Consider the following 72,089-nt stretch of genomic DNA (forward strand, 5'->3'; position numbering starts at 1 on the left):
CACTTAAATCTAACATTGTCCTCAATGTTTCTAATAAAAGCACAATACCAAAAGTAAAGTAACACGAGGCATCAATGAAGAGATTGGAAAGATACCTGGATGAAGCGTCCTTCCATGGGGAACAAGAAATAAAATCCTGCAAATGTACAACAAGAGTATGGGTTGCCTCCCATTAAGCGCTAAATTTAGTGTCTTCAGCCAGACGTTGGTAGAATTAGTCACCACATAAAATCATATAGCAATAATCGGAACCTATGTGGGTCATCAAAACCGAATAGAGCTACCACAAATAAAAGGAATGCCAAGAAAATAAACAAATAAAGCACACCCTTATCTAGTTTCCTGGTTAATACAACTACATCTAGTTGTGGTTCGGGTTCAGGCTCTATGAAAGGGTCAAGATAAAATATTTTCATTGGCTTATTTTCCTCATAGTCAGGATCCAGAGGATCAGGTTGTAGAGTCTGAAAAAACTCAAATAAAAACTTAGAAGCACATAATAATAACCTGAACAATTGTGAATCCTCAAAGTCAACTAGATTTGACTTACAAAGTTGACCATAATGGTGGTCATTCTTAAGAAGATGTGTTGACAATTTTAATTTCCTAAAATAATTAGGTTTAGTTCTAAAAACTATATAATTACACATTTCGAATGAGATACTCCCACATTTGGCAAATAAAATCTTGGCGGGACAACAAAATCAATTATGGTATCTTGGACCGGATTAACCACATCAACCAGAGGATGGGTTTCTATGAACTGAGTTTCTTTTTGGACATAACTAGGTTCAGGAAAACGTGCATGAAGATTGTCCCTTAAGATGGTAGAGGCACAAACGTCAAGTCCCAAATTAGGGACCTTTGTAAGAGTCAAAGGTAAACCATGGGGAGAATGATATTCACCCCCAAACTTAGAATTGTCAATATCCTTGGATAAACTAGTCACAATTCCCTTAGTTTCTAGATTATCAGATTTATGAAATTTGTCTTTTATTTCTTCTAAGTTGTAATCATGTGGTTTTACATTTCTATAATCCTTAGCAGGGACTATTATTTCCGAATCGCTAGACTCTAAAACATTAGTCTCAGGATAAACTCTTTCCTCTAAGCCATCATCCGCTTCATAATCACAAGGATATACTTCACCATCTAAAACAATGGTATCCCTAGTCAAATCCTCATCCTTTTGAATATGTGAATAATTATCGATATCATTAGGATTTGAACTAGAAACAACATTATCATCATAAGGCTCAATTGGGGTAATGATTTCCTCGTCATTATGACTACAAGTTTCAAATTCTTTATCAACACTATTTTCATCCTCGTCTAAACGTGCAGTAAGTTCACTGACTGCCACACTTAAAGCTGCAATTCTTTTGTTCTTTTCTAAGGCATACCTTTGTTCAGTTTCAATTGATTGATCGAGCCTTTTAACTAGCTGATTGAGCCTATCATTCAAAGATTTAATCGAAGAATTGATGACGGTTTCATTAATTTGTGCAGTTTCAATGAAACGCTGGGCCACATCTTCTAGAGAAAGAATTTTGTCATAAGAAGAATTAGGTTGCAAAGAACATTCATTATGACTATTATAATATTGCTCAGTTTCTCGTTCGAATGATTTATGCACGTGTGAATAATAATTGGGATCACCATAGTATGAACCATAACCTTCAGAAGGTCGGTAGTGCTCCCAAATATTATCCTCACTATGGTAATGTCCATTTTGAAATTCAGTCGGATATTCATTTTATTGGTCCTCATAATACCAGGTCGACATTTTTTTGGTGCACGTGCAAATGCAGGGTCGATTAAATTGGGTAGGCTCAGGTTACCTTAAGCAGAATATACCTACAGTCAAAGAGTGGTCAACGATACTGGCCTAAGGTTTGTGGAATTTCGGCTGGTAACTCCCATAAGGCCCAAGGCACGGGTTCAACGTACTTTTCCACGGGTTTTCCTAAAATCGAATGTCTGACGATGCAATTGGTGTGTGCAACATGTTTTTTTTTTTGAAAAGAAAACAAAAATATTTACAAAGAAAAAAAAAATCTAGACTAATTATGTACAAATAAATAAAATATCTAAAGAATCAGAATATTTCCTAAAATGAATATTTACAAAAATAAATAAAAAATAAAAAGAAAACTTGGATACTTACCTGTTTAATGCGCAAATCTTATTTTCACTTTAAATCTCCAATTATCCTGCACACCAAAAATAAAAAGATACCCAAGTAAAATCTAGAAAAAAAAATCTAAACTATTTTAATATTTACAAATTTGATAGAAACTAAAAACAACAATTTTTTTTTAGTCCCCGACAGTGGCGCCAAAAACTTGATGTGATTTTAGGTGTGTACCACAAGTGCACGATTATCGATTGGATAGTATGCAAAATACGGGTTCGTTCCACAGGGACTAAAATATTGTTACCCTCAATTCCTAATTAAACTATGTTAAAATATCAATATATGGATTAAGAAAATACTAATAAAACTTATGAAAATGAATAAACTACTAATTAGGAGAAAACTAGGATTTTGGATTCCACCAGTTAAATCGTGTAAAAAGTCTCTTGCAATCTTCAATAAGTATCCACATTATAACTCAAGACAATATTGAAACCAATCTCATGTCTCGGAATATATTACGGTTAAATAATAATTACAACTTTCGTTGTTGACCAAAAAGATATAACTTCCTTCGCTTATAAAATATCAATAATTAAAGATTATTCAAAGCGGTTTAAAGGACAAAGCTTTTTAGAAGAGAAATTATTAATCAATTAAACCCAAAAGAATACTTTATTAAAGAGAGTACCCGAGTTTCTTACAGAGCAGAACTGGTTCCATCTTTAACCCCAGTGAAGAGGGTTAGCTCTCCATTATTACAAAAAAAAAAAAATTAAAAGAATGAAATGGAAACTCTATTCTTTTGCTCAGACCCCCATATTCCCTATTCCATCTGCTTCGACCAGTATTTATAGTTTTCAAATGAAACCACTTTCCTTTATCATATCCACTACTACATCATCATCCAATAAAAGTATGGCACATGTCATATAATATAAAAATCCTCCAATCAGAATGTGCCATGTGTCAAATACTGCAATCAATATCTTAATTATTATTTACAACCATAAAGAATAAGATTCTTTCCCAAATCTTCAAATATTCCATTACTCCACATCATAAGGAAATATTTTCTTCATTAAACAAAATATCTTCATATATCATTTATCATAATTAATATCTTTCACATGTTTTCCACACTTCTACACACTCAGTGGAATCCTTACCACACTCCCATATCCACACAATTGGACTTAATAAAATGATTCTCCATGTAATTCCTTTCGGGCTTAGCCCATTTAATGATAAATCACTTCATTTCCTCCATTTTTCCCGCAGATTTCCGTATTTTAGTCCATCGAGCTTTATTTCCTTCAAAATACTTAAAACAAGTTTATTAACGATAAAATGAGTCCTAGCTAATGTAATTATGGGTGAAAAAGCGTCGCACTTACGTGCTTATCAAAGGGTGAAGAACAGAGGGTTGCAGAGCAGATTTATCTGCTGCTACAGAGAAGAAGAAGAAGAAGAAAAAGAAGAAGAAGAATATTTAACGTCCACTGACTGTCACAGAGAACTGTCATTTATAAACAGTACTCGTAACAGTCAGTTTGGAACGCTTATTTTGAATTTGCAACAACTCTTGTATCAGTGACTTCTGTAACGCCAGTACAGCGTTGTAGATTCATTGTACTATTAGTTTTCTTCAATAAAAACACCATTTGAGCTATGAATTATATTTTTGAGTGTGTTTTCATCATGAGAAGCTAAACCCCGACACTGGGTCGACGGAGGAATCTGAATTTCATACATGGGTGAATTTATTTTATTTTCTATATGACTTTTGCACTAATTAAAATAGAATTATGATTTGAATTAATTAGTTATTATTTTATTTGATGGGTCATGCTTGCTTAGATGTTTGATGTCCCATGCTTACGATTTATAACTAATATTTTGAGAATCTACTTAAGAGTCGATGCTAGTTTATTGAGCGATAATTGTTGAGAATAAATAATTGAGCCCTATGGAATGAACTCGGTGGAATCCTAGTCCCAGTAACTCTCGCTTTTATTATTTTCATTAAATCCTTAAATTTAATCTTCACAAGTCTTAGAATTCGAATCTTATTACTACAAAAATAATTAAAAATATCATCACTCAACACCAAGAGGAGGGTGTGTTGAGGCAGCATGCCTGGCAACACAATAGTGAGTGTTGAGGAATTTTCTCGTCTCAACACTAAGAGAAAGGATGTGTTAAAGCAGCATGCCTGACAACACAATAGTGAGTGTTGAGGAATTTGCACGTCTCAACACTAATAGAAAGGATGTGTTGAGGCAGCATGCCTGGCAACACAGTTGTGGTGTTGAGGAATTTGCACGTCTCAACACTAAGAGGAAAACGTGTTGAGGCGGTATGCCTGACAACACAATAGTGGTGTTGAGGAATTTGTACGTCTCAACACTAAGAGGAAAACATGTTGAGGCAGTATGCCTGACAACACAATAGTGGTGTTGAGGAATTTGTACGTCTCAACACCAAGAGGAAGGTGTGTTGAGGAAGCATGCCTGGAAACACAGTAGTGAGTGTTGAGTAATTTGCACGTCTCAACACTAAGAGAAAGGATGTGTTGAGGCAGCATGCCTGGCAACACAGTAGTGAGTGTTGAGGAATTTGCATGTCTCAAGACCAAGAGAAAGGATGTGTTGAGGCATCATGCCTGGAAACAAAGTTGTGGTGTTGAGGAATTTGCACGTCTCAACACTAAGAGGAAAACGCGTTGAGGCAGTATGCCTGATAACACAATAGTGGTGTTGAGGAATTTGTATGTCTCAACACCAAGAGGAGGGTGTCTTGAGGCAGCATGCCTGACAACACAGTAGTGAGTGTTGAGGAATTTGCACGTCTCAACACTAAGAGAAAGGATGTGTTAAGGCAGCATGCCTGGAAACACAGTGGTGAGTGTTGAGGAATTTGCACGTCTCAACACTAAGAGAAAGGATGTGTTGAGGTAGCATGTTTGGCAACACAGTAGTGGTGTTGAGGAATTTGCACCTCTCAACACCAAGAGGAGGGATGTGTTGAGGCAGTTTGCCTGGCAACACAATGGTGAGTGTTGAGGATTTTGAACGTCTCAACACTAAGAGGAGAAATGTGTTGAGGAAGTTTGCCTGGCAACACAATGGTGAGTGTTGAGGAATTTGAACGTCTCAACACTAAGAGATTTAAAATTTATTTGATATGCCTAATAGATATAAAACATTTAGTTTAAGGATAGTTACTTAGATCTGTCTCCACTAGGCATGTCCTTCGCACATGATTGGGATTTGGGTGTATCAGGCTCTCCCGTGAGTAAGCAGCGTGACAAAAGTCTCCATGTGTAATTATCCGGAGCTTATTTTCTCGTGGAAGATGTGCTTCCATTGTATTCGCTGGTAAGGCGGTGGCTCTGTTTATACTTCTAAACCTGAAGGAGACTTCAGTCCCCAAGTGTAGATTGCTTTGGTTGTACCACCTGAAATCCATGCCTCTGTGATTTGATACAGTCTTATTATACTTTCCTGGATGGGATGCTTGGAACATCACATGGACGAAATAATGTTTGCAGTTGTTGTTGCTATGGTAAAGCTCTGGCTGGTATCAACGAACGAGCAGCAGCGGTTCTTGGCAGAAGTTGTGATCAGAAGAGACTTGGCTGGCTGCGATCACAATCCTTGGCAGAGAGGAGCGGTGACTACGGGAACGAATCTTAGCAGGAAGGAGTAGCGGCTTCTGTAGAGAACGTTGAAGCAGCTTCTGGAGCAAAACATTTAAGAGGAGCGGCCACTGGAGGCGAAACGTTGAAGCAGAGCGGCTTCTGGAGAGAACGGAGCGGCTTCTGGAGAAAAGTTGAAGCGGAGCGGCTTCTGGAGAGAACATTGAAGCATCTCCTGGAGAAAAGGTCGAAGCGCCAACACAACACGGTTGAGGGCTGAAAATATATCTCGGCGCTGCACCTTAGAGAAATAGAGAAACTCACACATGATCCGTCATAGATTACATGGTTTTGTGAACAGAGTCCCCAGAAAGCATTAATGCACAACTCCACCAATTGATGTTCAGTCACATTTGGTTTATGACAATCTAACGCCCGAATTCTGAATCGCTTGAATAATTATTCGGATGTTCATTGTTTCGCTCCTTTTGAGTTATGGCCATGTCCGTCTGAGATTTAGAAAGAACTTCTTGTCCTTCCATCAAATCAACAATGGTAATAGGGGGTTGGCTTCCTCTGGCCCCTCCGGTCTCTCGTCCTGATGGTAAAGTGACAGCAGCTCTGGTGACAACTGGGAGCGTCACACTTGAAGAAAAAATAGGGGTGGCGGCAGCGGCTCTGGCTCTGGTGATCGGAGATGTAACGCTTGAGGGAATGTCTTCTACGCTGCTTGTGTTGGTGGTTGGGGATGTGGTACCGCGAGATGCGTTGATCGTGCTGGTAGGCGGTACATTGGTGTTACCGGCAGGAATGTGGACACCAGGGGTGTTGTCAGCGCCAGTAACATCAGGATTTGTCGCTGATCCAGACCTAAGATCCATCATCTTGAATTTTGATAAAATTGAAATGAAATCGAAAATTGATCTTGCAACCGAGAGATTAACCTCCCACTGTGGTCGCCAATTGTTTGAGGGTAAAAACTGATTCTACGTTTTTTGGTAAATTTGGGGTGTGTTGATGAGAAACGAATTCAAACCCTAAAAAATGCACAGCACGGGAGTACTTCAGATTCGAGAGATCAATCTGTAAGACTCTCGCCTAAACCAAGAAATGGTCGTTCCAGACTCAATTCGGTCAAAAAGTGAAGGAGAAGGGTTGATCTTAGGGAGGGAAGTGAAGAAGGTGTTGAGATCAAAAATATTGAATTATGAAGGTGTGGCTATTTATGACTTGTATCAGAATGTGAAACTGGCTTGCATAATGTAAGCTATCAATTCTTGGTGTTTTCTGGATACTTGTGTTGATAACACTTGGTTCTCTTTTGTCGAAATAGGTTGAAAACCTATTTATACAAGTCATTTGAGCGCATCCTTGATCTCATAGGAAGTGGAGAAAGTTAAGTGATGCAGTAGTGGGGTTGTGTAGGAGATGGTGATCATCACGTGGTCACTCCTTCACCCACTTCTCTCATCGTGTTTAAACGTTCATCTTTTCCTGATACGTTCTTGTAATGAGTGTGTTGCACGCCGCACGTTGTAAACCACCAGACCAATACCCCAGTAAGTATTCCCCAGTTTGTGACATTTTTGATGTCTCGAGTGAGTGGGTCAATTCGTAGGACTTGCCGCAAAGAATAGCACACACTGCTATTGGGTTAAACAACCAAGTTATTTATGAAGCCGATACTCATAAAATATCGCATGTGTTCGATGCATGTAAAGCATCGCTTTTAAGCAAGCAGCTCAAGACAATCGATGTGCATGAAGCATCGTTGTTTTAGACTTGATTGAATAAGTCGCGGATTGAGCGTCTTAAAAAGGTGGAATGTCCGACCACTTTTGGGAGATCGATTGAGGGTCGTATGAACGAGCCATCTCTTGGTCGATCACTCCTTGTGAAAGAGAGACGGCCGGTGATCATTGAGGTATCTCATTGATAACTCAACACTTGATCTAAGCCGTCCGAACATGCTAGCAAAGTCATACGGATGAGATGATTTGCGGCAGATGTTTGCCGCCGTTGATTCAAATTAGGGTTTGGAAACCATGTGGCCAACCCTAGCTTGGCTAATCGAACGTGAGTGTTGGGCGCCAATAGGAGCAGGCCGATCAGCCATGTGTTAAGACGGGACGTTGGCGTGCATATCGACACCTCCTAGGCCATCTAAAATCAGATCTAGACCACTCGATTCATCCTGCGAAGATGAGTGGTCATGATCGATTTGCGACACAAGCTCATTACCGCAAACGTGAATTAAGGTTTAGAATGTCCACGACTACTCTAATTCAATCGAGCGACTCGATGCATCATTGACTTACCACGGGTAAGTCGATCGAGCGGGAATAATGTTGGGCCGGTGGTGAACTCGTGTGCACCTCCTTGACTGTCCAAAACGCGATCTAAGCCATCCAACTAGGCTGGCTAAGTTGGAAGGTCTTGATCGATTTAAGACGCTAATACATTGTCGCGACCCAAATTAGGGTTTTGAAAACATCGTGTTTGCCTTAGCTTGGGCAAACGATTTGTGGCTCTACGGACTGGCCGTGGACTTGCAGATCGAGCAAGGGGGAAGTTGGTACGCCAGTGTGCATGATGGCATTTACTTAATCATCCGTAGGAAGATCCAAGCCGTCCAACTAGGCTGGCGAAGTTGGACGGTCGTGATGCTTCTGAGACCCTTTCTAACGGTTTCAGCTCGTTCGAGCTATTTTTATACAACGATCACCCATGTTTGGGGTCGGCGTTCGAAGCACTTGTGGCTGAGGGAATGAGACTCGATCGACTAGGGCACTAGTGGGCCCACCGGTGGTCACTACGGTGATTGCCTAGTTCTGTTAGGAGTAAGCTACGCTTATTAAATCGTACGGCCAAGCTGTGTGGTCGTGATCGTTTCTGAGACTGATATTGACAATCTAGATTTTCCTTAAGGAATTTAATCATGTTCGATCGAGATGTTTTTAACTAACAGTACGTCGATACGAGATTCTCTTTATCAGGGAGTGACATAGCTTGTGTGGGTATTTCATGTAGATCTCAATACTGGCACTTCGGGAGATTCATGCTCCTCTGCTGAGAGTGAACACTTAATCGTCATGTCATGTCAATGATGAGAGTTACGCTGAGAACACAGCACGGAAAATACTAGGCAAATCATGCATTAATTGATAATGCTGGTATAGAATTGAAATCACAGAATATTTGGGATTGCTACTACGCGCACCATTCTGAGTGAATTTCATATACATTGAATAGCTCAATGAGCGAGGAGGTTTTCTGCACTCGTCACTTTTCAACCCCTTGCAGGGTGACAGCGCATTAAATACTGGTTTTACAATTTTAGGCCTGAACTAAAAACCACCATCAACAACGGGAAGCCATTCCGCAAAGTCGTGTGGGATAGCATTTGTCTGTTTTTGTAAGTTTAATAAGGCTATACCTTAAGAGGTAGATTTTGAGGGGTATTTAAATAAGTTTTCCTATTGTTATTTCACATTTTCTGGTTAAAAGAATCCACTGATTACACAATGAGTGTAAAAAATCTACGGGGCACAGGTTATGTTCAGAAGTAGATCATTTGATTGATCAAAAAAAACACAAGACATTTTCCCAATTTATGTGGTAGTAAAACCTCAAAATGATTTGTACTTTGACATTCCTCCATTTCCCAATTAACCATGGTAAGATTGTAAATCACTCTTTTAATTATTTTTTTCTTTAATCATATCATGTCTTCTACATAATAATGTCCAGAGGAACAAAGTTAGGATCGACAATTAGTATCACACTAACCAAGTTATATCTTTCCCGTTCGAATCTCACATAACTCTAATGAAAACGTGAAAAAGTGGTGTATGTGTTAGTATTTTCCGTACAAGAATAAGAAAAAAGAATAAGAAGAAGAGAATCAAATAGAAACTTTTATTCGGTTTTGATAATTTTTCAAGAACTTGGATGAATGATCAACAACTCCTGGAACTGTATATAATTTTATAAACAATCATATTGATTATTCCAAATTGGTATCGATTTGACATGACTTGTTTCAAAATAATCGATCTAAGTCAAAATTCTCTTAACTTGGTTGGAGAAAAGGAAAGTCGGGAAAGCAACATCATCTCATTTTAATATGGGCAACGGGTAACCGGATTTAATGCAAAATCAGGACCGTCAATAGCTCATCCTCTAATGGATACAACGAGGCTATTAAAATTTGTCAAATAAGACCATGTCAAGGGATACCTTCTCATATATAAGATCATAATGAAGTAAACCATAGTGATCTTTAATATCTATATATTTTACTTTAACAACCATAATGCATATTATAACCGGATAAATTGATAAGGGTTCAATCAAGCTGATTATATGGAAGAAAAAATTGAGAAACTAATGTTGTCTTCTGAGACAATTCAGGAAGCGGGACGAACAACCTTGATAGAAACCGTTTTTTTATCTATAAATACATGTATGGCTTATCATCATATGGGTCATCATGAAATGGTATCATTTTATCCATTGTTGCCTGTAAATCATCTTCGTATCAATTATTAGATATTTTAGCTTCATCCCTCCACGAGGAACGCTCCAATATTTAATCTCCACTTCGTGGTCCGTGGAAGGCCGGGAGCTGGGGATTAAATTGAGACTTGTTGTCGGTGCCTTAAAATTATCTCAAGTTGCTGATATTTCTCATATTTTGGTGATGTCCTTCACTTCTATATGTATTTACAACCAATAGTAGCTTCGGTCTTTTGAAGTTAGGGCTAGAAGACGAGCCAACTAACTATCATTGCCAGCATCCCCGCAACAGATTATTTTATGAATTTTATGCTATCACTCTTAAACACATATCGTAGTAATAGTCCTAAAAATAATTGTCGCTACATGATTTCATCTCAGAGTTGGTAGTTTACTGATATACACTTTATCTTTTGGGTCAATTTTTGCTTGTTTGTCAACTCCCTATTTTCCATATATCTATAAATTGGTATTCGTAATGGGTTGTCATAGGCATAACGAATTACTTCACTTTTTTTTCTCTTTTTTCCTTTCTTGCAATTAAAGACCTATATACTAAAATCTATTAAACTAAACATACAAACATGGAAATGAAACGTTATTGGTTGATCCTCTCACAACTACAGTCGATAATGGAGGAATAGATTTCGACAAGTTTGTTTCTCTAAAAGGTAAGATATAAGCAGACTGAAAACTAGAACATGATATGAAACTGCTGGAATATCATTCTTCGTATCTATTGAAAGCCTATCAGAAAATAAGAACTTAAAATATAAAGAGGCGGTGAAGATGCGGTTGTCCATTCTTTGTTATGGCGAGTTTTCCTTGCTAATTTTGCCAAACTATCTGCCACCTTGAGATCGATTGACCATATCCAGATATTTTTGTTTTATGTATTAATGTGTTTTTTCTCTTTTCCCAATAAAAATCTTGAAAATACTTCCATACATAATAGGAACATGTAAGGAGATAGGGAGTCTCTTTGCCTTATTCCCCTAGAAGGTTTAAAGGAGTTACCATATAAAAAGCAACTCCATTACAATTGTGATACACAATTGGTCCTTCGAAGACCAACCTGTTGCTGGATGAAGAATGCCTGAAGTACATAGACTACTTTTCATATCAATCAATCAGAGGAAAATAAATTTTCTTATACAAATCAAATGGGGCCTAATCGTACAAAATTGGTCCTTCTACCACTTGGTCAGCCGTGCTTCATCAATTTTACGTTCTCCAGACGACGCTCTATCATCCTGTAAGCACTACTACATAAACTATTGCTCCTCAGACGATTATTTAACATCATTGGATCCCTAAATCGGATCAGACTATCTGGTAAAAACCTGACGGCTAAGTTCAATTTACCCATCAACTATATCGTATATTTGTTTGAGGGTTTAGACGATTTGCTTCATTGAGCACTTGCCTGCTCCACCACTTTTCATTTTAACCTGTAAAGTGTTTTTTACCCATCAACACCCTCCTCTAAGATCAACCTATCTTTTTTTTTTGTGACCATTTTCTTAGTTTAGGCTCGTCTTATACGATTTAGATTTTCAAACCTAAAAAAATACTTCTACAGTACATTGTTTACCCTAGAACCAAATTTTAAGAAGTACATTGTTTTCCCCAGAACCAAATTTTAAGGTACAAACAACACTTAACCACGTTAATAGTTATATTTCTACTAGATAAAGTAGTTACCCCTCTATTCCACAAAAGTCTATCTTAGAGCAACTGCAGTGGACGACTAAACCCAAATTTTTAGTCGAGTGGGCTGGCGTAGTGGGACGGACCATCGATCAAAATTTGATCAAAGAGTAAAATCCAGACCAAATTTGGTCGGCGATCAAGACCAAACCCAAATATAGTCGGGCGTTTATATAATGTTCGCCTACCCGACGGGCGTTGGTACAATGTTTGTTTGTAGCCGCGCGTTCGTAAAGTTAACGCCTGGTGCAGGGCGTTGGTATAATGTCCGCCTGGATGGGACGTTGGTATAATGTCCGCCTGGATGGAGCGTTGGTATAATGTCCGCCTGAATGGGGCGTACGTAAAGTTAACGCCGGGCACCCAGGCGTACATAATGTTAAAGCCTCTCTTGGGGCGTTGATATAGTCATGATCTTTACTCACTTCATTTGAAAACTTTGCTTGGGGCGTTAACTTTATCAACGCCCCATTTTTTTTTTTTGTTTTTTGAATATGTCGGGCGGAATCTTTACAAACGCCCCATGTCAGGCGTTATCTTTATCAACGCCTGATTCCAGGCGTAAGCTTTATCAAAGCGCGATCAAATATACTCTTTTCCCACTAAGCCACATGACGGACTAAACCCAAATTTGGTCTTTTTTTTTAGTCTTTGGTCTTTGGTTATACTCGCACCACTGTGGACGCTCTTACATCATATTTTTTTCCCCTAAAAATAACAAAATTAGGGAAGTGTAAGACTAAAAGTCAGTGTTTGCTTTTACAGTTAGATTGGATGTGGTACCTTGTACATGATACACATCTGGAAGTAGCTTTTCGACTTCTTAAAGTCAAAAGCAAAAGATAGCTTGGGTATAAAATTTTAGAATGACCACTAAAAAACAAGCAACATATTTTTTTGCTTCCAGCTTTCTGGTATCCAAACACTACTTAGTAGTTAGATTATCCAAGGACCCAGAGGTTTGAGGTTAAACAACAAAACCAACTTCACTATCGATAAACAGAAAGTGTACATACCAAACACAAAATAAAATTAGTGGCTTCATAAACTAGCTAGCACAACAACTAAACGAGACTTGAAACAGTTATACGATCTTCTCTGATTGTGCTATGGTGAACACCCATTTTCACCCATTTTTACAAGAAAGTAGACTTAATTATTGATGTTGAAACACATGTATACTTATCTTCTCTAATCTAAGGTAACAACAAATGACAAACAATATATCAGAATCAACTCAAGAACACGGTTATCATTTCGCATACAAAATTATCAACGCGGAGGAGAGCTTATTAATCTTCTCTAAGTAACAACGAATGTCATAGCTATCACAGCTACCTTGGATTTCAAAAACATTCAAACCTTTCTCTTGTCTGTTTGGTTCAGGACTTCAAACAACCAGTCTTTCATATTCAATTATCAGTCATAATCAGGAGCAAAAGCTACCTGTTATCTCTAATCACCTTCCTGCATGTTATCTTTATTAATGTCTTCGGGGGGAAGAGATAAGAACTGAAATATCTTTTGGAGCTGCGCAGCGTCAACTCTGAACTTTTCTGCGATCTGATTGATATCCATGTGTCCATTATGATCTTCAGCCTTGCCTTGATGTAGTTGTAGTATGTAACGGATTTGGTTTACATTTAAGGTTCCTGGGGGAACAACTTTCTCCTCGAAGCGCCCAGAATCTATCGTTGTATTCCGCAGCTTTGGCATGGGTCTATTATACTTTTCCACAACAAATGCCTGCATCACAATAATCAGAAATGCACCAAAACCCTTGGAAATTGTGTATATAACAATCTCTAGTTCACAGAGACTAAGTGCTATGAGAAATAAATATAGCATGTGTTTGTGAAGTTTCTTTTCCAGCAACTGCGTTTTCACTGGAAACACTTTTTCATTCTACAATTTGATGTTTAAGAACTTCCACATGCATCTCTGTCAGTTTGATAGCTCTAACAGCAAATCTTGACAATGGTTTAGTTCAAGCTATGGCATGAAGACAAACAATGTTATAATTTTTTTTGAAGGGAAAACAATGTTAGGATACAAACAATGTTATGATAAATGAGCAAATATGAACAAAAACCTTTCCAGCGGAATTCTAAATCCTAAACAACTACACTACCTCTACCAAAGTTCATAGACCCGAATTAACCAAACCAATTTCTTTTAATCATTACAGACAGAAGAACAGGCTTAATGTGCTTCAAGGATAAGACATTCATACGACAAGGCCCCCAATCCCAACGCCTTGCCAACTAAGACCTAGGACACAAAGGGAAAGTGTTTTACTGCCAACAAATGAGTTTGAACATAACGAATATCCATTAGAACACATCTTTTGGTTGTTGATATTAAACATTTCAATCTTCTAAGCAACTCTGTCAATGGAACTCCATACACTGCTGTTTTAGTTTTTATATCCTAATTATGCCTATTGACCACAACAACAAAAAAAATAACCTAGAGGAGGTATCAATTGAAAAAAATAAAGTGAATAATCACTAAACACAAATACCCATACATTGCAACATAAGTATACTCATCTCTCAAAGAAATATTGAAGAAACTGAATATCATACACACCTCTCCCATTTCAAGCTTCCCTCCAGGTTTAGACTTTATTCTACCCACCATCTGACTAAGCATAGCATCATATCCTGAATCTTTTTCCTCTTCAAGTATATTCTCAGTATTCATCCTTGCCTCACCCGCTGAAAAGAAATCAATTTATTTGCTCAAATTTCTTACACAATTTAGTCTATAAAAATTCCAATCAATTCAGTTCTGAAAGTTAATTCTCTTGACATTCAATAACGCATACATTTATACAGCAGAAACTAACCAGAATCATGATCAACTGTTTCACCCTTGTTAGATATGACTTTGTCTTCAATTGGAACAGAAATTGAAGGTTTTTCAACATTCTTGATTTGTGAAGAAACAGATGGTGCTGATGCTTCTAAAGAACTACTTCGGATTTTACCTGTGGATCTTCTCAATGCTTGCCCCATTGGTTATTACTATAATTTAATTGTTTTTCTGCATTCTCAAATTAGGGTTTGGGTGGAAGTTGGAACACATGAGAGCGAACAACTCTATGAAACAGACCTTTGTTTGTTTCGGATTTAGGGAAATAATGAGTCTAGCATCAAAGATTTGATGGTTTATGATTTAAGCACGACACGCGAAAATAAGGAGATTTATGATAATAGTAGGATACAGGTGTCGTGTTTACCAAAGTGGAATAAGGAGATCTATGATACACCTTTGAGTAGCAAAGTTTAAGAAGAATATAGGAGACGCGTGGATAGTATAAGGTCGACACATGCCTACCGGGTACAGGGGCTTACGCTTTCGGAGGGGATTATATAAACTGTTATAGAGCATCTCAAATGCAAAAGTTCAAAATTATCCTATCAGTGACGGAATTTGGGGTGGCTTACATCGGCTGCAGCCCCTAAATCCAGTAAAAGCTTAGTCATCCCGTTGTAATCGTTGAGAAAAAATCAAATAGCCCAGGTACTGATTCGGTTTAGCCCAGTAGTTAATAACGAAAGGAAAATCCAACGGAGAATGGAGATGCACCCACGTGTATTCTTCTTACTGTGACACTGATACTACGAATCCTCACAAATACAATTATTTGTCCTTTTTGCTCAGTATGTGCATCCCGCCTCTTTATCTTTTGTTTTTGACTTTACAAAGTGTTGGGGCATGCTGTTAGTCGGTGTTAATCATGGTAAAGGAGTCAATGGAGTTGCATTCCTAAGAAAGAAAAAAATTCTACTAGCGTATTAATTTAGATAACCATTCACAGAAGAGTAATATCAAGAAAAGTGGCATGTATGAATTCCGAATTCACGTTATTGATATCATAATATAATGACCTTACCACTACATTTATTCAATTAATTATTATTATGCTTACGAATTATGTGTGTTGTTTTTGGCTTTTTTTACCGTTTACAATTTTTTTCGTTTCATTTCATTTTATGAAGTATCAGGTATCTCATGTATAAATGAACTTCAACTCCTCTTTGTTCCTTAATTAGATATATTGTTAGACTTGTATGTACACCTTTCATCATCCACCACATGTACAGGAAGAGACACGTGGTAGGCATGCCAAGCGAGACATCAAAACATGATAGCAAGCATCTCATCAGAAGATGTCATCGGTCAGCAAATCTGACGGTCAGGAACAAAGGATCACAGAGGTATGATGGCTCAGAGGAGCACCAGATAATACCCCTTGGGTGTTAACACACCCAATCCCGAGGAAGATCCCAGATCAACGGCCGAGAGGAAGTTTGGCTGACACAGATGTGACCAGACAAAGAGACACTTGTCTGACACGAGCAGACATCCATTTACCCGCATTAAATACCAAAGAGATACACACGTGTCAATCAGCTCGTGGAAGAGGCGAGGATAACCCTTCGTATTCAAGCTCAGGCCGCGGCATATGCCGAAGACCTCTGCGTAGTAGGCACAAAGCACAAGAAGATAAGATTACAACGGCACCTCTGAAATGGGACCCACGTTCCAACCCTATAAATACCCCTCTCCACTAAGAGAAGAGAGGTCGACGATTTGGGAGAGCAATTATAGGAGAATATAGGAGAGAGAAATAGGAAGAGTAAGTAATCCCCTACTTCCGCAGACCTATGTATATTCTAAAGTCATTCGACTATCTTTGTAACCATTCGGTACATAGTGAAACACCAACCCCGTGGATGTAGGCCTTAGTGCCGAACCACGTAAATCTGTCTCATTTACATTTCAGCACCTTACATTCAGCGTTAAACTTCATATGCTTTATATTTATACTTGATTCTTGTTTTATTCCTTTATACGAACATTATTTATGATAATATTCGACTAGACAATGACAAGCCCGAAGGCTTCGAGTCGATGAATCGATATAATCAACCCCGTTACACATACGACGTACAATTCTAGAATTAGGATGTATGCGAATATTGTTTGTGAACACGTGGATGGCTTCGTGATTTATGTGTTCACAAGACTAATTCATATCATGGTTGTTATTTGAAATAGCTATAAAGTAAATGGATTCGATTCAGTGTGTTCTGATTCAAGAAAAGGACAAAATATTATGCACATTTTGTTTAAATAAAAATGTCAGCCAATTAGAAATTCAAATCAGATATCTTACTGTAAAACATGTGGATTACATTATCGAACTACAAATGTTGCGCGCCAACGTCTTACTCCCTTCATTTATTTGACTGTATTTATTTTTATCGTATTTTAGATGAATGCTGGGGAAAAAAAATTAGCCCACCCAGCCTTTAATTCCTGGTTCCGTCGCTGGTTATTCGGTAATAATTCATCTTTCTATCATTGAGTTGAACTTCACTAGATATATCCACTGAAACACCTGCCACGGGATTCTTTAGTGGGACCGGAAACCATTAAAGAAATATTCAGTCTGCTGCCGACACAAAAAGTTTATTCTCGAGCATGTCGGTATTGCTGACGACATAGTATGTTGCTTAAATTTTTATGCCGGTACATGATGTAAATTACCCAGAAAGTTGAATTTTTCTTTACTTGACTATCGGCATTGATAGATTTCTGTCGAGCATGCTGAAAATTAGTTCCGACATAGAATGTTAGTTACCAAGCATGTCGGTGAAAGTGCAGCTTGTGCTTTGTGCGTATGACTCCTAGGCATCAGTAAAGGCTTTGAAAGGGGTTCCTATTCTCTAACCCATCCACGACCAAAGTTCATCCCTGTAGGTAGTGGCCTTCATGAAGCATAACCTGATTCAAAAACAATTGAAACAGGATAAGTAATTTGCAAAGCTACAGGAGGGAAATTGAATTTTTGTTACATGCATCAACTAGTTATTCTGTGTCGCCCTGTAAAGGTGTAAAAATTGATCCAGTATGAACTACTTGTTCATTGGAGATATTGATTTCGGGCGGTTCTCATCTATCACCACAATTCTTTTAAAAAGTTTAGTTGGGACATCCTCCTCCTCCGTGGAAGAAACAAAAAAAGACAAAACAGTAGTTTAATTTTGATCAGCCAAATTCAAAAATCCCCAAAACGTTCTTCAAATTTAATGTTTAAGTATTAACCAAAAATTCTGGGAACCACAACGAGTGCTACGGGCATAGAATTCAAGCTAAAGATAATGCCGACACGGGAAAACGGTACGATATTCATCCAAAAATTCATGCCGGGACAAACTGTCGGCAGGGTATTCATCATGAACACAATGCCGGGAACGGATTGAACCTATTTTTAAGAATTTGTTGGGGTTTTGATTTTGATTTCTATAAACCCGGTGTTTTACTTTGAGGATTATGTTTCCGAAAGCATTTTTATAGAAGAGATTAATACAGAGGCGAAGTTTTTTTTTGAACCGATGATCAATCCACGATAAAAATCGTCTTGAAAAGGAAAAGGGGATAGGCTACAATGATTTTTGTTTGGGTTAAGTGGCAAAATGCCCCAATTTGGACTACAACGTCGTGAAATGTCCCTGACGTTAGGCAAAAGATCAAAATGCCTCATTCCGTTACTTTTACCTTGAATAGTCAAAATCAGTCAAAATTGGTCAAAATGCCCATCTTGACTAGTCAACTGTATTGTGAATTGGCGATTTTTCCCTTCAATGAAAATGACGGTAGACATGTTGCACGTGTGCTTATAATTTCGTGAGACACGTGGCAAATAAAACATTGACACGTATGCAATGTAAAACGATGACACGTGGAATGTGGCCGACACTTGTACCATACGAGCGGGTTCGTACGTCTGCTTCTAGTCTCATCTTCAACCTTGGTGTTTCAGCCACAGAAAAAAAAAAAAAAGAACCAGACCGATAGAGAGAGAGATCGAGATACAGAGAGAAATTTCCAAAAAAGAGAGACAGAGAGAGATCGAGAAAGGAGAAGAACAGTGAGGAACCAGATCGAGAAGAAAAGATAGATGAGACGGAGAAGATAAGATCCACGTTTGAGAACATTGACGAACATGTAATTTCCCTTTCTTCGTTAAACCCTAATTTTGTTTTACGATTTCTGATTTTCGATTCGTTTGTTTTTCTTGAAACCCAACCTTGTGAAAATGGATTTATGAACTTAGGGTTTCAGAGACTTGAAATGAAATTAGGGTTTCAGAAGCTGTAACTAGGGTTTCATGAAACTAAATTAGGAATTATAATTTGGGTTTTTTCAATTTTAGCAGATGAAATTGGTTTGTATGATGATTTATAATTGTGTCTCTGTCTCTCTTTCTCTGAATTTTATCTATCTCTTTTGCTTTATAACCATGCCATGGCTAAGAATTGAATGAATCTACTAAGTGACCTTTGATTTTAGTGTGTTGATTAATTTTAATTACTGCATGATAACCTGTATCTTATATGTTTCAAATTGTATCCACACTTTTCAAATGACCTTTGGATTTAGTGTTTTAGTAACTTGAAGTGCCCTGACTTGAATGTGCACTAGTAGAATTAAGGGATAATTTGTGTTTTTGTATATAATTGAGTGTTTATAGTACAATTCTATTCAGTTGGTCCCACTTTGCTGCAATTAAATTAGTAAGCAATTGAATTAGGGTCTCAGATAAACAAATTATGTTCAATTTAGCATTTTTATCGGTGGGGTTAGTGGGCTTGATATTTGAAAAGTAAGCATTTTAATTTATGTAACCCCTATAAAAAATTGGGACACTCTTTGAATACTCTGAAGATTTTGATAATATATGTATTTGGAGCCATATCTTACTGAAATTATAAAGAGTTTTAGACACAAAATGAATGGCACATAAAGGTACCGAATGCATATATATCCAGTCAGCTCAGTCAGTTGAACATATGAAAATCACAGTCTGTATTATTTTTGTTTATGATATGCCATCATGGGGAGTTGTTTCACATATGTGTCTAGTGCTCGTTGTAGCAGTGTGAAGCTTAAAAAATGAAAACGGTTTTGAAAATCTATGATATCTTTTTTTCAAGTAATCATTCGTTATTTCTCGACTGTTGTTACTCCTCGTTCCGTCATAACAATAACTGAATCGACCGATTCATTTTGCTTTTTCCATTTTGAACTCTTAAAATGTCTAGCACATGTTTCATGTCATATTTTTGAAATTTGATCTTTGTTGTCTCCAATACCACATTCTCTCAACTAGGTTCTCATAGAGAGACCAGGGATAGTGAGATCGGATAAATGGATAAATAGAGATTCATTTTTAAGGCCAAGACCTAGGGTCGGTAAGAAAGGGAATACACATCTTGGGACATAGTTTAAGGCAAGTATTTCGTTAAAGAGTGGTAGTTTACAAATTAATTGTAATTTTTCAGTGCCTCAATATTAGAATATTGGACTCTTTAGTTGCACTCTAGTTGTACTATTCTATATAGTTTATACTACTAGCAATCAGTTAGTCTAGTGATAAAATGGTTAAAGGTAACATAATTTGATAATGATTATGCATAATTTGACTAGGAATGCTGTAATTTTCGTATCCCAGTCGTACAGGTGCCTTGCCTTAATGGTTCTTGAATATAGAAAAATGCGGTCTCCTCACTTTATATCTGTATTCAATTCACCATGACTGGCACTACATTTTCTGTGAGAATCAGCAGGACAAGTATTCAGTTCACATTATTAGTGGTCTTTTAATGTTTGTGGATGTTTTAAATTGTATAAGTTGCTTTTCAGTCTTTTGTTTGTTGTGAAATGTAACTTGAAGTTGCCTTGTCTTGCATTTACACTAATTAGGTGACTAATGTAAAATCATATAGTGATTAAGTGTGAGCAATTACCCTTGTAATCTCACCCTATAAGCTTGCTACAATAGAATGAACTCTGTGTAGGGCTTGTTAAATGTTTCATTGATTTGTTTTATTTTTATTTAATGTTTCAGGATGGATAGTGAAGATAGGGATTTCTGGATAACTGATATAGGTGGCAGATTCAATGACTTGTTATGATTGTAAAGCTGGTACAAGTGGAGAGGAATTTATGGCTATGCTAAAGAGAAGATTGGTAAGGGAACAAGGTATGGATCCAAAACTTGGATTGTATTTATTTAATGATGCGGATGGGGATGCTGATGATAAGTGTGAATCAGAAGAGAAAGGCCTTGTCTGCACCAACTTATGCATCAAAGAAATCTGCTGATATACCACTATTGACTATTGTCAAAGGGAAAAGCAGCTGCTACTACACCATCTTCTTCTTCAGATGGTTCCCTGAAAAAGGGTAAGACAACTGCACAATCCTCCTCTACTGCAGCTGATGTTGGTGCTAAAAGGAAGGTGTCACATCCATCTACTTCTTCTACACCTTCTACTGCATGTTTTAACCGGACTTATAATGGTCATGTTAAGATTTCTAGCCAAACAATCAACATTACTGAACCATCATCAAAAAGGGTTAGAAAGCCTAACTCTAAATATCAGTAATGTCAGAAATCTTGGGTTCTTTTTCAATTATGTTTTTTTTAGCATTTCTAGACCTATGAAGTTTTCATGGAAGATATACTAGTTGCTAGTTTAGGTTTAAGAGTTTTAACAGTTTTTTGTTTATAAATTTATAGTTTTATTTAAAAATTATGGAGACAATCATGGTTTTATTTCATGAGTTAACAGTTATTTGTTTATAAATGTATGGTTTGAATTGATGTTCAGTTAATTTGTAGCGGTTAGTTTGAATTGATGGCATACATGTCGCAATCCTAGTTAATAGGACACAGTGGTCATTTGTAAAAAATAACAATCATTTCGGTAAAACACATCCTCATCTGGGACCGTCCATTTCTGATTTTTTTTTGCCACGTGTCACCTTTTTAGTACACGATGGGAAAAAGCCCAGAAGCCAAAACAGTCACCCTTATGCCATCTTTTTTATCAAAAGGGTATAAATGTTTTCTTATCACGCGTGCAGACCGCATGTTTCTGAATTTGACCACTTAACCATGTCTAACGGCAACTTTAACGGATTGGGACATTTCGATATCATTTTGGGGCATTTTAATCTTTCGCCTAACGTCCGGGGCAGTTTCTCAACCATGGTGTTTATTTTGGGGCATTTGCACTTAACCCTTTTTGTTTTTAAATTTAGGTTTTTATTTAGGTCAAAGGGTAGCATAGTAATTATAATTAATGTGAAGCATAATTTAGTACTTTCAATCCAAAAAACACCCTTTCACAGACTATTGGATGAGGATAGCAAGTTATATCCCCGATTAATTTAACTATCCCAATCGCGTGTTCTTTTTTTTGCTCTCCTCTTTTTCTTTTTTTGTCTACGCTTCTACTATTATATCTCTCAATTTACTGTACTAGTGCTACAAGTTCTTCTCTTTATAAATTTCTTCTTCTGTTTATAGAACATTTACTTGTATCTCAAAGTTTCCAACTAAGAGACAAGCTATTTGAGTTTCAAAAAACGTTATGTCAGTCCCAATATTGGTTACGTCCAAAGTTCTGGAAATAACATATGAAAACATCCAAATTTTTGGAAATAAGAAATGGAAGAGGAAATGAAGACAAGACAACTTCTTCTAAAGTTAAGTTTCCAAAATAACACTAACTCCTTGCCTATTGTATAGTCAGAATTTTGAATTTTCTTTGTACCACTATATAGGCGGAGTCCTATTTTCAAAATGAATTTTTTTCACAAATATCGTTATTTATTGTACATACAAAATTGTGTTAGTAATAAGATAAAGAATAAAACAAAGAAAAACATGAAAAAAAATGAATTCAAGATAATTTTCTTAATCCCAGAAAATTGGTCCCTCCGCCGATATATGTGGTACGGAGGGAGTAAGAGCTAAACTTCTAAAAATTTTGAATTTATATAATGGAGTTCCAAAAACATTGAACACCCGAAAGAGTGTGAAACTGGAAGGAAAAAAAAAATTAACTGAATATTCGTTGAAGCACAAATATTTAGTTGGGTGACATCAATTTAAGATCGGTGGACCAAGACCGATCGGTATACCATGCAACTGCCAGCACCTTCAACTACCAATAGGGCATCATCCACTGATCGGTTCCAACTTTAACTTCTCTGCCATTCTCTACGAAGATAAGAAGAGTCGATCATCGGCATAGAAATGATATATAACAATAAAAAAATATGAGAGGTAGTGCTTTTTGCATTGGAGAAAGAAGATATTCGTGGATTTTCCGAGTTTTTTTTGGACAAGTGCACATTTTCCCCTCTCCAACGCAAAAGACATTCTCTTTTTTTTTTATTGGTGTTTATTATTTCCAATGCTAATGATTGACTCTTATCGTTAAAAAGAATTGTTTTACCGTAGGATTTTAGAGGAATTTTCGCTTCCCTCTGTGGACATGCCGTTAATGCAGGCAACAGGAACCGCAGAAGCATATTAGTTGCTTCTATGAACAACTTGTGTGTTCTTCATCAATAGTCAAAATGATGTACATCTTTTAGTAGATTAGAATTTAAAACTTTGTTCGTTTGGTAATCCTTGATTAAAACACCCATAAACAGTGACAAAGCGAAGGTTCTCTTGTTTTCCAGGGTGAGAAGCAGAAAACCTAATATGGATGTAGTATTTAAACAAAAAGTCTGTAGAAGTGAAAGAACTTGGACTTTATTCATGCGGGACGGTAGTCTAACTAGAATTTGAAAAGGAATCCGTAAATTAAAGAAATAAAAAGAATTAGTACAATTGTCAATTGAGAATCAACCACACGGTATTTTGACATGTTCCATGTTTTAACTATAAACCATTGTCTTTTCCTATCCTCTACTTGAGCCGGCCATTTTGATTTTCAAATAATTGTAAATGTCAGCTTCTAGTAGTACTGTAAGTCTGTAAGGCTGTAAGCCAAGGTACTGCATTTTATTGACACTGTTCTATAAACTTTACAAATTTAAAGTTTCCCGTACAATTTTTGTCATGAGAGATTAAGATGAAGAAGACTTGTATAATATTTCCGTTCATGAAAAATACCGAGTACAATCATGTAATGGTTCCCCTCATCTATTCACCTTTTAGGGTATTTAAAAAAAATTATGTAAAGGGGGGATTACTACAGACTATCTAAATCAGAAAGTATGAATTATGAACCTTTCCTTTTTCTTTTCTTTTCTTTTCTTTGTAACTACATGAAATAGAATAGAGAAAAAAAAATACGGTACTATAAAATGAATCAAACTCTGTATCAAGTCAAGTGGGATTCTAACCATTCTGATGTGTATTCATAAGCTACAAATGTGACAGCACCCGCTGGAGCAGCTTTGATAACAGAAGGGACAATACCCTTGTAAAGACCAGACCACCCCTCAGTTACCAAGATGCGCCTTAGGGCATCAAACATGCCATTATAAGCATGGTGCTCAACCCGAGCTCCATACTTTGGGTCCCTGGGAAGTCCTATAATCTGCAGCATCAAAACAAGATACAAATTTTATAAAATTTAGAGCATAAATTGATTTATCTTAGAAACTTAGACAGCAACTTCATTACAGACTAATGTTATGTTTATGCAGCTCTAGTATACATAACAACCAACATGTTCAGTGTTGGCATTGGAATGACAAAATACCATAGCCATGTAACCGATTTACCAGACCATGGTCTTAGGTTTGCCAAGTAAGACTTTAATACTTTAACATAAAAAAAAAAAAAAAAAAAAGAGTCCACAAGATATAAGTATGTCCCAAGATATACCTGGAACCTCTTCTTGACCACATCAAGGGGGTGGCAGACGGCTTTGGCACATGTACCAGAAGCTAACCCACAGACAAAAAGCTGGAAGCTAGAGAGACTTTCACTTGTAAGTTTTGAACCTTGATTGGATGATCTGAGCCTGTTCAGCCGCTAAAAGAACAAGAAGCATGATAATATTAGGTAATTAGGAAGTTTCCTACTAAATGGTAACTAGTTGCCAGTTGGTTACGTTCTTACTTTTCAAGCAAAGTCGCACATAATTAAGTGATTACACGAGATGCAGACAAGTTGTACATTATAATTTCTTCAAAATGCAAGAAAATGTGATCTTACCAAGGTCCAGCGCTTAAAGGTGTCATAGGTGCCAAACTGCAGGCCAGCATAAGGAATGATCTCAACCAAAGTCGGCGCTAATCCTGCATATAACCCTCGAAAGCCACGACTTCTCACGATGTCAACGAAGGCAGATCTCATGGTTGTATATACCTAAATAAAGTGAGTCAGGCGTAAATACTTTCAACCTTTCTCTCCCGAAAATTTGAATAACTTAATCCAATTTCTCTGAAACACGCACATAACTTTTTCTTGTTTTGCGAGAAACTCCACAAAGGGTGCAACTTATTGAAAAGGATCAAATGAATGCACACAGTAAAATGGAGGGGAACAAAACCCCAGACCTCCATATTACAACAAAAAAGTGGAGGGGAAAATGACCACCAAACAGCAGTGTTAAATGTAACTCCAAATTTCACCAATAATAACACACAACCCATTACTTTCTTTCTGTGCATGAGAACAGATGAACTGTATAGACGAGAGAAATAGCATACAGTTATTCCATCGAACTCTCAAGTTCCAAAAGATATGCTCACACACACACATGTATATGAATTTCATTTCTATCTAAAGTGATGTTGTTATCGCAGATGATTCAATGTGTCTATAATCGCTTTAAATGTATTTAGTAGCTTGGCCAAAAAGACTGGAAGACAAAAAGGAGGCCACTTTATGAACATAAAATGCATACCTTTGGCTCCCCTTGTGACGCTAAAATGGTTCGTAAGAGATCAAATGGATATGATCCAACAGTTGCTGCACATCCCGCTAATGCTCCGCTTAAGTAAGATAAGTAAGGGCTCAAATGAATGTGATCCTCTGCATCATTAAAGTGCCTGAGTTAGCAGTGCAGCAAACAGGGTATGAAGTGGCAATTACACATGGATATGAGCTTCATCAGAAGTAAGAACAACTGGCCAGAGTAATAGATGATTCAGATAACTCCTTCGAAGTTTGATTCAGTTAGCCAGCCACGCAAAACACTAGATTTTTCTAAGAAAGGTAACAACGGAACCTAATAGTTTATAACCCTGGCCGAAAGCAATCAAGTCGAACTTATTCTAATTCAACCAAATAAAATAAGGTAAATGCATCATGATGCAAAGGGTCACTACATTCAATTAAAGTGAGCAATATTAGTTTCCAACCAAATGCCATATAACCTAATCACAGCAATATGTTTAAGTTGTAAACCAATACAAACTACTTATCAGACCCGAAACCCATAACTTAGCTTTGATTTTTTTCTACAAAGATAGAGATGTTTTCTTTTCTTTTCTTTTCATTTACGCGTACATATATAATACTAATATGCATACACAAATGCAAATACAAATGAGAATGATTTATAAGCTATGCTAAAAATATATGATTGGTGAGACAAGGAATTTAAAAGAGCGTGAGTTCTTGTTCCAGTATGGGTGTACCTGCCTTAGATGAGCCTGAAACAAAGGTTTTAAACTTGTGCAACACCGTAAATTGTATAGAAGTATACGGCATGACCATGAGTAGCGCTGGGACATTACCACGCCAAAAACCCTATCATAAGAAATTTTTGTTAGAGACAAGAGCATAAGAAGCATGCATATAACCAAAACTTGGTTCCACACTTGCATTAGACAAGTTTCGTGCAAAGTGAAAGAAACCGAAGCCACTTCTCAAACTAACTAGAGCATGGGGGTTAATAGGTTGTAATCAATAGCTTATACAGATCAGAGTGACTCCAGCATAGAATGTATTCATATTCCAGTTATCAATTTAGCTTACTTCGATTGCATGATTTTCGAGTGTGTAAAGATTTATGACCCGAATATAATCCACAAAAGGAAACCAAAATGAACAAAAGCATCTAGTTAAGACACGTGCTATAGGAGAAAACATGAGAAACATGCACAGTCCTATTAAAGACCAACCAGCCAATAAACCAAACAACAACCAAGGCTTACAACAAAAAGAAGTTCACAAAAATTCAACTAGAAACCAGTGATAAACATGGAGTATTTAGTACCGGTAAACCTTCTTCTCTAAGAATGTCCTTAGTCGCCTGCATCATCCCAGTATACTTTGACGACCCATACATCTCTTTCCGAAGTACTGCCCATGATGAAGTTGGCTCCAATTGAACCTGTCAATAGACACCCAAAGGGTCGGAAAAAGGACTTATAACATATATCCCAAAGAAGCTTGAAAATACCAAAAGATAAACTAAAAATTAAGAGATTTTCATCATGGATAAAACCAAAACAACATATAGTTGAAAGAATCACTAGATGAATATGTATAAGTCTGGAATAACATACATCAAATTCTCGATCAAGGGGCAAATTGTGGTACACTTAAGTGAAGCTAAATGAAGAACGGACCTGAAATCTAATCTTGATAACATCCAACGGGGATGTTACCGTTCGAGATATGCCACCAGAAATAGCCCCAGCAGCCGCGTCAATTAAAGCCCGTTTAAGCGGCCCCGGCTCTTCCATCGCTTAAAAGACACAACCCAGCACCTACCCCCAGTTACCTAATCAAATTCAATCAACAATCACAGATATAATAGCCGTAAATAATCAATTAAACTCCCTAAAATCATCTGTAAAGATGAAATAAAACTAGGGTTTCATGAGATTTTTCGAATCCCCAAGAAATACAAATGGTCGTTAAAGTAATTACCTGGAAGAATGGAAATGCGAAAGAAAGAGTGGAACCGCCATTAAAGAGATGTATGTAGTTATAGATAAAGAGATGGATAGAAGAGATTGGTTGGCAAAACCAGAAAAGATGTCGGCTAATTAGCACTTATAGAGTAAGTACTGGTGATAAAAAGACAGCAGCGAAAGAAAAAAAGAAAGAAAAGAAACTTGGGAAACTTGATACGATTTATAAGGACTTCTTTTTGTTTTCTGAAGGAATTTATAAGGACTTATTTTGTCCCGGGCCCCGGCTACTAGTTGTTTGAGGCCTACACCAACGCCTATCCCTAAAATATCCCTAAAATAAGGTTTAATCCAAAATCCCATCCAAATATACTAGTTAATCCTAACACAATTAACTAGGTACAAATTAGTCCTTTTTTATGGAAAGTACATAAATAATCTTCCACATTTACAATTTAGTCTAAATATTTGAAGTTTAGTCCAAAGTGACTTATGATGATGTCAGTAGTTTTAAATAATATAAAAAATTAAAATCAATTTATCTTTCGAACAGTTTATCCAAAATTCGCAAACTTTATATATTCAGAAAGCTCTTTCTGAGAGCTATAAAAAGAGTACCCATATGACTATATAATTCTCATTTAAAAGAAAAACTTAGTTTACATTGGTGTAAAAATATGTACACTTCTACAAAAAATACAACCTGTTTACAACCCAAACTCCTTACCAACACTAGCTCCAATGCTCAAGCACTCTTAACCCTGCCGGTGCAAACACCTACAACACTTCAACCATTCAACTCAAATTTTTTATCCGTTTCTGTAGCTTTCCAATCTTAGCTGCACTTCTTTGCAGCGACACTATCCATCCAACAACAACATAAATTCCTGCTCCTTAGTACCACCAACATCACACATTTCAGATTTCATCTTTGCAATTTCATCGGCATTTCATATTCATTCACCAGATTACCACTTCAGAGTTATGCCATCAGTTACTCAGCTGCACAATTTCCTTGTATTACAACATAGAAGCAAACCCATTCTTCCAAATTTCCCATAGCATCACCTGCAATTGCTTCATAGCCAGCTGCAACTCATCCATACACTGTAATTGCTCAGCCAGCAACAATACACATAACTTCTTCATTTCGTTATTAGCTTACTCACTGCAGACTCTAAATCACACAAAGTAACAGTACTGTGTCCATCTCATATTCATCAAATCAACAGTTCTAACACCCTTGAAATCTCAGTAACACCATCTTCTTTTAGACTCGAGCAGGCATAAACTCTAATGAAACCAAACACATCTTTCCTTCACTGCAGAAAACCACATCATCTAATTCATGTACGATCATAAACGACATCATGTTTCTCACCACAGATTCAACCTCGGGACAACCAGTAACAAGCATGAGACCTGCCATCAAATCGCCTGTATTAGCTCCATCAGACATAATGCCAGCGTTTTCAGTCATAGTTGTATCATGTGAACTTGAAGCCTGACCGCCTCATTTTTCTTCTACAACCCTTGCAGCAGCGTCCTTTCTTGCTGGCATATAACTGTAACAAGAACAAAATAAAAGGGTGCACTTTTATATGCACCCATATAACTGGTGTACAAGAAAATACACAAGTTAGTTCTTACAAACTTTTAAGAATATATGCTTACCAATATTTTTGTTGAATGATCTTTTCTGTCATATATCTGACCGAGATTCGAGAGGTTGTTGCCAATTTGGCTTGCATCTGTTGATGGAAGTACTACCAAGTAAAGGTGGGAAACCAAAAGCGAACGAAATATAAGCGAACACAAAACAGCTAATAGTAGAAAGTAAAATTTCTTGGTAAGCAGTGATAATAGAGAAGATTGATGGAAGAATGCAAACCAGACAATGTCTCTCATGACAGCATAAAATTTAGGCAAGGAAACTTACAGGGAGAGGGAGAAGACAAAGGCGGGAAATGAAATTTGAAGCTAACCTTAGAGAAGGTAAGAGCAGATTTCTCTTGCTCTTCAAGGATGTCTAGGAAAATACTTCCACTATTGTTCATATTCAGGTGAAATAATTTCGTCCTAAATGCAACCTGAAATACAAAATAAGGAAACATGACCTTAAGATGTAAGACCAGAGAACATACAAGTTACTACAACTATGCAATGTAATGATAACCATACAATCATATCAAGAGAATTATAAACCCACACACATGAGGTTAAGTTACCAAGAGTGTCAAGAAAAATAAAAGAGTACCGCTTAAGGCTAAATCTCATTTTTTTAATTTGGGAAGAATTACGTGATCAACAGAGCTTATGCGATATATGTCCACATATTGTGATTTTTGTCACATGTGTGCAACAATGTACACGTCCACTAAAAGTGCACAACAATGTACACTTGTATTACATGTGTCCTATTATGTACACATGTAACTTCTGTAAATGTGTACAACAATGTCCACTTATATTATAGGTGTACCAATACGTACACATGTAATTTCTGCTGTAACCAAAATTCACTGGCTCATATCATCACTGATTCGACATCCAAAAAATGAAAAAAAAATTGTTCATTAAAATTTGATTAAGAGTCCTAGAGTGGCTATTATGTACACATATAATTTCTGTCACATGTGTACCACAATGTACACTCATATTATAGGTGTACCAATATTTACACATGTAATTTCTGTCATAACCAACATTTAGTGACTCTAGCATCATTGATTCGACGTCCAATAAATGAAAAAAGATTATTCACTAAAATTTGATTAAGAATCCTATAGTGGGCCTGAGCCGATTTTTGAAACTCATGTAACTAGCTATTGCCAAATTTAGGCTTCAAGTTTTGTCATATTTCAGAAGAATGCCAATCATTATCTATCGCCTAATTTAGGCTCTAGATATTTTCCAATATAGACTTATGTACAACATTAGCACAGTCTTGTTATTTGGGAAAGCTAGCTTACTATTTTACTCAAACTCCAGCTAATACTCTGAACTGTGTCTAATGATTATTTTTTTCCTATATGGTCTCAAATCATTACCAGCAGACGACTACTTTTGGCAGTACTTTAAGTTACTTACCTTAGTTTCCACTATGACATCACTCAATTAAAAACACTAAATACAATAAATGATAAATTAATATACACAGGAAAATTAATCTTTAACTATATATCGTTAGCTAGATGTGGATCCCTTATAAAAATTGAACCCAAACTTTATCATCGTATAGCAGAACTCAAATTCCATTAAATCAAATTGACTGTGAACCAACAAAGTAATATTATCTTATTGATCTAAGATGCAAAAATATAAACTTGGATTACGTACAAGTGCACAAATATGTACACTTGCACTACGTACAAGTGCACTAATATGTACACTTGCATTACGTATAGGTTGCAGCAATATGTACAGTTGCATTACGCACAGGTGCACTAATACGTACAATCACTACCATCTCTAGTTCATTGTTGCCAAACAAAGCAACTAGAATCATGTATAGAATAATAAACAATCAAATTTGTAAACATTTATCATGTACTCAAATATATATGTACTCAAAACAAAACCACTATTCAAAATATTTTTAGACTCTCATAGCCATCACATGTCCAAGTTTCTACTGAATAAGTTAAGAATTAGCACTAGGTACTATCCACAAACTCATCAAATTAAAAAAAAATTGAAAAAAATGTTATGCTCATTATTTTTTCCGACCTAAGCAAGATTTAGAACTTAGCAAGTTTTTGTCTTATTAACACTACCAGAAGAATACAAGTAAAGGTGTAAGCATAGTCAGTGGAGCACATGGTTTTCAAACGGCAAAATGAAAATTGATATCCCAACTAGTGACCAACAAGGATACTTAAATATAGTTGAAAATTGAAGTGTATATTCTTATTAGACAATTGGAAAGATTTAGTATACCTGTAAATGTTGTGTCTTCACTTCCTTCTTGAACATAATCTGAAAAAGAAAAAACTGTCAAAAGTAGAAGCAATAAGCATAAAACAACAAGAACAGGGGGGAAAACACAAGAAGAAAAGCAAATCCAGGTGGTCGGCAACCAGGAGTACATACACGTGAAAAATGAACAGTCAACTTCATATGAATGTGACACCAAAATATGCTGACAAGTGAAAGCAACACTCAAGCACTCAATCCGATATCATAGGAAAAATAATAGTAACAAAATGAAAAGTTAAAAAGAATTTTCTTCCATAATTTTGCTCTTTTTTTTTGTAATTCATTTTAGTCTTCTACCAACTACAATTTCCCTTTGATATAATAAAAATAAATGTACAAATTGGCAAAATCATTCATAGACAACAATAGAGGTAATAAAAAACCTCAGAGAACCAAATCCATATTATGTTAAGACAAGAAATGTCACTTAGTGAAAGCCAGGCAACGATATGACAAACTGGTTCCTACAAGATCATGAAAATTATTATATCAAAGTAAGCAACTGCCGATAAGATCATGAAAATAATATCTAATAATGTCACAAGCTTAACATTCTTAACAGCCAACAACTTTGGCACACGTATTGCCTTTAATAAAATACACACCAGTAGATTGAAAACTGCAGTAAGTAATAGATTAAGCATGCATACATAGTATATGCAGTACACTGCAAAACTAATAAGACGTACCTTCACTAAATTATATAATCATAAATATAAATAACAAGCTCGTATAAACTATATAGCAGTTCTAGCTATTTCAATTCCCTATGAAAAATAGTGAATTTAAACACTACTAAATTCTAAGAGTTTCAGTTGACATTCTCGTAATTCAAGTTTTGTTATATCTGTTCTTTGAATGAGCACTTTCTGTTCACTCTATCTACGGTCACTTAGGAATCACGTCATCATGTTTTAACAGATAGGGCATACAATTTGGAATCACATCTTAATGTTAGTGAACGCCTTGCAAGGGACTTACTTAGGAGGATTTATGAGATACACCACTAACTGCAGACTTGCAACGGCAGCCATTAGTTCACCTCCATCAGAAAACACAGATGCCTTTTCACTTGCAATTAGCTTTCAATGTCCTTGTGCTTGACTTTGGAAAGAATAAGATGAATCCCTCCATCATCAACGTTAGCTCCAAATACAGAATAAACACAATGCTCAACAATTGGATTTAATATATTCCATAAATAATAACAACAATATTAGTAATTTGAATGAAGAGTGGCAACAAAAATTTTGGGTTCAAGATCTAGCACGCACAAGCATGTGATAATGAATCAATCATCAATTTTCCCACATCCACAACAAAAAAATTTAAAACATTAAGATTTCATTCATATTTTCTAGCACAAGGAAAAAAAAATGTATGCATTTACATTGACGACAAGCTACCAATATGTAACAGATGATAAATAAGTAAACTACAATAAAATCAAATGAATTCCAATGAAGCAAAATAAATTAAAAGCTTGTATTTGGAGATTTTTATCTCAAAAAAAAGATTAAAATAAGATGCTCATAGATTTAAACTCTCATCATAAATCGAATAACAAATTCGGACTGAAATCAAAGTAATTAGGTTTTTAGAATTGTAGCTTTTTTTTTCTTCCTAAAACAGATTTCAAATCAATAAAGTAACAATTCCGATCAAAATAAGTGATAAGAATATATTAAATTTATCTTTAAAAATCTCTAATTCAATGATGAAATCTTCAAACAAGTTTGCTGAAAATTGAACTCATAACTTCCCCCCTAAATCTTCTCGAAAACTTAATGATGACGACGATCTAGGTTTCCCAAATTGAATCAAGTGTTTGTTTGATTGTTAGATTTGTTTGGGGATCGAAAACTTACTAATACAAGATTAGGTTTTCGTATTTCTACGAGAGAGAAAGCTGTATCGAGTTTCGGCATGGGGAAAAATGAATGAACATGAACCTTATGATGAAAAAGGAACGTCATATTTTAGTTGATCGGTGTTTTTGGCATTAAAGAAAAATATTTTGGACCGAATCGTTCTCAAGAGGATTGAATCGTTTAAAATATTGCAAATTTGGATCTCCTAATACTAGGCTTTGGGAGGTAGGACTAGAGCGTCCAAAGCCCAGTACATTTGGGACTAATCGTTAATTTCTACATTATAAAATCCTGTCATCCGATGTAAATTCAAGAACCCCTTAGCCAACTATTTTCGTTCCTTGTTAATTAATCATTTAGTTATTAATTAACTGTGTTGAAAGTGGAATTGATCAAACTTCAAAACATGAAATAAATGGAGTTTTTGAATTTTTCCTAAGAACACCACCCCATAAGCGGAAAATATGCCACTTATAATCTAACTCATTTTTGTAGACATCATGGTTACACTTAGCATGTGCAACAAGTCTTTTAATCCTCAGAAGACCTTAGAAGACGTGTTGTGTCTCGTGAAGGTTTACATAGAAATTTACCCGCAAAATTTACTAAGAAAATTACTACAATCTTCATGGGAGGAATCTTCGTCAGAATCTCCGAATGACATGTTGATTGGGGCGTATAATGGTATTTTGGACTTCATGAATTGATACCTTTCTTCAAATATGAATTCCTCTTTGTTATCCCTAAAGTATTGCTTTTTTGCGATTCCCTCTTACGCAAACAAAAGAAACCAAACTCAATTTGTTAGTGTTCTTTAATTGGAAGATCAAAAAACTTAGCTTATATAAAAGAAAGTCGAAAAATACTTTCAAATTGTTGAATTGACAAGCCTAAATGGCTGCGGCCAAAAATCTTTGTTGTATGCCTACATAATCAACTATCCCTTTTCTGATAAGTTGGTAACTATCATGCATTTGTTGCAGAGATCTTCGCTTTTTATTTCCATAATCTCGCACATATTGGATATATATCCTCCTCCAAAAGGTTTCAGGTGCAACCCTTTCGGCTTGGACATATTCAAGTGGGGTTTATTGTATCATGTTTTAATTATGGCCAAATTTTCAGTTGAGTCAGATGATGCTTTGCTTGTAGAGGTAAGAAGTGAATTAGATAGAGTAGATGATGAAATGAAATCTATAGAGTATACGAAACCATATGTGTGTGTTGTTTGAGTAGTGGATGGAATAAGGTGATGATATATGTCTTATTATTGACCTTCAGAAATTAGAAAGTGGCTTATAAACTTCAACTCCCCGCGACGCAAACATACATCCAGTTTTTCATGTTTATCAGTTGAAGAATTAAATTGGTGTTGGCCAGATTCCTCCTCCTACACTACTAGTGGTAGATTATGAAGGCCAATTTGTGATGTAATCCTCGGCCATCTCAACACTATACACATATTAACAGGAATGGGACGCAAGTCAATCAAGTCCTTATCCAATAAAACAACTTATCTCCAGAAAATGCTTCATGGGAAGACCAGTCACACATCATAGCTCATTTCCATGATCCTCATCCTCGAGGACGTGGATGTCTAGTAGGAGAGGGTAATGTCATGTACCCATTTAGGGGTGTCATAATTATATTGTTATCCCTTATCCGTGGTATCAGGTGTACCTTAACTTAGCGTTATTTACATTTATTTATTTCAGTTATGTCGTTGTTGTTTTATGTGTTTGGACGATCAGATGGCGCCACATATCAGTAGCCGAGTACTTAGGGTTAAGTACAAAAATGTAAGAGTATTTATTCGAAGGACAATAATTGATTTATCAAGGAGATACAAAGGTTGAGTTCTTCTTGAATTAAAGATTACCTTCTTTTGCCTTCAATTTTGACGCTTAATTTGTACTAACATGGACCTCAGTTTGATAACAATGGATACATCAAATAATCCATTTTATTGAACAAAAACGTTACCTACGATATTTTATAATGAAAGTTACATGAATAAAGGTAATGAAAAGGAATGCATTTTGCTTTTCCACCCCCGAAATCTTTATTGTCGTATTATAAAATCAAACAAAACTCTATTGCACCTTATAAATACCCATCAATAATATTATTCATCTATGATCCCTTCATTTTATTCCTATTATTACGTCTTCGGGGATTGTAATCCTTTCTAATATGCACATATTACTAGAAAATAAGTCTTACTTGGTCACTTTTCAACAATTATTTACGCTAGCATTGTGACTTGAAATTTTGATACTTATTGGATTAAAATTCCGACTATGATGCCTCTTTATACTTGTTTTTCATATTTTAGTTATGTATAATTGAGAATTTTAAACATGATAATTGTGAATAGCTTAAGATTTCGAGGGAAATGTCAAGCAATACATGGATTTTAAAACAAAAGAATTCTATGAATCCTAGGAAATGCAAGGAATAAAGGACTTAAAATAGCATGAAACCTAGGGTTTAAGATCTTTGTCAAGGTCATAAAGAAAGATGACTTGGCTAAGTGGGGGTAAAGGAGAAAGTTCATGTTATACTTTCTTCATGACATTGGGTTTTAAGTCTACATCATATTTTTGTCTTTAAATTGAAATGAAGAATGTTAAATAAGACTTTGAGGACTGAAGATGAACTTTAGGTTAAAAATTATTTTTATTTTTTCATTTTGCAATGTCTCACAAACAATAGTGTTAATAGTTCACTTAGGATGTCCTTAACCTCTTGCACTGGAGATTCTCTTAGGCTAGTTCATATGTAGTATGCCAAAAAATTCCATTTGCTATAATAGGTGGCCTGGAAAACCAACCGGCCACTATGGGGAAAGTGTATAACGATAGACTTTTTATCGAGCGATATTTTGGATAGTGCCAGCGATCGAAATTTTATCGTCGGTATTAAAATTTCATTGCTCGACAGAAAATCGGCCATTAACGACTATTTTATAACGGTTATTTCCCCCTATTGTATTAATTTATATACACCTCCTATTTCATAAAATTACCCAGTTTTATTTCATCCTAGGAAACAATGTTTTACATGTGTTTTGAGGAAGTAAATTCATGAACTTGTTTTGTGAATCGAAAAGGAAATCGCCAGGCGTTATTGGTATTGTTATTCATTGCATATCTTGTGAACAACCAATATGTGTGATTAGTATAACCTCTCATGACTTGTTTGTGTTCTTGGTAAAACTATTCACAAAGGCCTGACTTATGTATTGGTATTACTTTTATTAGTGAAACCGATATTAAGTAATCACCTGAGATGGTATGATCGAGTTTGTGATTTTGTGTATGACCGACTCTGGGTAAATGGGAACCGATCCCAGTAAGAGGTGCAACACATCACAAAGGGGAATCGATCCTTATATGAAGTGCAGCAAGTTTGTAGCAGAAAGAGGAACCGATCCTATGGACATGTGCAACACATTTTTAGGCAAAGGGAAACCGATCCTATGGATATGTGAAACACACATGAGTTAGATACCATATATATGTGGGGAACCGATCCTAGTAACTAGTCAATCGAATTTTGGAAAGCTAGTGTGACTATGCACAATACTCACATGGAGGTAGAACCGAAACTTGTTTTGGTAGAACCCTTAAACCCATGATTTGTGATTGAGTGTTTCTTAATCAATCGCATAGTTCTTGAAAGTCAGATGAACCAATTCTAAACTTGTTTGGAAGTGTGGCAAATCGGTTTCAAGGTTGTAAGTATAAAAGAGGACTTACAAAGTAAGGATGTCGGCATACTTTGAACACGTACAATAATGTTTATCCTTTATTGTTCAAAGTTATTCCTTAATAACTACAGGAAGAAAATCCCAGGATCGAAATATAAATAAGTTAAGAATCTTTTAACTAAGGTTGTTAATTTTATTTTAGGAAAATGAGAATTAGTAATGTGCATTTACTAGTGAGATTTTCCAAAGAGATTTTCGGTCATTATTTTGGACAGAGCATTTCCAGGAATTATGAAAACCGAATTTGGAATATATTGAATATCTTTGAGAATATTTTCGGTTTTGGAAATTCCTTGGTGTCCAAACTTCCTTGTTTATAAATACTTGAAGTTTGCATTTCTAGCAAACTAATCCTTTGTGACACCAAACTTCCTCGGTTGTGTTGTTACTGGTGTAACCGCCTATTCGGAGAGGAGAGTAACCTAATTAGGCGAAATCTCTTACGGACGCTCAGTTTAAAGTCTTCTTTGGGATTGAGAAGATCTACGAGTACCGTTGGTGGGAAACTAGATAATTGCGGTTTATCTTGTGTTTTTGATTGATTTGGTTGACTAACGATGGTTGAACTTTGATTGCACCTAGTTTGTTTATGCTTGAGAATCTTCTCTTCTAATATAAGATTCACTCAAACTAGATCGAAGTTTCGACAGGGATCTTTAGACTGTTGTTAGTTCTAAAGATGATCTTGTGATAATCCATTGTTAACAGACTCCGTTTTGTGCGTGATTGATCACAAGAGATTCAAGTTGTTGTGTGCAGGTGTTTATTGCAGATCTAAGAAGATTTGAAGACAAAGAAGATATTGAAGATTTCTGGTTTGGGGTTCATAATCTTTGGTGTGCACAATACTTGTTTCGGTATAAGAGGATCCAACTATAATCGGTTTATCCTTGTGGTAAATTGGAACGATTAGTTGTGTAGATCGGCATCAATACAATTATTTGTGATTAAAAGTATTGATTGCAAAATCTTTACAATTACCTTTGGTGATTGAACATAAGATAGATCTAAGAACCTGACGAAGGAGTTTATGTTAAGATAAACAGAAGAGCCTTTGTCCGACTCACATCACTTGGTTGAATAGAGTTGATACCAAACAGATTTGTTGTTCCTTTACTGTTTGGAATACGAACCAAAGGAATTGTTCCACGTACGTGACTTATTCATAAGTTGGAGGCGTGGGAATACAGACGGAACTAGGTGAACTATAGGTTTAGTTACTTGGTCTCAACTATACGAAGTTAGGTTTAATTTTGTGTAGAGGCTTAATCCTGAGAGTATTCAGTTCTGGACAAGGTCCCGGGGTTTTTATGCATTTGCGGCTTCCTCGTTAACAAAATCTTGATGTGTCATTTACTTTATATTTCCGCATTATAATTGTTTTATTATAATTAAAGTAAATTACACAAACGTTAATTCCTATTTGCTTGATAAGAAATCCTATTGTGTTTGGTTAAGTCCGAACCTTTTTATCAAGTAAACATACTTCATTGTTGTATTGTCTCGATCTGGTATGCATAGACGATTACAAGAAGTGTGAACCGATTAGTTGCATTGTCTCGACTCAGTCCATAGACAATCACTTTCGGAGAAAGGACTTATAGGTAGAAAAAGTTTTAGCTTGAGGTATATTTGGGTACCCTCGCCTTTTCAATACCACTTAGGCCGGTTCCTATATCTTAGAGCACTTCTCGGTTGAACCCACTAACATTGGTATGTGAAGCTAGTTTTCAAATTTTCTTGCCAAAACGCATTCTTGATTTAGTATACTAAAGTTAGTTTTCAGACTAGGTTAGGTCTAAGAAGTAGAATGGAATCTATCCTTGAAGGATGAAGACTGGAGACTACAAGAAGACATCTACAAGGACTTCATCAACAAAGGTATGTGGTGATTGATTTCATTTGGATTCTTGTTCAATTTCTACCTTTCTGATCTATCAAAACAAATGCTCACTCTATGGAACAATTCCTATGATGGTAAATGTACATTTATGTATGTATACTCTAGGTTATTTGATCCACGACTTTTGTGACAATAACCTTTATCCCTGGAAAGGTCCTCATGTTATAGTGAATCAGCTTACGAATTCAACGAGCCAATTCTGAGTTATAACGATGAAATTATGAGTGATTTATTAAAGCAACATTTATAAGTGTTGTTGTTACTGTTGTAGTTCGTTAGTGTGAAACAATCCACGAACTGTTTGTAACGGTTCACGGACTTTAGCGCAAATACGTGACTAGAGGCCTTTTTTAGTCAAGTTTTTGATGTTTCCTTATCTAGGCAAGATGGATAAAACACCAAACATGTTTGATTACCATATTAAAGTGTTTGTGATATTTTAGAATTCCTTCCTAAGTTAAATTGTGATTTATTCACATAAGTACAATATATGATAAAGTAATTATTTATTTAATTATTTAGGCAAGAGTTGTAACTTAGGAAAGACTTCCAAAATTAGGAGAGTCTTGAAACATGAAAATAGCTTACCCTTGCTTAGCTTTCAAGCTACCTTGTTCACTATAAATAAAAGGTTCGTGAATACCACATTTTTCATCCCTTGAAAAATTGGTGTAAGGTTCATAAGGTTGTTTTCCATGTATTCTGTTCTTCGTGAACAAGAGTGATATAACTAAGTTTTTGCTTTTGGGATCGCAAAGCCGAGTTAGTAATAATCTTTGTGATAGTTACGCAACTTATAATCTAGGTTTTTCACCTCTTATCTATTCTAAGGTCTTTTATTCTGATATAAGACCATTCAAGAGTTGTTAATCATAAACCTAGGTTTTGATAGATTTCAGTTCTCGATCGTATACCGACACTAGTTGGTCGAAATCAGAACTAGAAAGAAAGCTTTGATTAAGGTATCTCGTAAAAATCCTTAAGAAGTTTTAAACAAGATATCTCCAGATTTATTCTAGTTGTTCTTGTTGTAAAATTATTAGGGTTTTCTTAACTTGGTAATTGATCTTTGGAATCGCCCAACTTCACTTGCGAAAATCAAGTTCACGGACTCCTTGTGTGTACGCATACTGATTGTAAGTTGAAACCCTATTCTACAAGTTTGTTCCGGTATCTCTAATTTTATCTGGTAGTTGTTCAAAACAAACACAAGATTTCCAAAACCTTAATTCACATCAAAAGGGAAATCAAACTGGTGTTTTTTGAAAGCAAAAGATCAAAAAAAATATCAACGATGTTGTTTCTTCTTCTAAAGAGAACTAACATTCTTTTAGAAGATTTTTGAGAGTGCTTCTGAAGAGAACTGTGTTCTGCTAGAAGATTTCAAAAATAAATTCTAAAGAGAATTTGTGTTCTGCTAGAAGATTTACGAGAAGAATTCCTAAAGAGAATTGGTATCTTCCAGGAGTTCTATAAGTGCTTGAATACAGCTGAAGCAGGTATTACATCTAGTCTGAATAGATAGTATGAAACTGGTGTAACAACTTATAATCAGTGTGTGTTTATTCTGGACTAGTTCCCAGGGTTTTTCTGCATTTGTGGTTTCCTCGTTAACAAAATTGCTGGTGTCTGTGTTATTTCTTTTTCGCATTATATTTTCTTTATATAGTTGAAATAATATAGGTTGTGTGTTTATGAATCACTGCTGTTAAATCCGACCTTGTTTGTTGGATAAGACTTGATTGATCTTGGAGACTTGACTTTGTTATTTTCACGTCGTTAGACCAGTCTGGACTAATCCTGTTTCAAGTGGACACCGCGTTGAAATATTCCTTTAGTGATTGTTGCTTAAAGATATTTATACACGGTGGGTCTTGAATAGGTTGTGATCAACACAAAAGATATTGGTCCAAGAACTCACACATTATAATCAGGTTTACAGAATTGTTTCTGTTTAACTTTTGATTGTGTTGAGTAAGAGATAAAACACATTAGTATTATTCCTCGATTGGTTTTTATCTCGGAATCTTATTAAGGTTTAGTTAATACAGATTTCCACACAAAATAGTTGGGTGTGGTTGTTGTAGCCCCGCGTTTTCACTATGATGGGTGGGAAACCCAAAAATATGCCATGCCCGATGGCCTGCTGGGAAACTGGATGCGTCACTACGGTAACAAGGTTAAGTGATGGAGTTCCTATCGAATGGTAGATAATAAACCTCTAGCGATCAAGAGACCGTCAATGATTGAGACTCGGCCGCTAGCGGTTAACTTCCACCATTCGGTGGGTATTCCATCTCCAATGACTATTTCTCTATCGCTATAAATATGTGAAATTCAAACACAAAATTTACCTTAAAATTTTTAAACAATTTTTTCTCTCCATATCTTCTCCCAAAGAAATTAAAATTGAAGAATTTGAAATCCAACTTGATTTTTCTAGAGTGGTGCTTGAAGGTGATGTTAACAAGATATGTGACAGTTATAAAGAAATATGTAAAAAGTAAAGAAGTTTACAAGTTTTGGATGTTAACCAAATCAAACCTGCAACTAAGAAAATGCAAAGGAAAATTTGAAGGCAAAGAAGAAGATAAATAACGAAAACTCTGTTCATGAGCGCATCGATTGAAATTTATGTGAAATGAAAAAGATAAACAAGATGAAGAACATTGTCCTTATTTTTATTCTTAAAATCTTTATTTTAAATTATGATTGTCTAGTTTATATCTTATTTTCTAGATTTATGAAAGGCACACTAACATAAATTAACTCGAAAATTAGATTTATGAACAGGAAGTAACGTCGAAAATTAGATGTTATTTTTAATTTATCAGTTAACATAATGATATCTTAATATTATACTCAACTTAGCTTAACTTAACTTAATTAGATTTTTTTTTGAAGCATGCATATTATATATTAACTAAATTGTTATTACACGAGGGAATTTGATACCCATAAAGTCATTAAATAGAATTTGATTGATCCAAGGTGGGATAGCCTGGTCCCATATTGTAATCGAATAATATGTTGCTTGGCTTCGTCCTCCGCGTCGTTTAATAGACCGTCTACTACTTGATTTCCCTCTCGATAGGTGTGATGGATATCACAGAATGAGATTTGTCGCATTATTTATTTTAAATCTGCAATCAAATATACCACAAAGCTTCAGTTGGGGTCTTTATGAATGTCATGAGATTCTCTGAGTTCGTTTTGAAAAACACTTTGTTCCATTGTCTTTCTGTCCCCTTTCTGGTTGCTAGCACAATCGCCCAAGTCTCGGCGGTGATGGCATCTGTTATTCCTAAAGGTAATGCAATAGCCATCACCATACAGAAAAACTTCGATAAATTAATATACTTGGGACTGCCAAATTCTATCAATTTAGCGAAGTATTAATTTATCGATAAATTAATAAGTTATTAATATATCGAAGCATACCAAATTCAGATTTCAAAAATAAGTTTTTAAAACATTTTCCATAATAAGATTTCGAAAATAAGTGTGTAGATTTTCCTACAATAGCAAGTATTTAAACATTTTATTTTCAAATCAAATTATTTACTAATTATTTTATGACATAATATCAGATAATATATTGTATATTATGTGTGTAAATATAAAAACTTTGATGTTAAAGTTAAAACAATAAGAAAAACAATACAAGAAAATCATTGCGGAACTTCTCAACATATTACAAAAAATTAGAAACGAAATCCAATATTATACAAATGTGAACAAGAAACAAATAATTTTGGATTCATATTTTAATAAAGCACCATATATAGTGATACTACACTGATTATTAATTTATATATTAGTTGGGCCCTATTGGAAGCTTAAAATTTTTATTATCTTATAAATTTAGCGAGGTTATTAATTTAGTACACTGGGCGAAGTCGGGACTGGCAAAAAATATATTTTTTTTAGCGAAGTTATTAATTTATGTGGATTAATTTAACGAAGTTTTACTGTACTGCTATTCCTTGGTGTCCCCTAGCTGCTCCATCAATATTTATTTTTATTCAGTCTGGTTCTGGCCTGGTCCTTCCTACGGAAATTGTTATTGTTGTTTTGAAGTTTCTTATTGTAATCCTGGATGGTGGTTCCCCATGGAGATATGGTGGGGTGAACTTTTTTGCCCATTCAAATTCTAGTTGTTGTTGTAAGGCTCACGTTAGAATGTCTTCGGGCGGAGAGCCGACTTGTCTGAAAACAAGTTAGTTTCTGGTTGTCCAAATGGACCAAAGGAGATAACAAAAGGATGTGATAGTAGAAGTAATGGCTGGACTTTGTTGTTTGTGTTTTTATGGTAATTGGGTGGTTATTTCTGGTGAGTTGATTTGTTATTACGAGATTGGATAGCCTACTCTAAGTGTCCATTGCCGTTTAGCAGTGTATAAGCATGTATTCCGTTGATTCTGGAGCGGTACATCTTGGGCATAGTGTAGCGCCCCTAAAGCTAGCAGCTGACTAATCCAAGAGATTAACTAAATAAAGAGGCACTAAGGATCTAAATCATATACTTAAACATTCAATTAAGGAATCTGCTACAAAACTTAACCCAAAACTAGCCCCGCTCAGAATTATATATATAAGAACTCCTCTCAAATGATACATATAAAATAGTCATTTGTTTGCAAATAGAATAAACAACATAATAAACATAGCAGAAGTTAACTAATTAACATAGTCAACTCCTCGAAGCTTTCGCTGCGCAACTCTGATCTGTCTCTGAAACTGAAAGTGGGAAAGGGTGAGCACATCACCCCTAGAAGGGGTGCCCAGCAGGAATAACATTTAACTTTAAAGAAATCATGAGCAAGATTTGGAAAATAATACATGTTTTCCCAAACATCAAAGTGACTAAGTCACCGAAGATGCACAAACATGTATATGGACAAACTCCTTCTTTAAACAATTTATATTAGTGATGCCGGGTTTTTGCACACCTACGTAGATATAGTGATGTCGGGTTGTTCCACACCTAATAAGCATAAAATCTGAAAGTAAATAGATACAAATATGAAGGAGCGTATCCTATATACCACACGTGGAAATTCTCATTTCCCATAACAATTCATAATGACGACAAACATTACAAGTCCTTTCCAATTCATGGAAAGATTCAAAGAATCAACAGAACAATCATAATACAAACTAAAAAATGTATGAAATGCACAGACAGACAATGCATGAGTTTGTTAAACATAAACTTTTGTAAAAGAAACAACAATGATTTCAAAAGAGTTAAAGTATTCCCACCTCTTGTGATGACAAGCAACGCCTACCTCGAGATCCACGATCCACTGGTGCATCCTTTGAATCGATTGAATCCATCGTTGTTAATATAGACTAACTGTTAATAACACAAGAAGTCTAAGAATCTAACCAAAAGGCTCACACAAGAGTCATACAAGTCTTTATAATGATTCTAGGCCCATATAAGGTTCTATCTAACTTACCAATCTAAGGTTTACTAATTCAATTAGATTGGTTCTATAGTCGATTAGCTAAGTCTTAAGAATATCTACAACTTTGTCGAAGAAGCCAAAGGCTAATTCAGACCATAAGAGGTCCAAAACATAAAAGTAGGATAACTAACCCTAAGCTCCACTCCACTAAACAATCTAGGGCTGTTCATGGTCGGTTTTGGTTCGGTTTGTAGCCAAACCAAAACCGAAACCAATACTATCGGTTTCTTAAAATATGAACCAAACCAATCCATTAACCATTGGTTCGGTTTCTTAATGGTTCTAGCCGGTTTCGGTTCATTCCAGCGGATATCGGTTAACCGGCTGCTATGTCAGTTTCAGGAAACAGACAGTTCAAATCCAAGAAAAAAAAACATAGTTCAAACCTACCCACAGGCTACAGACATTCACATTCCAATATTCCATACACATTCCATATAAAAAAAATAAACTAAGCAAGTGCCACCTAACTACCTAAACATCCACAGTCTCCATAACATCTAAACAACATCGACACTTTCCAGCTATGCATCCACAAAATCAACTGATAGCTTCAGACTTTCCAGGGTTGCTGACTGCATGTATATGAAAATGGCAAGCAACTGGTAGTTAGAATCTAATTCACGTATATTTCCACTAATCATGATGGCAAGCAATACATGAAAATGCTAACAGTGAAAAGACGTGACATGTAAACACACCATCAGATTCAGGAGGACAATGTATCCACTTAATTAAACCTTCTGGGATTATATTTGATTTTGGTTTCGAACTTCGGAATCTATCTTTCTTTGCTAACTGAACATGATTAATCCAACTATCAGGAGGACAATCTATCCTTCTGATTTCCTGAAACTAGATGGCTAACACGTACATTAAGCATCTTAAAGTAAATTTTGGTTAATCAGGATCTGTATTTTGTCGTGCTTGTGTTTTAACATTCACTTTTGGTCCTGGCATCTTAAAGTAATGTTGATGCGAAACGGCACAACAACAGATAAATTAAACCTGATTGGCCGGATTTGAAAAGGTAGCCACTAATATAATAACTGAACCAGTCATTCTAAACATGCTTCCAAAAATATTTACCAACTTAAACTAATCCAATTGGTGAGATGAATTACCTTGGTACTCCTTAGTCCTCAACATCATCATCTGTTATGTTTACGAACATGGATTTAGAGAGAGAGTCCAAAAATTCTGCAATGAACAAATGCACGATCAGTAGTATACAGTGAGTGTCCAAAAATTCTACAAACAAATTAACAAATGAAATAATACCTGAACTAACTTCCTTTTCTGGTCCCAAGGAAGAAATATCAAGATCAATCGGCGTCTTCAACCAATTTTGAGCACAAATCAATGCCTCAACTGTTGTGGGAAGTAAAGAACTTCGATATGGATCGAGAATACGCCTCCCAGTGCTAAAGGCAGATTCGGATGCCACTGAAGAGATGGGTATAGCCAATATATCTCTTGCGATTAGTGCCAAAGTAGGATACCTAGTCGAGTTCGTCTTCCACCAACCTAAGATATCAAAAGAAACTTTTTCTTTCCGCGGTTCTCGTTTCTCTCTCAAATAAGTCTCCAGCTCATTTTTTCCTTCATCATCAAAACTTTCCTCTTCTTCTCTTGCTCTCTCTGCCATAAGGGCGGCTGCAGCACAATCTCCTTCATCATCTGGTTCAGCGCCAACAGTATTACCACCACTACTATTTGTTACAACTGTTGAGTTTCCAGCACTCATTTGGACATCCCAGTATTCTTCAAAAAGTTCCTTAAAGTCCCTCATTACAAGATCCATTAGTTCTGTTCTCAAATAACCACCACCAATTCCTAACTGTCCGAGAAGAAACTTCAATCCTAATTCTTTATCTTGTGGATTCAATAATACAACAATAAACATAAGATTGTTCATCTTTTCATAACGTCCCCAATACTCGTTATATTTACTTTGCATTTTAAGACCCATGCTAGAAAGAAATGTATCTTTGTGATTTTCCCATGTGTTTAAAGTTCGATGAATAACACTCACATGAAACAAGAATTCGTGTGCAGTAACATGAGTAGAAGCGGAGAACTTGACAGTAAAATCAAAAAATACCTTCAAAAACTTCGCGAAGGCTCTAGCATACGACCAATCTGATGGGTATGGCGCGTGCAAAAGGTGCTGATGGGGCCGTATCATAACTTGTTCTCTTGCGTTTCTTTCCTCTATTTGCAGTAGCAATAACTTCTTCATCAGAACTTAAGTCTGCATCTTGGTTTTCATCCACATCCCAGTCAGGTTGGTTATCAACGGTGGAAGTACTAGAAGTAGAAGAAACTAAAGGAATTTGACTTTCAACAAAACAGAACTTCTTCTTGAATGCCTTGTCCTCATACTCTAACCTCTCAAAAGCTGGCTGATACTTCTCAGCTGAATCTAACATAATAAATGTCGAATTCCAACGGGTATCTACATCTAGGACCAAACCCTTCTTGCATTCAATCTTCTCGTAAGTGACACAGTCCATAAATTTTTTCAATCTTGCAGGAGAACTCATACAATACTTCACTACTGCCCTTATTCTCTTAATTGAGATGTCATACTCCTTCATTCCATGCTTTACAACAAGGGCAAGGACGTGAGCAGCGCATCTCACTTGTAAGAAACCCTTCACTAAATCTGAATTCTTTCTGAGCACTTGGTTTTGCAGATATGTTATAGCTACATCGTTGGCAAAAACGTTATCTAAAGTTATAGTAAACACATTTTGGATCTCCCAATCTAACAAGCATGTTCCTATCATCCTACCAATAGTCTCACCGCTATGACCTACAATTTGGATGAAACTAATGATCTTCTTGTGCAACTTCCAGTTAGCATCTATCCAATGTGCTGTAATAACCATATATCCCAACTTCTGAAGTGAGCTCCATGTGTCAGTGGTGAGGCAAACTCTGACTTTATTAACCTTGAAATAATTCTTCAATCTCACTTTCTCGTATTCAAACAGTTCCATAACATCTCTCCGTACAGTGATACGAGATGGTATCTTGAATCTACTCTCAAGTACCCTGCAAAATTCTCGGAAACCTTCCCCCTCAACTATTCTAAAAGGCTGCTCATCCACTATGATGAATATAATCAATGCTTTTCTACACGAATCCTGAAAAAAAGTTACATCAACTAACTTTTCATCTTCTCCCATCCTAGCAGGTTCAAAAGAAAGAGTCGACTGACCAGAATCCTTAGGAATAAGATTCAGACACTTTCTTAAATGGTTATTCAAGGAGCCGGTCCCATGTGTAGAAGAGTCATCTTTCATTCTCTGTTTACATTTCTTGCAAGTTACCATTATCGAAGGAGGAGGGTCCATATCAACGTGATCCCATACCCATGAAGTTTTCTTCCGCTTCTTAGAAGCTGGTGCAGTGACAGTGATGGTACCAGCATCGGAAACATTGGCAGCTGGTGCAGATGGAGCTTCACCAGTAGTTGGTACTTTTCCAACTGAACTAACTTCTGTAGAGGCGTTAGAAGATCTTGGAGGAGGATGTAGTGGTGGCAACAATGCATTTGAGTTAACGGAAGCCTGAATATAAACAAGGCAGAAATTCAAATCAGATAACATGTAAAAAAAGCATATCAAAATGCATTCAAATACTACTTATTAAAAAGATAAGTAAAGTGCATTCAAATACTATGAACAAGCCTATGTAAATCAGGTCATAATACTTAATAGATCAATATATTTAACTAAATATTGTGAATATCAGTTCACTGCTAAATCAACATCATCATTATCAAGTGTTATAATATTGAAGTGGGGTGCGCAAAAAAGAGCTGGATTTTAGTAAAAAATTGGTAAAAGAACGAATTGACACACTGGTACCAATCACTTGAACGAATTAGTAAAAGAAGACTGCAAATTTTAGAATCCTATTTTTCTAATTCTTGAGAAAAAATATCTTACTGGTGTTGATCCTGATTCCTCCATAGTTGAATCAAAGAAATCAACTTAATCCTGCAAAAAAACAAAACAAGCAAAATCAAATCATTTTAGTAAACCCTAGATTAAATATAAATCATGTAAATCAAGTAACCCAAGTTACATAAATATGATACCTCTTAAAAGAAATTAGATGTTCACTTGTTTATTTCGTCTGAAGAATGAAGATGATACCTTCTACTAGTAAACCCTAGCTAACACTGACAGGTTACAAACTCATATGAACAGATTTCGCCTGAAAAGAAGGAGGAGGAGAAGAATAAGAATGAGGGGATGATTAGATTCTACTAGAGTTTAGAGATCACGATTCACAATTCATGATTTGATTTTTGATTTCTCCTAACTTTAGTTTTTGTTTTATGAACTGAAGAAGGAGGCGAAGAGATGTGAAGTGAAAATTAGGTCGACGAAATCAATGTATACTTGGGTTATAACTTAAGAAATATGAAGGATGTGGATTGAATCTATCTGATATTAATCAAACGGTCTATATTTATCGGTTTTCCAATGGTTTTTGGTTCGGTTTTCAGGTCAAACCAAAACCAAACCAGTAATGTCGGTCTTTCAACTTTTTTTACCAAACCAATCCAAATCTTCTTGCTTATTGGTCTGGTTCGGTCGATTTCCAACGGTTAACCGACACCATGTTCAGCCCTAAAACAATCCCATCAAACTTAAGTCAACTAACAATCACTAACAGTCAATGGAGTCAACTAACAGTCAACGTCAGGTCAAAATACAGGGTCAGTGGTCAAATAAGTCAAACAGGAATCGGTCAACGATCCGACTCGGGTCAAGATAGGGAAACTCAGTGAGTTAACTCAGTCAGATTGACAGAATTAGAAGTACTAGGTCAAATCAGCTAAGAACATAATCAGTCAGATAATCTGACTGGGATGACTCATAGGTCTAAATACAAGAACATAAGTTTATATCATCTTCATTCCTACTTCAATTCTACCAAAATAAACACAATACCAATTCATTCATTTAGAAGAAACTTTATAAATTTTTCTCAAATACAAATTCCTCTTACCAGCAATTGCAGCTTTAAGCTTTTCACAGCAACAACTACCTACAACTCTCTAGTCACTATTCTGCAACTTCAGGTTCCCAACTAAACCAACCTAATCACTAGTCTTCCCGAACTGCAAGACTGTTTCCTTAACTGACTTACCATTAGCAAAACCAATTCCAGTAACTGCAACTCTTCTGCAAAGCAGAGTAATCTCAGCTACATAATCAAACAACCACCAGCACATACATATCCAGACCTGCACCATTTTTCCATGAACACCAACACCATCATCTCATACTTCCAACTGCATCTGCAATTACCAGTACTAAATCATAATCACCAGCAACTCCAATTCAGGAAACTCTTTAACATTCAGTACACCAAACCACTCTGCAATCCAATTTAGCACAATCACAATCTTCACCACCAGTTCCAAAATTTACAGCTGCATCTCAGCTCAACATCACACAAAAACACTAATTTAGAACAATACTCATCTGCACATGCCCCTGCACCTTACAACACCACTGTTAACTCAACCTCAGTTTCATTCTTAATCACAACATTTCCACAATCAAGACAATTCAATTTAAAGTACTAAACTTAAGAGGGATTGGAAGCTTACCCAAATACTAGCATTTTCTGAATTGCTATATCATCAGTCACCTCCATGGTAACCCTGTAATTCTTTCATGGTATTGAAATTCATCGCTGACAGTTCCCAGCTAAACTCTAGTTCACTGGTACTCAAAACCATTCACAAATCAACTCTGAATCCCAAATCTATTAAGAACCCTCATTCCCGATTCAGAATCTCAAATAATTCTATAGCTTCAATCAAACACCAATTAAGAACTTACCCATCTTCTAACTTATTCTTATTCATCAACTTCTTCTTCTTGATTTCATCAACATCAATTGGTTTCATGAACCCTAATCTTCGGTTTTATCTCAGAAACCCTAGCTCTTCTCGAAACTATTCCAAAACATCAATTAAACAACGACCCATTCGTTCTTCATATATCAACCACCCAGACACATCTTTAATTACTCAATTCTTCCATGGATGAAACTCAAACCCTAACACTCTGATTTTCTTTAATCAACAGTTTCTTCTTCATCCAATGATAAACTATCTTCATCACCATTAATATACCAAACTACTAAGCTTACTCAAACAAGAATCACGACCAAAACCTCTCATTTAAGATCGACAGAGAAAGAAGGAGAGGAGGAACAGAGAAGAAAGAAAGTCAAAGAAAAGAAAGATGAATAAGAAAGAAAGAATAGAAATGATCTTATCTGCTCGATCGACTAGGGATAAGGATGGACAAATTAATGAGGCACCCACATCTTGGATAGGGGTTGCCATAACATCCATCAACGAGAAAACTATCTTACCCCCGTAATCAAACTGATAAATCTTCTTCATCCGATATCCGAATAATGCGTTCGAGTAGTCCATCTCGCATAACTTTTCGAGTTATATCTAATGATACCAATTTCGTATCTAAATCGTTGTTAGATTATTTTCTATTAGTTATCGTTCGTGTTAAACTAATCGAGTTATTATCGGCTAAAACGTCGCTCGACTAGTCTAATAGCGTTGACACGCTTGAGGATCCTTACACATAGATTGGAATTAGAGAGGTTGATATGGTGAAATAGAGAGAAGGTTGGAAGTCCTTCGTTGATAATTTTTCATAAGAAAAGCTGAATTTTTGGTGGACATAGTTAAGTCCATAAGAATTTGGTATGTGGAAGGGGGTTTTGGTGTGAGATATTATCGTGTTGTATTAGACTATTATATACAGAGGCGGTTGTATATTTTCCGTATTTAGATAGTGGCCAAATGATTTTATCTAGGGTGTTGTCATTTGGGATATAGATATTTATTATATGTTGGATTGTTGTAGGTGGAAGGTTAAATAATTGATCATGGTTCCAATTATGAGTATCAATGATATCTTCCACTAGGTCAGCATTGGGCAGGGTCAAGATTTTTAAAATGAGGTATCCAATTGGCCTGGATAGGCGTGTCTAAACCATTTCCTATGCGGTGAAAAATTAGTTGTTTGAAGTAAGGAGCGAGAGTTATCATTTGCTTCCATTATGGACTGGTGGTATTAGGTACTTGGATGGTACCTTGAAATATAGGTTGATGATTGAGGTATTTACCGTTATAGAGTTTGGTGCAGATGGAATGAGACTTGTCGTGGATGTTCCAGATTATTTTCATGAGCAAGGATTTATTGTGGTGGCTACTGTTAGAGCATTGCTCGGTTGAACTCTCAAGCATTGCTATCTCAATCTTGTTAGTCAAGTTTAGTTGATCAAAACTATAAATCTTGATTTTTATTCTAATTATATCTATGTCTCGGATTATGATAGAATGTGTAGTTGAGCTTTAGACTTCACGAAGTTCATCGATTTAAGACGAAGATCTACTGAGGAGAGCTTTGAGGAAATTCATCAACAAAAGGTATGTGGAGACTAAAACTTATCTATCACTCAGAAGTCTATTTTATTCTATCTCTTAATAATACTAAGTCGTATAGCTATATAGACTTTTATATTATACACAATCGATATTTCGAGCTGAGTTTAACTCGGTTATCTATTTCTCGAAATATGTGTTGGAAGATTTTTGCTTTAGCTACGTCATCATATTCTTGACGAGTTTAGTTGGAAACAATTTATTTGTTGGAAACTAAATAATAAGTCAAAAGATGATCATGTGAAAATTGCGTTGAAACATCTTGCATGATTTGTGTGAGACAATCATTTGATGTATACTCGGAAAGTTTCGTATTAATTATTCTGTCACTTGAAAATTACTTATAAGCTAATAGTTTGTGTGAGACAGCTATTGTCTTCTATGTTTCAATGATTGAAATGAGAGTTTGGAACAATTAACCTTTGTCTGGATATAGAACAGTATGCATACCAGTATGAAAACTATTGTGGTATGATTCAGGTTCAGAAACCTTGTTTGCATACCTAGTATGCGAACGGTTTTATCTGTTAAAGTCCGGGAACCAAGTTTGCTTACCAGTGTGCGAACGGTTCTACCTGATTTAAGGTAAAGGACAACAATATGCATACCCATTTGGAAACTGCTGGACAAGACCAAAGTCCGGAAGCTATAGTTTGCGTACCCGTTTGCAAATTTAGTGGTTAAAATTCTAAAATCGGTTAACTATGTTTTCATACTTATGAACAAATGCATTTATGAATTAAGGAATGCAATCTTTGCAAACCGTGGCTTAATGTTCATGAATTGATTCTCATAAATCAATCTGATTTTGATTCAATTGGTTCATATATATATATTTCTGTGAAATAGTGAACAATTAAACAACTCTATTCGAAATACAATTAGATTGATTTGATTATCTTTCATGGTTGAATGATCATCATAGTTGATCTAGAAGTTGAAAAGACGAGGGTACCCAAATATACCTCAATCTAAAACTTTTCCACCTATAAGTCCTTTTCCGAAGGTGATTGTCTATGGACTGAGTCGAGACAATACAACTAATTGGTTCACACTTCGTGTGATCTCCTATGGATACAAGATCGAGACAATACAACAATGAAGTGTGTTTACTTGATAATAGGTTCGGACTTCACCAAACTCTAGGGATTGTCTATCAAGTAAAATAGGAATTAATGTTTGTGCGATTTACTTTAAATTATAATAAACACAATTATAATTGCGGAAAATAAAAGTAAATGACACAACAAGATTTTGTTAACGAGGAAACCGCAAATACGGAAAAATCCCGAGACCTAGTCCAGAGTTGAATAATGTAACACCCCGAGTTCCGGACCACGGTCAAACCCATATGGAGATCCGAACTCGAAGCGTTACGGGTCGGAAAAAGACTTATTCATATAACTCTTCTAATTTATTAATTACAACAAACATAATTTAGTCTTTCTAATATGAATTTGAACATATGAATTCGCTAATCATTTATAACGGCATTTCCAACAAAGTTATTATTTCGAATTACGTTTCAAGCAATACAATAAAACGTTCAATCACTAAGCTACTCATTTCCAGCTTCCACTTCCAACTTCCATAAATCTGCAAGGAATGTCAATTGGGGTGAGATGACAGCTCAATAGAATGTATTCCCTTTCTCAAAATGTGCGAAAACATGTCAACAAATCAAAGAGAATATGTACAAAAGAGCATATGATGCAACTTCAAGGATTTAACTATATATATGTTCATCAACTAAAATCACAATATACCAAATCATCTTAAATGCACGAGTATCCTCGGTTCGTTCCCCGCCTATTCGTGTATCCTCGCCACGGAACCGCCAACCTCACTTGTACGAGTATCCTTGGGTCGTGACCCACCTATCCGTGTATCCTCAGTACGGGCACCACCATTCAAACACGTATATCCATTCATTTAGGAATTCACGCTACCGTTGCACGAGTATCCTTGGGTCGTTCCACACCTATCCGTATATCCTCGGTACGGTCACCGCCATTCAAACACGCATATCCATTTATTTATAAATTCATACTACCGTTGCACGAGTATCCTTGGGTCGTGCCCCACTTATCCGTATATCCTCGGTATGGGCACCTCCACTCAAACACGCATATCATACATCATACATTTTTTTGATATTCCAAACCACTTCATCAACCAGTCATAAGTTCACAACCCAACTAACGATGTAATTCTTTCAACCATTTAAGCAAACACACTAACTGCAGAATTTTACATTATAGGTTTCATAATGATAACTTTGTTAGATCTACCTAAAACTTTTAGTGAACATTCCTGACACCATCATGTATAACATATCCAAATTTCACATGAAATTAACGGTTCAATCAAAAGATATTGATTTTACAAATGCATTACAAAAATCTAGGCATACAACATCATTTTACCAAACTATTTACCATAAATTAATATTAGTCCCAAATTAAGAAAACCCAAAGCACAATGAAAGATAATACATTTATCTACAACTTTTCTTAAGGCCTAAAATCATTTTATCATAATTAAGTCTGCCTAAGAACATCAAAACCACAGTAAAACGAAACTGTTCAGAATTTCAGAAATCACAATCCAAATTACAAGGAACATTAAATGGTGAATTTGCGTAGGAAAATTCTCAAATTTTAACAAGAGATACCTAATAATGTTATAAATCAATAGGAGAATCCTGATCATCACTAAGAGATATATATTTATTTAACTAAATTTCAGAAACCTAAAAATACAAAGGAATACGAAATAAACACCAAAGGTAAACACCAAAAGAGAAAGGGTTTCACATTCTACCTCAATTTCATTGATCCCTTGCTAATTTTATATAGTCTTCTTATCTAAAAGATATATATCTCCATATCCTTGTCATTCTCTCTAGATTTTGGTTTTCTAACATCTAAAGTTATTTCTCTTTACATTAATATAAAACATATATATTAATACTAACATAAATACACATAAATATATTTGTTGTTTTTCTTAACTATTTTATTTGTCTTTTAATTTTCTCTAAATTTATTTATTTATTAAAATAAATTAGGTGACTTTAGTTCCACCCTAACTTGTAGCTCTTCAAGTTCAAATAACCCAACTATGCGAAGGCAAAAGAAGCAACAACCTAAACAAAATGTTAGCTAACTCGGGAAAACCGAACCGAAACAGTAAATAAAAATACAAGGTATTACAAATACTCTCAAAATTAAGCCGCTATACAAAATCAAACCAACTTCGTATAGTTGAGACCAAACAACTAAACCTATAGTTCACCTAGTTCCCTCAGTATCCTTGTGCCTCCAACTTGTTAATAAGTCGCGCACTTGGAACAATTCCTTTGGTTCGTATTCCAAACAGTAAATGAACAACAAATCTGTTCGGTAACAACTCTTTTCAAACAACGTGATATGAGTCTGACAAAGGCTCTTCCGTTTAACCAATAAACTCATTTGTCGGGTCCTTAGATCAATCTCTCAACAACTACCGAAGTAATTGTTAGACTATGCAATCAATACTATTAATCACAAAGAAGTGTATTGATATCGATCTACTCAACTAATCAATCCAATCTATCACAAAGATAAACCGATTATAGTTGGATCCCTTTCCAGCCGAAACAAGTATTGTGCACACCAAAGATTATGAACCCAAAAAGTCTTCTTGTCTTCAAATCTTCTTTAATCTTCAATCAGCACCTGCACACAATCAACTTGAATCTCTTGTGATCAATCACACACAGAACGGAGTATGTTAACGTTGGATTATCACAAGACGTCTTTAGATCTACAAACATTCTAAAGATCCCCGTCGAAACTTCGATCTAGTTTAAGTGCATCTTATATCAGAAGAGAAGATTCTCAAGCATAAACAGACTAGGTGCAATCAAAGTTCAACAACCGTTAGTCAATCAAATCAATCAAAAACTAATAATAAACTGCAATTATCTAGTTTCCCACCAAAGATTATAATAGAGCTTCTCAATACCAAAGAAGTCTTTAAACTGAGTGGTCGCAAGAGATTTCGCCTAATTAGGTTACTTTCCTCTCCGAATAGGCGGCTCCGCCAGTAACAACACAACTAGGTAGTTTTGCTGGATCTGAGGATTAGTTTGCTAGAAATGCAAACTTCAGTATTTATAGACAAGGAAGTTTGGACACCAAGGAATTTCCAAAACCGAATATTCTCAAAGATATGCAATAAACACAAAATCGGTTTTCATAACTCCTGGAAATGCACTGTCCAAATATTGACCGAAAACCCAATAGAAAAACCTATAATCAGTAAATACACATTACTAATTATTATTTTCTAAAGATATGCATTTAATTGCTGGAAATTAAATAGCATATAAATACTAAGAAACCTTAATTAAAAGATTCTCAATTTATTTCGATCCTGGGATTCTCCTTTAGCTATTAAGGAATATCTTTGAACAATTAATGATAAGAGTTACTGCACATGTTCAAAGTATATCGACATCTTTACTTTGCAAGTCCTTTTTCATACTTATAATCTTGGAAACGATTTGCCACACTACCAAACAAGTTTAGAAGTGGTTCGTCTGAATTCCAAGAACTATGTGATTGATTATCCTATCAAATCACCAATTATGGGCTTCACGGTTCTACCAAAACAAGTTCGGTCTACCTCCATGTGAGTATTGTGCATAGTCACGCTAGTTACCAAAATTCGGTTGACTAGGTACTAGGATTGGTTCCCCAAAACTTATGGTAACTACTTGTATTCGGTTGCACATGTCCATAGGATCGGTTCCCCCAAAACTACAAACTTGTTGCACATGTTCATAGGATCGGTTCCCCCATCTACTAAAAACATGTTGTACCTCTTACAAGGAGCGATTCCCTCTTGTAAATTTGTTGCACCTCTCACTAGGATTGGTTCCCCAATGACTAGATAAAAGTTGCTATTTACAAGGCATCAATCATACCATCTTGAGTGATTACTTAAGATCGGTTTCACTAATAAAAGTCATACCAATACATAAGTCAGGCCTTGTGAATAGTTTTACCAAGATACATAAACAAGTTTATGAGCGGTTATACTAAACACGCATATTGGTAATTCAAAATGGATTTGCAATCAATAATAATACCAATAAGCCTAGTGATTTCCCTTTCGATTCACAAAACAAGTTTATGAACTTACTTCCTTTAAACGAATGTAAAACATTGTTTCCTAGGATGAAATCTTCACTCATACCCATGTATAATCCCAATAGCATTCATATGATCATGTTAATGTCTTATATACAAAGTTTAATGGTTAAGCAATAAACCTCGTATTGTATTCCTTAATACCATGTCTAACTAGAGTATCATACATCGCTTCGCAGTTATGTTTTTAATATGCACGACTTGAAAGATAAGTTAGGGAATGAAACAGTTCAAGTCAAATATTACTAACCTCAAGAGGAAGGATGATGTTTTCTTTGTAGCTCCATACTGCTTCACATTCTTCAAGTCTTCATGTAATACTTGTAAGTCTCGTACCCTAACACTTTCAAGCTAGCCCATACGAAGTTGACTATAGTATATAATCAAGCGACTCTTTAAATGAGTTTTGATTCACTAAAATATGACAACCAAACTTGACATACCAACGCTTGGTGGGTTCAACCGAGCTATGCTCTAACAATCTCCCCTTTTGTCAATTTTAGTGACAAAACTCTTACATCATATAGATAAGAATTACAAAAATTCATTATACACATACGCTTGATCCCAAGTTCAACAGCAGAAAACCTGCATTAAATTCAATCCTTAAATGTCGCTGCTGACATTATAATAACAAAGATAATACCCCCCCCCCCCCCCTTAAAGGTAATATAGGTAGATTTTCAATCCTCACATCTTTGTTATTTCCATGTAGTTCCTCATAACTACATATCATATGGTATGTGACTCCCCCTTAGTCTATGCTTTCACTCTTCTCGTTAGAATAAACGTTTTAGCACAAATGTCCTTTCCCTTAGTGATACCAACTCACAAAAATTCAATATCACTTGTTTACTCCATATATTTCTCCCCCTTTTTGTCACAAAATGACAAAGAAATGAAAAAAATAAAGGACAAACCGAAAGGATCTTACAAATCTCACAAAGAGAATTTGCAAACCTATAAGAGTTGAGCACGAGGGTTTTACACACCATTTTAGATAACCAATATCAAAACCGAAACTACAAGTAATTGTTTTTAACATGTTATCTAGGAAAAAAATTTCCGAAGCAATTTTCCCTAATAGTTTAGCATATCAAAAAATCGACTAAGCACCTTAGTTCTTTTATTAAACCGATTGTACAAAACAATCGCTTGTTTGATAAGACCAAAATAAAGATCAGAATTAACTTTATTTTTCTCATCAGGCTCTAATTATTCTCAAAAATAACTTAGACCTTTCACTTTTAAACAACACAAATACTAGGTTAGTTAACTAGTAATTCTTGTTAAGGCATTCAGTTAGACTTGAATAACCGAAACTGAAAAAGCGGGAGTACAACAACCTCACCCAATATTTCGATTAACAATCTGTATGGACAAACTCCAATACACTTTCAAGAGAATCAATTAGACTCAATCTTAATAAAGTATATCAAAGAGTTATATCTCTCTTTCTTGATTCAATTCTTTCTCAAGAAAATAGAAATCTGCGAGTCTAATTGAATACAAGAGAAATCACTTGAACGGTACCAAAGACCAATGTTCAAGGATCAATCAATTTCAATCAACAACCAAAGGTCGGATTTCCAATTGATTGATTCAAACGCACAACATGTGATATTTCAATTATATAACAAAATATAATGTGGAATAGAAATAACACAGATACCGTAATTTTGTTAACGAGGAAACCGCAAATGCAGAAAACCCCGGGACCTAGTCCAGATTGAACACCATACTGTATTAAGCCGCTACAGACACTATCCTACTACAAACTAACTTCGGTCTGGACTGTAGTTGAACCCCAATCAATCTCACACTGATTCAAGGTAAAGTTGCTATCCTTACGTCTCTGATCCCAGCAGGATACTACACACTTGATTCCCTTAGTTGATCTCACCCACAACTAAGAGTTGCTACGAACCAAAGTCGAAGACTTTAATAAACAAATTTGTATCACACAGAAAAGTCTACATGAATAGATAAATCTGTCTCCCACAGAAATACCTACAAGTTTTGTTCCGTCTTTTGATAAATCAAGGTGAACAGGAACCAATTTATAACCCGGATTTATATTCCCGAAGAACAGCCTAGTATTATCAATCACCTCACAATAATCTTAATCGACGCGGCGAAAGAAGATATTGTGGAATCACAAACGATGAGACGAAGATGTTTGTGACTACTTTTCTATCTTGCCTATCGGAGATAAAAATCCCAATCCAATCGTTACGATTGTACTCAAAACGATAGAATCAACAAGATCAGATCACACAACTACGAGAAAGTAGTATCGGTTTGGCTTCACAATCCCAATGAAGTCTTTAAGCCGTTAACCTGGTTTTCAAGAAGAAACCTAAGGTTAAAGGAGAATCGACTCTAGCTAATACAACTAGTATCACACAAGAGGTGTGGGGATTAGGTTTCCCACTTGCTAGAGTTCTCCCTTATATAGTTTTTCAAATCAGGGTTTGCAATCAATGTTAGCTTGGTAACAAAGCATTCAATATTCACCGTTAGATGAAAACCTGATTAGATTCAAGCTAATATCATTCAAATGTTGGTCGAAAACTTAGCTTGTTACACACAAATGAAATGCACGATTTTAGGTTTGTGTAACCGTACCCAAACATGTACATTTGTTGGTTCAACAATAGTTAACCAAATGGTTAGCCCTATGAGCACTTTCATATCAACCATATTCTTCTTCACCCTAACTAGTTCAAATGACTCAAATGAACTAGTTAGAGAGTTGTTCAATTGCAAGGAAATCTTATGTAACTACACAAGACACAATCGAAGCAAAAACGATTTGATTCACTCGAATCGATTCATGAACTTTATAGCTACACTTTGCATTTTGCATTCCTTAGTTAATATAAAAAAGTTCACAAACAATCGTCTTTAGATATAACCAGCTTAAGTTCGCAGACTTAGTTCGTGGACTTAAGTTCCCAGAAGGAGTTCTCAAACTCCAACAGATTTTCTCGGTTCGCGGACTGAGTTTGCGGACTGGGTTCGCGGACTGAGTTTGCGGACTGAGTTCACGGCTCTTGTTACGGTTCTGTTGATCAACAAAGTTCTCAAACTTCGGTTCAAGGAAAAAGGACTTATACATATATGTGTTGCCACACAATGCTTATATCCATGACGAGGTGTCACACTCGCAAATAATAATTTCTACTTCTCTTTACACTAGCAAGTAGTATAATGAAAGCAGATTCGTCCCAAGGGAGGTATGAAGCAAAAGTTGTTATGGAAATACTCTTAGCAAAGATGATTTTGTGATTCAAAAATTCTGAAAATTGTAAATTATATTCAAATATGAGATGAAATTGATTAAGGATTCATTCTAGACCACGGAATATAAACCAAATCGATATATAACTACGTTCTTCGCATTATCTCGTTACTAACAACCCTAGAATAATTAGTACGCTCAACTATTCCGTTACTATCTCCTAAGTTCACCGGATACGGAATCGCTCGACTACCGGATTCTACTTGCCAAGTTTCCTAGAAGTACGCTTACTAGGTGTGACTTAAAAAAATGCTTTAAGGTTTATGAGATAAGATTGTTCCTAGTGATGAACTCAAAAACTTGAATCACCTAATAGTGTCAATTTCTACATACGGGTACTTAACAAAGTCCCATCATCAATACCCATATATTGCTACTTATGTTTATCTTTCTAGACAATTACGGGTCGAAGAATTCAAAACTAGCAATAAGACTATGAATTAACTATTTAATTTCGAACTTAAACAATTAACAAATAATCCATAAACATTATTGGCATAGTAGAAATCAAACAATAACGAAAATAATGGCAAAAGAAGAAACTATTGCATATCGATTATAAGTTCATACTTCGGGCTTTGAAATCGCCCTTAATCAAAGATAAGTTCAGTTGTTCATGATAAAATTGTTCTCAACAATAAAATCAATGGTTTAAAAGACTGTTTTAAAAGAAAGAAAGGGTTAAGAATAAACCCAGGCAGCAAACCAGAGTTGCTGCTGCTTCCAAGCTCTTTCAGGACTTTTCTCAGGCATTTCAGGGGCGTCGAAACGGTGATCCGGGGGTAGATCTTTTGCTGTAACATGCGCCTCCTCTTTTATATCTTCCCGTCTCACTGCAAAGTCGTAACCTAACGGACCCAAATCCATATAAAAAGTGTATCCATATTTTTATATCCTATCGATAAGCACAAAAATGCTACATTTTGTACCCATATTTATATTATCTAGGACTCCATATTTCACATAACAATATTGTTGTGGTGCTTTTGTAGAAAGGACTAGCAATTCCGATCACTCCGCCCATTATATGACTAAATGGAGAGTTACATGGCATATGCGGCTGAAAACACCAGTAGTGTAGTTCATGGCACGAAACAAAAGAGAGTTAACTGTGGGCGTCCACTTTAAGTACTCATGTATGTAGGACCACTTCCAAAAGTGCTGTTGAGTAGTGGACGACGTGTCAAGCTCCTTCCCCACATTTCAGTTTGTGTCAAAAACAAGAAAAGGCGTTTGAGCAATAGTTTTCTGGTTCAATTCAAGTCATCTTTCCAAGCAGCTGCTGTCCATTTTGGGGTTGTTCTCAGCGTATCAGTTGGAGTAAAAAAGTGAATCAAGACGAAAAGAAGCTGCTGCTATGAATGGAGATGGACCTTGGTTCTGGATGATGGCTGTACATGGAGAAGAGGATTTGGGTAGTTTTGAATTGGAGGTTAACAAGACAAGATGCTCATAAAGTTCAGCTTATGGGTTGTATCCCAAGGTCATGAGACCAGTGAAGACGCAAAGATGGACTGGCGGAAGGATGATTTTCATGGCTGCCGAAATTTCTTCTCCTCGCCAATTTGAGTTCACATCTTTTTACAATTTACGGCGATAAGAAATGGGTCTGAGGTTGGAGCTAATGGAGAAATGGAGGTGAGTTTGCTGTGTCCGGAACAGAAGCCAACAGACGGTCAGAACTTCGAGTTGGCTGGAGTTCCATCGAGAGACATGCAGCAATGAAATGGAACTGAGGTTTCTCACTGAGAATCGGAAGGGGATGAAATCAGTGCAGTGCCATTGTGATCGTAGGACTTAATGAAGCTGGTGCAGTAAGGTGGTTAGATGGTCAAGTAATTGAAACTTCCGCAGGTGGGTGACGACATTGAATGGTGCAGAGATGGTTGATTCGTTGTTGGTAGTTGGGTTGATGGATGAATATTTATGTGGGGTTCTAATACGATCAGAGATTGTGTTAGCAGCCCCAAAGCTGAATTGAGAAGTGGATTCACCGAATCAGTAAGGTGAAGAGAGTTCGAATACAAAGTGACGCAATGAAGTAATGATGAGTTTGTTGGCAGCTGAGATGGTGAATTTTCGATGGTGTTTTGGGTTTTGTTTGGGCTCTTCAGATTTGAAGAAATTAAATGGCAACAGACCTGTGGAGTTTCGATGGAGTCTGGCTATTGAAGTTGGCTGGCAGTGGTCTGGAACGGAGTTTAGCAGCTCCTAGTTCTCGGCTGGGAAAGATTGGCAGTCGAGATGGAGACTTGACTGATACAGGAGCGAAAGAATGTGGAAGAACTGGTGATCAACTGCCATGGTATTGAGCTGTGCACGAGAAGAGTTTGAGTTCTCGGTTCGAAACATCAGCGACATCAGGTTCATATATGGGTTATTGATTGTTGCGATGGCAACGTTGGCGTTGGAAGGGATGACGTGGCAAGCTTTCATTGGTTGCTATTATATTTGTGACGCAAGGAACAAAAGATAAAAAAGAAAAAGAGAAGTCGAATGGGAAGGAGACGGAGGCGGCTACAGAGCCATGAACAAGGAGCCAAGGGTTTGCGATATTGATTGTTCTCTTCTTATCATGTCTTGCTAGTTTTTCATGTTAGGACGACGGATGAACTTATAGATGTTCTTGCTAGTTTTTCATGTTAGGACGACGGATGAACTTATAGATGTTATTTCATTGTGTTCTAAAAAAAGTCAATTTTTAGTGTTTAATAATGTTTGAGTGTTTCATTGATGGATTTTGGTTTATAACTCTTTTATGATTTATGCCATGTATAATAATTCGTAGTTGGATACTAAACAAATCCATTCTACAAACCCGATTAATCATTTGCTATGATAATTCTTTAACTATCTATGCCATGTATATTTAGTGTTTCGGATATCTACTTTTAGGGTCAGACCAGACATATCTTATGAGAATTATAGTTGAGCCTTTTTATTAATAAATCTTCCTTGATGCTGTGTGCTGTGATGAGTAATATGAAACTTTTGTGATAGGACACATATGAATTCAACTCTACAGTGGAATTCCCGAATCCCTAACATGTTCGCCATTGATATCTCTTTTGTCTACAATAATTTGATTCGTTTAGCTTAGATTATCCTACATATCTATTTTATTTGATTAGTATCAGTTAGAGGTATTTTCACACTCCTCGTAGGAACGAACCACATTTGCTATTGTCTACAATTTGGACACCGTGCATTTGCGGTAAAACAAAGTCGGTTCTCCGACCCATCACCTATAGGATTCTAACTCAGATCCTAGCCCTTTCCAAACATTCACCAGACCCTGTGTTGGCTGCACCAAACGAACCTATGTAAGCAGCACCAGTTCATCACCATTCCATGTCATCTCCAGCTTCTAAATCACGCCATGATCCTCCACACACAAACACCAACCACAACAGCAACACATACCTTGGACTGCACCTGTTAAACTCCAACAATCAACCAAATACTTCATCCATTCACCCAACTGCACACCAGCGACAACAACTCTCAGTTGCAGTCCCATTATTCTCATACCACCTGAGCTACAGATATGTTTGTTTCTCTTGATTGAGATCATTTCGAACCCATGGCAGATGAACATCAAAACCCCTCGAACACAGCTCACACAATTGCAGTTCTTTGCTGTGTTATTGTACCGAAAACAATCAAATCTGCACCCAATTCAACCCTGCAGTTCTTATCTATTACTCCTCTTCATCGCCATGCCCAACAGCATCAAATCCCCATGAACTCCAGCCATCTTTCCTGTAAAACAATCCACCAAAATCAGACAACAATAGCTTCACCTCCACCTGAGTTTCTCTCAGCCGTTTCGTCAAACATTTAGTGTGCATTCCTGAGCTAGTGATGGAGAAACGAATCTGTTGTTGCATGAGCTCTCTCTGGACCTTCATTCCCTGTAAGAAATTCCTCATTCAACATAGACCACCATCATACAATCATCTAAACACACTCTTCATTATCAACATCAATATGGCAGCATCATTAGTTTCTTCATCTTCATTCCAGGTCGAAAAACTTCATCAAATGATCAGTATTTCCAACCCAAATCAGCCTGCAAGTCGAGATCAAGAACCCTTGCTTAATTCTGCAAAAATCATCCCACCAGAAACCATCATTACAACAGCACAGAAATCCCTTTCATTCAACCGATTTCAGTCTTGAAATTCCACAAAATTCAGCCATAACCCTGAGTTCCACTTCCTTCTCTTGGTTGACTCTAAACGGAACTTTTCATCTCAGCTGACCCATCTCGAACTCCCAAGTAGCAAGAAGAAACGCAGCCTCTCGTGGTTAGAACTGATGCAGGACTCGATCTCCTTCTCTGGTCGCAGTATTGGTTTCTATGGAAACCTAAGTTTTCTCCCCTCTTGAATGCACATGTGTGAGACCCATGCCTGAAGTCCTTGTGGTCTGGATTCAATTAGGCGCACTCACTTTTCCTCCAACAGTTAGCTAAGCTACTGCAGGTGTTAAGCCCACTAGAAATTGCCATCACCTGCCATCCATTTAGCTCCAGTTTCGCCGCCAATGATCTTGGTCTCCAATTTGTTGGTATGAGCTTTAATGACATGCACCGACGCAACTCATGTTGACGCTTTTTTTTATCCTTGAATGCTTCCATCAACATCATCCGTCTTTTACTTCTCAGATTCACTTCTTCTCTTCAGTGTCTCTTCATCACTAAAGGTGTCATGCTTTTCAGACAGAGATGAAGAAATAAAAGCAAATAATGAGAAGTAATCCGCCTTCAACATCAGTTGCACATGAGATGAGACTTTTCCGCTGTTTCTTCTTCTTTTGTTCCAAATGACTCCAAAGTACCTAAACACTCGAAAGCAAACATAAGATACATAATTTACAAGAAAACTTAGCAAAGAAAGCATAAAAAATAGATAAATATTAAGGTGTTTTAGACACCTATCAAATTCCCCCACACTTAGACTTTGCTAGTCCTCGAGCAAATCAAAAAAAATAATTCTAAAATATACATACAACTTCGTCTCGTCGAGGCTACGGTTACTCTTAGCATAAACAAGCCTTTGAACCCCTAGGTGTCCCTAGTGGATGAGTTTTAATCTCGTGAAGGTTTACAAGAGGTGTACCTACAAAACCTTTTACTCCAAATTCCAACTACCTGTGAAAAGTCTATGAACGAATCCAAAATGACTATAGGAGGAGGTACCTTGATGCAAATTCAATTCATATATAAGCAAATCTCTACTCAGAAATTTGAACAAACCACAATACTCGGAATCTAACAAACCACAATCACACATGAATAGATTAAAAAGATGGATATATAGATAGATGGTTGCGATGTTGACTAAAGTGAACAGTGTTTTCCATATCTGTTTGAAGGTCACCGCCAAGATGAACCTATGACCTAATGGATTGAGATACTAGTATGAATTCTAATATCAACTCAGCTAGCATATACAAGGGAACCAGTGGTCGATAATCCTAATTCTAGATCAACTCGACTGGCAAATACAAGGGAACCAGCGGTCGATTTATTAATTGAACAATAATAATATTTTTTTTCTTCTTTTTTCACTTTTTTTTTTATTAACAACATGATTAGATCTTTTGGATCCAAGCGCATGCTTCTTGTCAGCAGATTACATAGTAATTCCCATGGATCCTGTGTTCCACGCTTGCTTAGGCGACGGAGACAGGGAGAACACATACATATTGCATCAAAGTGTCAATTTTTTTTTAGTAACTCAATCACTCTATTTCATCCTAGCAGTAATAACAATTCGATGTTAGTGACCCACCAAATCACTTAGAGAAATAAAAAGATTGCAAAAATAAAAACAGAAGGTGATATGGTGACATTCCGAGATATGGTAACAACTATCATATTATTTGTAATTCCTGAGCTATGTACTTTTAGTTAATGGGTTCCTCAACTCCTGCACTCAAGATGGTTCCATCCATTTATATTGGTAGTGTCATCCTAAAGGCACAAGTTTCTAGATTTCGGAGTTTATAAAGCATTTTTTTTTCTTTTCTATTTTTTTTTAACTAAAGGCATCAAACGTTAAAAACATATAAATGCTCCCCCACACTTAAACTTTACATTGTCCTCAATGTAAAATTTAGTCATTCAAAGTAAAGTTCAAGGTGGGAAATTCCGCAAATGATATGAAAAAAACAAAGATAAAATGCTGAAAAATAAAAAGATAAAAATAAAGATACAAAACCGGTGGGTTGCCTCCCACTTAGCGCTTGGTTTAAAGTCTTCAGCCCGACTTTCAGCTCCTTTGCATTCTTAACCAGCATCAGTTTCCTCCACAACAAAACATGAATGCACGTCACTTGGATATCTCATCACCTCAAAGATGTTAAAGCGAACGGCCTCTCCATCAAATTCCATTGTCAAGGTAACTTCAAATACATCTATCTTTTTTCTAGCGGTTCTCATAAATGGTCAACCCAACAACAAGGTGTAGACGAGGATGGGTTTTCATCACTCATATCAAGAACATAGAAGTCTACATGAAATATAAGCTCATTAACCTGCACCAAAACATTTTCAACAACCCCTTTCGGGTAAACATTAGATCTATCGGCAAGTTGAATAACTATGCTGGTACTTTTGAGAGGACCAAGATTTAAAGATTCATAAATTGAGGCAGGCATAACACTAATAGATGCTCCTAAATCTGAAAAAGCGAGGGTCTAACAACACCACCCAATATTTCGATTAACAATCTGTATGGACTAACTCTGAAATACTTTGATAGAGAATCAACTAGACAGTCAGACTCAATCTAGATAAAAGTATCTCAAGGAGTTAATATCTCTCTCTTGATTTGATATTTACTCAAGCTAAAAACAATAGCGAGTCTTTATCAAATACAAGGAATAACTTGGACGGTACCAAAGACTAATGTCCAAAGATCAATCAATATCAATCAACAACCAAAGGTTGTATTTCCAATTGATGATCACGAATGCACAACCTGTATTATTTCAGTTATATAAAATATAATTCGGAAAAGAAATAACACAGACACCAGAAATTTTGTTAACGAGGAAACCGCAAATGCAGAAAAACCCAGGGACCTAGTCCAGGTTGAATACACAGTGTATTAAGCTGCTACAGATACTAGCCTACTCCAAGCTAACTTCGGACTGGACTATAGTTGAACCCCAATCAGTCTCCCACCGATCCAAGGTACAGTTCTACTCCTACGCCTCTGATCCCAGCAGGATACTGCGCATTTGATTCCCTTAGCTGATCTCACCCACAACCAAGAGTTGTTGTAACCCAAAATCACAGACTTGATAATAAACAGATCTGTCTCACACATAAAATTTCTATAAAAGGATAAATCTGTCTCCCACAGATAAACCCTAGGTTTTGTTCTGTCTTTTGATATGAAATCAAGGTGAATGAGAACCAATTGATAATACGGTCTTATATTCCGGAAGAACAACCTAGATTAATTAATCACCTCTCTACAGTCCTTCCTGACTATACAAGCGGATTGTCGAGGAATCATAAACAGTGAGACGAAGATGTTTGTGACTTTTTTATCTTGCATATCGGAGAAATCTCACGATCTCAAGCCAATCAATCGATTTTACTCGTACGATAGAAGTTGCAAGATCAGATCACACAACTACGATAAAAGTAGTATCGGTCTGGCTTCACAATCCCAATGAAGTCTTTAAGTCGTTAACCTGATTTTAGAGAAGAAAATCAAAGGTAAATGGAGATCGACTCTAGCGGGCGCACTAGTAGCACACAAACGTGTGGGGATTAGTTTTGCACAATGATAGAAGTCTCCTTTGTATAGCCTTCAAATCAGGGTTTTGCCTTAGGTAAAAAGCAATCCATGTTCACCGTTAGATGAAAACCTGATTTATATTCAAGCTAATATTTCTCAACCGTTAGATCGAAAACTTAGCTTGTCACACACACTTGAGTAGACGTTTACTGGGTTTGTGAAAACCATGCCCAAACGTGTACGTGTATGTTGGTTCAACATAGTAACCCAAAAGGTTAACCATATGAGCATTTCATATTAACCTTGTTCTTCTTCACCATAACTAGTTCAATTGACTCAAATGAACTAGTTAAAGAGTTGTTCAATTGCTATAAGATCTTATGTAACTACAAAAGACACAATTGAAACAAAGATGATTCAGTTCGATTGAATCGTCTCATGAACATTATAGCCACGGTTTGCATAAAGGATTCCTTAGTAATTTAATGTTTCATGTTCATAGAACATATTTAGATCATAACCTCTTAAGTTCACAAACAAGTTCGCGGACTTAAGTTAATCGGTTGAGTTTTCCAAACTCAGCAGAAATTCTCGGAAAGAGAATATCCGCCAGTTCTCAGACTGAGTTCGCGGACTTAGCACACAAACAGTTTCGGAAAATCCCAGCAGAAATTCTCGGTCGAGAACTTCCGACAGTTCGCGGACTTGGCAAGCCAATTCCACAATCCTCTCGATTTCTCTTGATCAACAAAGTTCGAAAACTTCGGTTCAAGGAATACATGGTTATGTAATCTAAACTCTCATTTCAATTATTGAGACATTCTCAGAGGACGCTATGTAGCCATTATTCACAGACCGATTCACGTCACAACAATTCTCAAAGTGATTCAAACTTTTCATGACTTTCGTCACTAGGTGAATATAAACTTGATCAAAGCGAAACGCTTTACCAACACACGATTTCGAGATAAAAGATAAGCAATGAATGCTCAGCTCGAAATGTCAAATGTGTATGATCTAGTCTATATAGCGTACGACTTTTGTCTCATAAGAAGTAGGAGATAGAAGAGATAGACTTTTGAGTGATAGATAAGTTCAAGTCTCCACATACCTTTTTGTTGATGAAGTTCCACGGTTCCTTGTATAGATCTTCGTCGTTGTATGATGAATCGCCATGAAGCCCTTGATCTCAACTACACTTTTCTATCCTAGTCCGAGACTTAGGTATGTAGGCTAGAAATCAAGAATTATAATTTTGATCACTAACATTGACAAACATACTTGAGATAGCAACCCATGCGAGGTTGACCGAGCTATGCTCTAACAATCTCCACCTTTGTCAATTTTAGTGATAAAACTATTAATACATATGGAATATAAAAAAGATAAACTTTAGTGGCTCTTATTCCATAGTCTAATCTTCAACGTTCCTTGAAATATTCGTCCTTCCAAGTACTCCAATGATACCAAAGGTTGTAAGTTTAGCACCATCGTTGTTGAAGATCCGTAGCTATAAAAATGAGAGAAATCGAGATTCTCGATCATTATTATACAATGTCATAGTATTATTATATAACATCAAAGTCCAATTGTATCACGACTTTAATAATAATACTATGGTGATATGTATCACTCCCCCTTAGTCAATACTCCATCTCGATCATGGAAACCACTCCCCCTTACACAATGTATTACTCGCCCTCAATACTCCATCCGAAAACCATATGTATTTGTAGTGTGAACTACATTATTTCTCCTCCTTTTTGTCAATAAAATTGACAAAGGTACAAGAACGGGATCATAATGAAATTTCCACAAGAGACATTTCATAGACTAAAAGAAATATACATACCAACTTAATTTAGATGCAGTCATAAAGCCGAAGCTAAATGCATTCATCAAGGAGTTTTAAGATACAAGATAACCCCTATAAAATTCCACAGCCGCATACCCCACAAGATACTACCATTAAGCACAAGTTCAAAAGAACTCTCCCCCATTTGATGTCATTCCCGAGAGAACAACAAGAGCGACCTTAATTTCGAAAGAAAAGAAAGATTTTTTATTGGACACCAAAAACCATGAGAATGATTTTCTATATCCAAAACTCAACCAAATTAACCACAAGTAAACCCATGATTAATTCAATTGGAATACGCAACTAAATCAAACCGCGAAAGTGATCAATTTAATTGAAGGTGCTCAACACAAGTAAACTCACGGAGCTACGACTAAGCCAATCATATGGAGATGACTAACTTAACCGTTCAAATACTCAACATAAGGAAAACCTTACGGAATATATGACTACATTAACCAAAGAACATGATAGTGTAGCCTTTCATATACTCAACACATGAACTTGTGGAATATATGAAAACTCAACTAGATTAATTACAAGAGAACCTATAATTAATCTAATTGGAATACAAATAACCAAACTAATCACCGTAGTAATCAATTTAATTATTTTGGGCTCAACATAAAAGAACTTATGGAATCCCGACTAAGTTCATCATAGAATATGACAACCTTAACCGTACATGTACTCAACATAAGAAATAAAACTTATGGAGTACTAACTAAATAACCAAACTAGTTGATTAATTTAGTTCCTAATGTTCGACATATAGCATCTCATGGAACAACCAACAAACCCAAAGTAAATCGACTTAGTTGTAAGGTGCTCAACATAAGACACACAATGGAGCCTTCACGGTAGAAAATAATAAAATGGATCAATGAATATCCATACTGTGGATAACATACAAGGATCTATTATATTTTCCATCATAACGACATAATAGACTTTATCCTTGTCGAACAAAAGATTTTATCCTATTTTCCATCAAATAAATGATTGCATAGGTATAACTTTTGTATTTGTCAAAAGTCCATTCGTCCTTTCATCAATACAAATACCAATTTATGAACGACTTTACTTTTGACAACATGTGAGACCTTCAATTTCACGGACGCAAACAATACATATCCCATAAAAATATTGCAATACTTCAAAATCAAACAGATTAATACTGCAATAACAATCTTTGCCCTTAGAAGGTAGAATCAATCTTTTTCGCACGTATTTATACCAAGAGTGGTTACCAAAGGCGTATAAAAATATTTCCTTAACAAAGAAGAACATACAAAGTCATTGACGATTATGCACCATAGTTCACATGAGATAATTGTGAAAACTCAAGAATATATAACAATGTGAACTACTACCCATTATCGAACTTCCTTCTTTGTGATTCACCAACATCACTCTTGTAACAACCACAAAATAGCTTAGAATAGGATTTCTCCAAGAATCCCAGTGCCCAAGCCCAAGAGAATAAAAGAAGTGCAACGAAACGGAGCAAACACTAAAAAACAAGAGACAAGACAAATACCAATATTAACTCATCCAAATTCAACAATTCTCATCTCCATTTTGAAGGGAATTCAATAAATAAGAGAATTCAAAAATAATGAGGTAAATCCGAGTTCGGACGACGAAGTTACGGCCAAAACAAGTTTACCGAATATCGACGTCAAGTATGCATACGGGTTTGCGAAATTAAACCCCTGGATTTTGATTTTAAATGCTGTTATGCATACTTGGTA

The 72,089-nt window shown here is 36.1% G+C and overlaps 3 protein-coding genes across 3 annotated transcripts; all 3 read right to left on the reverse strand.

The window, feature by feature from the left end:
• Nucleotides 1-13,018: 13,018 nt before the first annotated feature.
• Nucleotides 13,019-15,161, reverse strand: LOC113357525. The gene is made up of 3 exons (XM_026600951.1): nt 14,857-15,161; nt 14,598-14,725; nt 13,019-13,751 (listed from the first exon to the last, which is right to left on the reverse strand). The coding sequence occupies exons 1-3, from the start codon at nt 15,023-15,025 to the stop codon at nt 13,461-13,463; spliced, it is 588 nt and encodes a 195-aa protein (XP_026456736.1). The 5' UTR covers nt 15,026-15,161; the 3' UTR covers nt 13,019-13,460.
• An 8,793-nt stretch (nt 15,162-23,954) lies between these two features.
• On the reverse strand, nt 23,955-27,917 carry LOC113357527 (mitochondrial thiamine diphosphate carrier 2-like). Its single transcript, XM_026600952.1, has 8 exons — nt 27,724-27,917; nt 27,420-27,574; nt 27,065-27,181; nt 26,484-26,595; nt 25,748-25,875; nt 25,054-25,206; nt 24,721-24,870; nt 23,955-24,430 (listed from the first exon to the last, which is right to left on the reverse strand). The coding sequence occupies exons 2-8, from the start codon at nt 27,534-27,536 to the stop codon at nt 24,212-24,214; spliced, it is 996 nt and encodes a 331-aa protein (XP_026456737.1). The 5' UTR covers nt 27,537-27,574; nt 27,724-27,917; the 3' UTR covers nt 23,955-24,211.
• A 517-nt stretch (nt 27,918-28,434) lies between these two features.
• On the reverse strand, nt 28,435-33,067 carry LOC113361678 (ubiquitin-conjugating enzyme E2 E1-like). The gene is made up of 5 exons (XM_026604844.1): nt 32,667-33,067; nt 31,647-31,685; nt 29,693-29,797; nt 29,382-29,458; nt 28,435-29,272 (listed from the first exon to the last, which is right to left on the reverse strand). Exons 2-5 carry the CDS (start codon nt 31,680-31,682, stop codon nt 29,221-29,223), a joined length of 270 nt encoding a protein of 89 aa, XP_026460629.1. The 5' UTR covers nt 31,683-31,685; nt 32,667-33,067; the 3' UTR covers nt 28,435-29,220.
• Between the last annotated feature and the right edge of the window lie 39,022 nt (nt 33,068-72,089).

Source organism: Papaver somniferum, chromosome 3 (assembly GCF_003573695.1).
Source record: "Papaver somniferum cultivar HN1 chromosome 3, ASM357369v1, whole genome shotgun sequence".
NCBI lineage: Eukaryota > Viridiplantae > Streptophyta > Magnoliopsida > Ranunculales > Papaveraceae > Papaver > Papaver somniferum.

Bases quoted from the DNA above. Each gene is read 5' to 3' on its own strand.
- LOC113361678 (XM_026604844.1), bottom strand. From the start codon at position 31,682: ATGTTCAAGAAGGAAGTGAAGACACAACATTTACAG. The intron at 29,459-29,692 runs GTTAGCTTCAAA...TTCCATCAACAG, and splicing joins CTGCTCTTACCTTCTCTAAG to ATGCAAGCCAAATTGGCAAC. The intron at 29,273-29,381 runs GTAAGCATATAT...TTCTTGTTACAG, and splicing joins ATCATTCAACAAAAATATTG to TTATATGCCAGCAAGAAAGG.
- LOC113357527 (XM_026600952.1), bottom strand. From the start codon at position 27,536: ATGGAAGAGCCGGGGCCGCTTAAACGGGCTTTAATTGACGCGGCTGCT. The intron at 27,182-27,419 runs GTCCGTTCTTCA...GTCTATTGACAG, and splicing joins TTATCAAGATTAGATTTCAG to GTTCAATTGGAGCCAACTTC. The intron at 24,871-25,053 runs GTAAGATCACAT...TTGTTCTTTTAG, and splicing joins CCTTTAAGCGCTGGACCTTG to CGGCTGAACAGGCTCAGATC.
- LOC113357525 (XM_026600951.1), bottom strand. From the start codon at position 15,025: ATGGGGCAAGCATTGAGAAGATCCACAGGTAAAATCCGAAGTAGTTCT. The intron at 14,726-14,856 runs GTTAGTTTCTGC...ATTTCTTTTCAG, and splicing joins AACAGTTGATCATGATTCTG to CGGGTGAGGCAAGGATGAAT. The intron at 13,752-14,597 runs GTGTGTATGATA...ATTGTGATGCAG, and splicing joins GGAAGCTTGAAATGGGAGAG to GCATTTGTTGTGGAAAAGTA.